We start from the raw sequence: 72,089 nt of genomic DNA on the forward strand, positions 1-72,089 counted from the left end.
TCTATGAGTTGCTGAGTGTTAATGGCAAGTAGATTTCTGTATGTCTGATAGGTAAAGGATAGTAAAGGAGAGAAGGTTGTGGTCAGAGAGCGGGAGAGGAGAATTAATAAAGTCAGAAACTGAGCAGAGACGGAAGAAGATGAGGTCAAGCGAATGTCCGTCTTCATGTGTAGGAGAATTAGTGATTTGTGACAGACCTAGGGAAGAGGTTAAAGAAAGAAACTGGGAGGCAGATAGGGAGATTGGGTTATCAATGAAGATGTTGAAGTCACCTGTGATGAGCGTGGGTGTTTCAGAGGATAGAAATTGTGGAAGCCAGGCAGCAAAATGATCCAGGAAATGGCGGGGTGAGCCTTGGGGCGGTAGACAACTTCCACTCTGAGGGAAAAAGGGTGAAAGAATCTGAGGGTATGGACTTCAAAGGAGGGAAATGTGAGTGAGGGGACAGGGGGAATGACCTGGAAAGTGCAGCGTGGGGAAAGTATACCTACTCCTCCACCCTGCCTGTTCCCAGGTCTGGGGCATTAGAGAAGTGGAGACCACCATAAGATAGGGCAGGAGGAGAAGCAGTGTCAGACAGGTGTAGCCATGTTTCTGTAAGAGCCAGGAGGTTGAGAGAGTTAGAAAGGAAAAAGTCATGAATAAATGTGAGTTTGTAGCCCACGGACCGAGAATTCCAGACCGCACAGTTAAAAGAGACAGGAGAAGACATACAAGAAATGTTGAGGAGATTTGCAGGGTTTCTATGTGTGGCAGGTAAGTGGTTGAGCTTGACAAAAGAAAAGGGAGGACCAGGGTTGGGAGAGATGTCCCCTGCAGTTAGTAGCAGGAGAATGGAAAGAGACAGCAGATGGTTCCATGATTTAAGAGAGTGACCTTTGTGTTGAGCAGTGGTATGAGATGGGTTAAGGTGATACAGCAAAGTGAATAGTGCATGGGAACTGTACATGGGCGAGGGAAGGAGAGAGGGATTAATGTGGACAGAATTTACTAAAGGGCGAAATGGATGGTAGTCTTGTAAACCAACAACAGCTACAATGATAAGTGAGGCAGCAAGCACGTTGCGATGGTTTGGTCATAGGAAACAGAGGAAAATTATAAAAGTATTAATTAGAATTTATGTAAGTGTAATGACGGGGTAGGGAGACAGACAGGTGAGCCCTAATCTACCCGCCACTCAGTCCCTGCCTACTTGCACGACCCGTCCTAGGCGACGGCGTACAACTGGGCGACGGTCCCTACACTCAATATGTGCATGACAGACAAACAGACAAGGGTACACAGAAGCTAAGGGAAATGGGGCAGTTGCCCACGGCAACACCGTGAGCAACAAGAGTAGTGAACGAGCCGAGTCAAACCAGGAGTGTACGAGGTACCAAACGCAGAGCAGGAGCGTAGTCAGTAAAGCCAGGGTCAATATGAAGCAGAGGTCAATAGTAATAGCTGGAACAGCAGAGCCAGGAAACAAGAGAGAATCACAGGCAAAGACAAGAAGCAAATTAAGGTGTAAATAGACCGAGGGCGGGAGCTAGAACCGTCTGGCCAGGCTGTGATAGGTTCTCCCACTCCTCAGCCTACCAGCCTGAGTGGTAGCAGATCGAGTCACTCTATCAGACGGCCCTATATACCGGGGAGCACATTTTTTGGACGGAACTTTAAGGCGCAAATTTTTTGAAGACAGCCACACCAGATCCCCGACCACAAACAAGGGGTTAGCATAACGTCTTCTATCTGCCCGAGTCTTTTGTATGCTCTGGGACGCCTCTAGGATCTTCTGAACCTGGGCCCAGACTGTGCACAGTTCCCGATGAACGACATCTACCTCGGGATTGTTGGAACCACCAGGTAAAAAGGAGGAGAACCGTTGATTAAACAAAAAATTACAGAAAAGGGGGGAGACCCCTGATGCGTTACTGACCCGGTTATTAAGGGAAAATTCGGCGAGGGGAATGAAGGAAGCCCAATCATATTGACAGTCAGAGATAAAACACCTTACATATAGTTCTAGAGACTGATTAGTCCTCTCAGTTTGGCCATTAGTTTCAGGATGGAAGGCCGAGGAGAAGGACAAATCAATCTCCAACTTTTTACAGAAAGCTCTCCAAAACAATGAAACAAATTGTACCCCTCTGTCAGAAACAATATTGACAGGAACCCCATGTAGACGCAGGATGTGTTTGACAAACAAGGTAGCTAACGTCTTGGCATTGGGTAGTTTCTTGAGGGGCACAAAGTGGCACAGCTTACTGAAGCGGTCTACTACAACCCACACCACCGACTTGCCTTGAGATGGAGGCAGATCGGTGATAAAATCCATGGAGATATGGGTCCAAGGTCTCTGGGGAATGGGCAAAGAACATAGTAAGCCCACTGGTCGGGACCTGGGAGTCTTGGACCTAGCACAAATATCACAAGCGGCGACGTAGGCCTTAACGTCTTTAGGCAACCCAGGCCACCCATAGTTTCTAGCAATGAGGTGCTTGGTACCCAGGATGCCTGGATGGCCAGATAGTACAGAGTCATGATTTTCCCTGAGTACCCTTAGCCGGAATTGCAGGGGAACAAACAGCTTGTTCTCAGGAAGGTTCCCGGGAACTGAACCTTGATCAGCCGCAATTTCGGAGACTAAGCCAGAATCAACAGTGGATATTATTATACCTGGGGGAAAAACACAAGCAGGATCTTCCTCCGAAGGAGGGCTGTCCATGAAGCTACGCGACAGTGCATCAGCCTTAATATTTTTAGACCCAGCCCAATAGGTGACCACAAAGTTGAATCTAGTAAAAAACAACGCCCATCGAGCTTGTCTCGGGTTTAGCCTCTGGGCAGATTCTAGGAAAACCAGATTCTTGTGCTCGGTAAGGACCATTACCTGGTGCCTAGCCCCCTCCAAGAAGTGGCGCCACTCTTTAAATGCCCATTTAATGGCTAAGAGTTTGCGGTTGCCCATGTCATAGTTACTCTCAGTGGGCGAGAACTTCCTGGAGAAGTAGGCACAGGGACGGAGATGGGTGAGGGACCTGGTACCCTGGGACAAGACAGCACCCCCTCCCTCCTCGGAGGCGTCAACCTCCACGATGAATGGCTCCATTTGGTTATGCTGAATCAGCACTGGGGCAGAGATAAAGCACTTCTTAAGGATCTCAAAAGCCTGGACCGCCTCCGGAGGCCAGTGGAGGAGATCAGCACCTTTCCAAGAAAGATCCGTAAGAGGCTTAGCGATGACCGAGAAGTTAGCAATAAATCTCCTGTAATAATTAGCAAACCCCAGGAAGCACTGTAACACCTTCAGGGAGGCAGGTTGGACCCATTCAGCCACAGCCTGAACCTTGGCAGGGTCCATGTGGAATTCATGAGGAGTGAGGATTTGACCCAAAAATGGTTCTCCTGCACCCCAAACATACATTTTTCGGATTTAGCAAAGAGTTTGTTTTCCCGAAGGGCCTGGAGCACCTTCCTGACATGCTCAATGTGGGAGGGCCAGTCCTTGGAAAACACAAGTATGTCATCAAGGTACACTACAAGAAATACGCCCAGGTAGTCTCTTAAAATCTCATTTATGAAATTCTGGAAGACCGCGGGAGCATTACACAACCCAAAGGGCATGACGAGGTATTCGAAAAGACATTCGGGTGTGTTAAACGCAGTCTTCCACTCATCCCCTTCTCTGACTCGGATAAGGTTATAAGCCCCCCGAAGATCAAACTTAGAGAACCATTGGGCCCCCTGAACCTGATTGAAGAGATCAGGAATCAAAGGAAGGGGATACTGGTTCCTTACAGTGACCTTTTTCAAGTTTCGGTAATCGATGCACGGCCTAAGACCACCATCCTTCTTCCCTACGTAGAAGAAGCCAGTACCTACCGGAGAAGTAGAGGGGCGAATGTAACCCTTGGCCAGGCTTTCCTGGATATATTCTCTCATGGCGTCACGTTCAGGACAAGAGAGATTAAATATCCTACCCTAAGGGAGCTTAGCTCCTGGTACCTAATCGATTGCACAATTGTATTCTCTATGAGGAGGTAACACTTCGGAGGCCTTTTTAGAAAAAACATCAGCGAAGTCCTGAATAAACTCAGGTAGAGTGTTCACCTCCTCAGGGAGAGAAATAAAATTAACAGAAAAACAGGACGTCATGAATTCATTACCCCATTCAGTAAGATCCCCAGTATTCCAGTTAAACGTGGGATTATGCATCTGCAACCAGGGAAGGCCTAAAACCAAATAGGACGATAATCCCTGCATCACCAGTACAGAGCAATGCTCCAAATGAATGGAGCCAACAATGAGTTCAAAAAGAGGGGTATGCTGCGTAAGATAACCATTAGCAAGCGGAGTGGAGTCGATACCCACTACCGGAACAGGTTTAGGCAAATCAATCAATGGCAAAGCTAGAGACATAGCAAATTCCACAAACATAATATTAGCAGAAGACCCTGAATCCACGAAGGCACTGCCGGTGGCAGATCTACCCTCAAAAGAGACCTGAAAGGGAAGCAAGATCTTATTAGGTTTCATATTAACGGGAAATACCTGTGCGCCCAAGCGACCTCCCCGATGGTCACTTAAGGCGCGGAAGTTTTCCGGCTGCATATTCTTACGCCTAGGACAGTTGTTCACTTGATGCTTGTCATCCCCACAGTAGAAGCAGAGACCATTCTTCCTGCGGAACTCTCTACGTTGTTGGGGAGACACGGAGGCCCCGAGTTGCATTGGTTCATCCGAGTTTTCCGTGGAAGAACGAAGCAACGGAACCTCGGGAGCCATAATGGGGGAGCCAGAGGAGAAGGCACAAAAACGTTCAAGTCGTCGTTCCCTGAGACGTCGGTCAAGACGTACCGCTAAAGCCATAACCTGATCTAGAGAGTCAGAAGAGGGATAGCTGACTAATAAGTCTTTCAGGGCGCTCGACAGACCCAATCTAAACTGGCACCTCAAGGCAGGGTCATTCCAGCGAGAAGCTACACACCACTTCCTAAAGTCAGAACAGTACTCCTCAACGGGTCTCTTACCCTGACGTAAGGTCACCAGCTGACTCTTGGCAAAGGCAGTCTTGTCAGTCTCGTCATAGATGAGCCCGAGAGCAGAAAAAAAAGGTCAACAGAGAAAAGTTCAGGGGCGTGAGGAGCCAAGGAGAAGGCCCATTCTTGGGGGCCATCCTGGAGCCGGGAGACAATTATACCCACTTGCTGGCTCTCAGAACCTGAGGAGTGGGGCCTTAGACGGAAATAGAGCCTACAACTACAAGAGGTGAGGTGGAGGGCACTACCTGGTTAGCATCACGCTGGTCGCACCTCTGAGCCAGGGCTTGGACCTGTAGGGAGAGACCCTGCATTTGCTGAGCCAGGGTCTCAAGGGGGTCCATAGTTGTGTAGGGACTAGAGTAGAAAAGGTATATGGGCCTGTGATTATGTAATGACGGGGTAGGGAGACAGACAGGTGAGCCCTAATCTACCCACCACTCAGTCCCTGCCTACTTGCACGACCAGTCCTAGGCGACGGCGTACAACTGGGCGACTGTCCCTACGCTCAATATGTGCATGACAGACAAACAGACAAGGGTACACAGAAGCTAAGGGAAATGGGGCAGTTGCCCATGGCAACACCGTGAGCAAAAAGAGTAGTGAACGAGTCGAGTCAAACCAGGAGTGTACGAGGTCAATCTAATAGCTGGAACAGCAGAGCCAGGAAACAAGAGAGAATCACAGGCAAAGACAAGAAGCAAATGAAGGTGTAAATAGACCGAGGGCGGGAGCTAGAATCGTCTGGCCACGCTGTGATAGGTTCTCCCACTCCTCAGCCTACCAGCCTGAGTGGTAGCAGATCGAGTCACTCTATCAGACCTAGGAGCAGATGCAGACTGATTAACCACGGGCGTCACCACAGAAGCTGTGTCTGGCAGATCCTTTACAGTAAGTTTGTTTGTTTAGTCCACACAGCTTACCTGACATTTACCCTGTCCAACTGCCATGTATAACTGCCCGGACACTTTGCCAATATGACACTTAGACAGAGATGACTTCTGCATGAGTGCCACCCCTGCACGAGTCCTGCACTCTTTACCCCATAATGACAAAGTGAAAACAGAATTTTAGGTGTTTTGAAAAGCTGAAATTTTGCATGGACATAAGTATTCAAACCCTTTGCTAAGACACTTGTAATTTAGCTCTGAGGTTCTCCCATTTCTCTAGGTCATCTTTGAAATGTTTCTACACCTTGATTGGAGTCCACATGTGGTAAATTCATTTGATTGGACATAATTTGGAAAGACACACCCCTGTCTATATAAGGTCTCACAGCTGACAATGCATATCAGAGCAAAAACCAAGCCATGAGGAGGAAAGAACTGCCAGTAGAGCTCAAAGACAGGATTGTATAGAGGCACAGATCTGGAGAAGGGTACAAAAAAATGTCTGCTGCACTGAAGGTTCCCAAGAGCACGGTGACCTCCATAACTCTGAAATGGGAGAAGTTTGGAACACCCAGGAATCTTCCTAAAGCTGGCTGCCCCACCAAACAAAGTAATCGGGGAAGAAGGGCCTTGGCAAAGAGGTGACCAAGAACACAATGGTCACTCTGGCTCAGAAGATCCTGTGTGCAGATGGGAGAAATTCCCAGTCGGTCAACCATCACTGCAGCACACCACCAATCTGGGCTTTATAGCAGAGTGGCCAGAAAGAAGCCTCTCCTCAGTAAAAGACACATTTAAGCCGTCTAGTTTGCAAAAAAAGCACCTAAAGGACTCTCAGACTGTGAGAGACAAGATTCTGTGGTCTAATGAAACCAAGATTGAACTTTTTGGCCTCAATTCTAAGCCTCATGTCTGGAGGAAACAAGGCACTGCTCATCACCTGCCCAATACCATCCCTACAGTGAAGCATGGCGGTGACAGCATCATGCTGTGGGGGTGTTTTTCAGCGGCTGGGACAGGGAGACTGGTCGGGGTTGAGGGAAAGACACAGAGAGTACAGAGATATTCTTAATGAAAACCTGATCCAAAGTGCTCTGGACATAAGACTAGGTCGAAGGTTCACCTTCCAACATGACAATGACCCTAAGCATACATTCAAGACAACACAGGAGTGGCTTTGGAACAACTATGTGAATGCCCTTGAGTGGCAAAGCCAGAGCCATGAATTGAACCCAATCGAACATCTCTGGAGAACTGATAATGGCTGTCTATCGACAGTTCACATCGAACCTGACAAAGCTTGAAAGGATTTGCAGAGAAGAATGGCAGAAAATCCTCAAATCCAGGTGTTGAAACCCTGTGGCATCATACACAAGAAGACTTGGGGCTGGTATCACTGCCAAAGGTGCTTCAACTAAGTACTAAGTAAAGGGTCTGAATACTTATGTCAATGCAATATTTGAGTTTTTCATTTTCAATATATTAGCAAAGTTTACTAACATTCTGTTTTCACTTTGTCTTTGTGGGGTATTGAGCGCAGAATGATGGGGAAAAACGTGATTTTTTTTATTTTAACACAAGGCCTCAACATAACAAAATGTGAAAAAATGTAAAGGGTCTGAAGACTTTCCGAATGCATTGAATGTTGATGTCACTTTGACATTGCTAATGCTGTATGGGAGTTGAAGAGCTTAAGAGCAGTTGAATGCAGTCTTAAAAAACCTCAGAGGGTCATACACGACTTAACTTTTGATTCAAATTAAATTTCTTTGGACTGAATTGAAACTGATGGCCCGTTTGATACAATAGGACCCAAAACAAAATTTGGGAAATTCGCTCATTTCTAGTGCTGATATCTGGGGAGAAAACAAGAATATCATCTAAATAAACAACACAACTGTAAAGGAGATCTTGGTAAATGTCATTAACAAATTCTTGGAATTGCTGTAGCATTACTGAGACCAAAAGGCATGACCAAATACTCAAAGTGTCCATTTCTAGAATTAAATGTAGTTTTCCACTCATCCCCTTCACGGACTAAAATTAAATTGTATGCGTCACGTAAATCCAGCTTGGTTAAATTCTTCGCTCCTATCAGTCAGGTCAACAAACTCTGAAATTAATGGCAGAGGATATTTGCTCTATATCGTGATCCTATTGAGCCCTCAATAGTCTATGCAGGGCTGGAAAGTACAGTCTTTTTTCTTACGATAGAAGAAACCAGCTCCAGCAGGTGACGATTATTTGTGAATAAACCCCCTCTCCGGGTTTTCTTTGCTGTAAAGCGACAAAGTTTCAGTCTCAGGAATGGACAATGGATATAGCCTACACCAAGTAGGAGTGCAATTGGGTATGAATTCAAATGCGCAATTGAAAGGTCTGTGAGGGGGAAGAATCTCCACTTGGCATTTATCAGAAAAACTGAACAAATACACTGGCACAGTCTCTCCCCTTTAAAGATTCATTCCAGCTCCTGGATTCTCTCCAGGTTTTCTTTCCTCAATCCTAAATTGAGTTGAGAAGAACAATTCCATACCCTTAATGTCGAATTAATTATTTTTAAATACCTTGTAATTACTGAGCCTAGGAGGAAAGAATTAAACCTTCTTGTCCAGTTTCAGGGTGAAAGCAGACAAAAGAGGCATCTAAAAGCTCTGTCGCTAGGTGGTTAAAGAGTGCTATCTGTGAATGGGACTTAACCCTTTTCCTGCCAAGCACATATCTCATATGTCCTGGCAGGAATGCACTTCAGTAGACAGTATCTGATACTGCTATTAATGGTTGTAACTCAGGCTGTATCCTCCTGTCCTGTTACATGAACTTTTGAATTAAAAACTGAAAATGTCATAAACCCGCTACGGTTTCCTCTTGAGTCTATCTCATGAAAAAAAATGGAAGACCCAGATAACACAATTTATGAAGTAGATAGGAAGTTATATATATATATATATATATATATATATATATATATATATAATTTTTTTTTTATGGCTGATCAAGTGCGTGGGTAGGGGGTATGGATATTTTTTATATACTCTGTTTTCATGTATTTTTGCATATTGTATAAACATTTCTTTTTATTTGTTTCGATAAAATGAAAAAAACAAAACAAAAAACAACAACTTGTTATAGATATTTCAAACAGTCTTATGTACTTGAAAATATTGTACATAAGACCGTTGTGCATGTATAACATATGAATGTTATGCATGTTACACAATTACCAACATATCCTCAAACTGCTTTGATATATGTGTGTTTATGTATATATATATATATATATATATATATATATATATATACACACACTGTCGTTCAAAAGTTTAGGGTCACTTAGAAATTTCCCTATTTTTGAATGAAAAGCACAGTTTTTTTCAATGAAGATAACATTAAATTAATCAGAAATACACTCTATACATTGTTAATGTGCTAAATGACTATTCTAGCTGCAAACGTCTGGTTTTTAATTCAATATCTACATAGGTGTATAGAGACCCATTTCCAGCAAATATCACTCCAGTGTTCTAATGGTACATTGTGTTTGCTAACTGTGTTAGAAGGCTAATGGATGATTAGAAAACACTTGAAAACCCTTGTACAATTATGTTAGCACCGCTGTAAACAGTTTTGCTGTTTAAAGGAGCTATAAAACTGACCTTCCTTTGAGCTAGTTGAGAATCTGGAGCATTACCTTTGTGGGTTCGATTAAACTCTCAAAATGGCTAGAAAAAGAGAGCTTTCATGTGAAACTCGACAGTCTATTCTTGTTCTTAGAAATGAAGGCTATTCCATGCGAGAAATTGCCAAGAAACTGAAGATTTCCTACAACGGTGTGTACTACTCCCTTCAGAGGATAGCACACACAGGCTCTAACCAGAGTAGAAAGAGAAGTGGGAGGCCCCGCTGCACAACTGAGCAACAAGACAAGTACATTAGAGTCTCTAGTTTGAGAAATAGACGCCTCACAGGTCCTCAACTGGCAGCTTCATTAAATAGTACCCGCAAAACGCCAGTGTCAACGTCTACAGTGAAGAGGCGACTCCGGGATGCTGGCCTTCAGGGCAGTGGCAAAGAAAAAGCCATATATGGGCAAAAGCACACAGACATTGGACAGAGGAAGATTGGAAAAAAGTGTTATGGACAGACGAATCGAAGTTTGAGGTGTTTGGATCACACAGAAGAACATTTGTGAGATGCAGAACAACTGAAAAGATGCTGGAAGAGTGCCTGACGCCATCTGTCAAGCATGATGGAGGGAATGTGATGGTCTGGGGTTGCTTTGGTGCTGGTAAAGTGGGAGATTTGTAAAAGGTAAAAGGGATTTTGAATAAGGAAGGCTATCACTCCATTTTGCAACGCCATGCCATACCCTGTGGACAGCGCTTGATTGGAGCCAATTTCATCCTACAACAGGACAATGACCCAAAGCACACATCCAAATTATGCAAGAACTATTTAGGGAAGAAGCAGGCAGCTGGTATTCTATCTGTAATGGAGTGGCCAGCGCAGTCACCAGATCTCAACCCCATAGAGCTGTTGTGGGAGCAGCTTGACCGTATGGTACGCAAGAAGTGCCCATCAAGCCAATCCAACTTGTGGGAGGGGCTTCTGGAAGCATGGGGTGAAATTTCTCCCGATTACCTCAGCAAATTAACAGCTAGAATGCCAAAGGTCTGCAATGCTGTAATTGCTGCAAATGGAGCATTCTTTGACGAAAGCAAAGTTTGAAGGAGAAAATTATTATTTAAAATAAAAATCATTATTTCTAACCTTGTCAATGTCTTGACTATATTTTCTAGTCATTTTGCAACTCATTTGATAAATATAAGTGTGAGTTTTCATGGAAAACACTAACTTGTCTCGGTGACCCCAAACTTTTGAACGGTAGTATATATATATATATATATATATATATGTATATATATATATATATATATATATATATATATATACATATACACACAGACACGCACACACACACACACACACATACACATACACACACACGTCCGTTTCAAGGCTTAATTATGACACGTTATCACACCTTCTATTCATAAGACCCAGTATGCATAGAGTCAACTTTGTTGTACTGCATTGCCATATGTGCTGTTTTTTTGCCATCATAATAGTAATAAAATTATAAGAGTAAAAAAACTATATTCACTCCACGACCCGGACGTTTACCATCCATACCAAGGTGTTAAATAAGTCACAGCAAGCACTTGCACCACACTTAAACAATAAAGTTTGTACATTTTACACTGTCCCTATCCTGTCTATACCCGATTATTAGTGTGAAATGGACTGACTGCTTCTTTAGCGATACCGGTTAAACACTACAGTCATAGAGATAATGATTATCACTAGAGAACTCAGAGGAACTGTGTGTTCTGATACCTTTCTAATATAGCCAGCATTAAGTTATCCAGTCATTTTTGCTACAGTATCTCTTCTGTGGGATCAGACCATACTGGCTCCCCACAAATGCACCAGTGACTCCTAGCCGTCCATGACGCTGACACAGCTTCAATGCTCTCGTACTTCCTTAGCTCTTTTTTGGCAGGTACTAACCACTGCATACCAAGAACACCCCACAGGACCTGCAGTTTTGGAGATGCTATGACCCAGTTGTCTAGCCATCACAATTTGGAACGTCAAAGTCGCTCAGATTCTTATGCTTGTCCATTTTTTCTGCTTCTAACATATTAACTGTAGGAACTGCCTGTTCACTTGCTGCCTAATATATTCCACCTCTTTACAGATGCCATTGTAACAAGATAATCAATGTTATTTACTTCACTTGTCAGTGGATTTAATGCAATGACTGTTCGGTGTATGTGATATAATTGCGGGAAATTAATTTAGTATGTTTTAATGGTAACATTTATGTGTAACACACCAGAATGTAGAACCTGAAAACCTTTTTAAAGCAGAAAGTAGAAACAGACAGGTTTGGGATCTCATATTTTCATCCTGAATTAGGGCAATGACGGTACAAGTATAGCTTCCTAGTAGGGGGTTCTGACGCTATACTTGCATTTGCCTATATCTTTGTTGGGACTTCCACTGAATTCAAAGCTCAGCCAGACCACTGTCCAACAGGCTTTATGCTGGCCACCGGAAATTAAAGCGGAATAAAAGCCCTTGACGGCCCAGATGAAAGAACTGGATGACATAATGTCTTCCACTGCATAAAAAAAATAGACACAGCTGAGCTCACTCATTTGGATGGTATAAAACAGCATTTAACCCCTTTGTAGCAATTACTTTCTCTGTTAAGTTAGTCTATGAAGAAGAAAGCTATCGGATGTTAGTTGCTTTAAGGCTTGTTTTCCGGTTACATTTCACTTTTTATCTATGCAAACAACACACAGTTGTGTTTTTTGCATAGCAGATGGCTAATTTTGCATATTGTTACATTTTTACACATCTAGTACATGTTAATAAAAGATGATTCCACAACACCTTATATGATATATCAAACGAACTTAGAAAAAAATGTAAAACAGTAAACATTGTAACACTTAATAGGTGTGCTTCCACATGTAATTTAATGAAACTGCTGACATTCCCTTTTATACATCTATTACCCAAATCAGGAATGATTCGAAGCTCCTGCAGAAAAACGAATTCCTGCAGCTGCTCTCCAGCACAATAAAAGCTCTGTTTACTGTGTCTGTACCCTTTAAATGAAGAGAGCAGAGGGGTTGTTGGCCATCACTACAGTCACTATTTTCTCTTCATACAGAATATTCAGGGACCATGTACAGCACCTGTTTTCTGTGATAGTGCTGGGATAGCAGCCACAAGAAATTTGAATTTCTGTAGTTGCTTCTGTAGAGAGTGTTTGAGTAAGAAAAGTATTAGGTGTATCACCTTTTTTAAGGCGTTTCCACAATGGACTTCAATCTAATCACATAAAATTAGGTGACTTACTAATATAGTGTTTATAACTGTTGTTCGCTGATTCCCCGTCTGACAACACAGTCACATGTACTCAAAAGTTCAGTCGTTTTTTCCACTTTGATGACACGCCGACACATGCCCAAGACCATGACCAAGATCACTCTCCTCTTCCCTGGTGTCGGCGTGTGATCAAAGCATGTGACCGCAAGGGGGCTGGCAGTTAAACGATGCAGAAGAAATAAGCCAGCCCCCTTCTTCCACAGTGCTGTCTTGGTGTCTACACTACCAGCGCATGCACATTGTAACAGCAGAGATGAAGGAGCTGAGGGGAAAGAAGGGGATGACGGGACTTGTAGTATTCAGGCTGCTGAAACTGCAAGTTCCGCCTATTATCCGAAAGTTTGTGAACGGCAATAGAATTGCACCGGAGTGCGGTGAGTAACGAGAAAATATGTTTTTGTGAAAGCAGATTGCATTTAGCAATAAGGGTAATTAAACATACTTGTGTGTTGTTTTTTTTTATGGTCCCCAGATAACCCCTTTAATGGTATATCCACTTGATATGAATGAAATTTTGATTAGTGGCGGTCCAACTGCTGGAAAACCACTTATCACAAAAGCAGGGAAATATGAAAACAGGTTGTAAATGATCTGCCAGGCACTACGTCTGTGGATACTCCCAGGATTAATCAGTCGACACCTGAGGCCAGACCTCTTAGACTGACACCGGCTCCCACCAATCAGGGTGGCAGGCTCAGGAGTGGGAGAGCCTATCGCGGCCTGGTCAGTCGGAGTTAGCTCCGCCCCCTGTCCATTGATACCTGCCGTTTTCTCTTCCTCATTGCTTGTTATTCTTCTTGGATTCCTGGCCCCACTGCTGCCTTGCTCCAGCCTGCTTCTGCCGTGCTTCTGCCTTGCTTCAGTTCCCGCTTATCCTGCTTCGCTCTGCCCCTGGCTTGCTTCCTGCTCCATGCTCTGCGTTGGTATACTTCACTACATCCTGATCCTGACTGGTTCGTTCACCCCTCCGTTTCCTCACGGTGTTCCGTGGGCTACTGCCCCTTCCCTTGCTTGTCCCCTGTTGGTATCCCTTTGCACTTAGTCAGCGTAGGGACCGCCGCCAAGTTGTACCCCGTCGCCTAGGGCGGGTCGTTGCAAGTAGGCAGGGACAGGGCGGTGGGTAGATTAGGGCTCACTTGTACCCTTCACCTCCTTCCTGCCATAACATAATAACAAGCCCATACCTAGTCTACCATTTCTCCTACGCTGACGCTATCATGGACCCCCTTGAGACCCTGACCCAGCAGATGCAGGGCCTCTCCCTACAGGTCCAGGCCCTGGCTCAGAGGGTCAACCAGTCTGACGCTGCCATAGTGGTACCCCTCACCTCACCTCTAGAACCCGATCTCAAGTTACCTGACCGGTTCTCAGGGGACCATAAGACTTTTCTCTCCTTCCGGGAGAGTTGCAGACTTTACTTCCGTATAAAACCTCACTCCTCAGGTTCCGAGAACCAGTGGGTGGGTATCATTATATCCCGACTCCAGGATGGGCCCCAAGAGTGGGCCTTCTCCTTGGCTCATGACGCCCCTGAACTTTCCTCCGTCGATCGTTTTTTCTCTGCCCGCGGACTCATTTACGACGAGACTGACAGGACTGCCTTAGCCGAGAGTCAGCTGGTGACCTTACGTCAGGGTAGGAGACCTGTTGAGGAATACTGTTCTGATTTTAGAAAGTGGTGCGTAGCTTCTCGGTGGAACGACCCGGCCCTAAGGTGCCAGTTTAGGTTAGGATTATATGACGCCCTGAAGGATCTGCTTGTTAGCTACCCCTCTTCTGACTCCCTAGACCAGGTTATGGCCCTAGCAGTACGACTTGACCGACGTCTCAGGGAACGTCAGCTTGAACGTTTCAATGTTTTCCCCTCTGACTTCCCTGCGATTCCCCCCGAGGTCCCGTCTCCTCGCGCTTCCACGGAAGACTCGGAGGTACCTATGCAACTCGGGGCCTCCATGTCCCCTCGACAACGTAGAGAGTTCCGCAGGAAGAATGGTCTCTGTTTCTATTGTGGGGGTGACAAGCATCTACTGAACACCTGTCCCAGGCGCAAGAATAAGCAGCCGGAAAACTTCCGCGCCTAAGTGATCATCGGGGAGGTCACTTGGGCGCACAGGTATTTCCCGTTAATATGAAACGCAATAAAATTTTGCTTCCCTTTCAGGTCTCGTTTGCTGGCCGGTCTGCCACTGGCAGTGCCTTTGTGGATTCTGGCTCATCTGCTAATATCATGTCTGTGGAATTTGCTATGTCTCTAAAAATGCCTTTTATTGATTTGCCTTATCCTGTCCCGGTAGTGGGTATCGACTCCACTCCTCTTGCTAATGGTTATTTTACTCAGCATACTCCTGTTTTTGAACTCCTTGTTGGCTCCATGCATTTGGAGCAGTGCTCTGTACTGGTGATGCAGGGATTATCGTCCGATCTGGTATTAGGTCTTCCCTGGTTGCAGCTGCATAATCCCACGTTTGATTGGAATACTGGGGATCTCACCAAATGGGGTAATGAATGCTTGACGTCATGTCTTTAGGTTAACTCTATTTCTCCCCGTGAGGAGGTAAACACGCTACCTGAGTTTGTTCAGGACTTCGCTGATGTGTTTTCTAAGGAGGCCTCCGAGGTGTTGCCCCCTCATAGAGATTACGATTGCGCCATCGATTTGGTACCTGGTGCTAAGCTTCCTAAGGGTAGGATATTTAATCTTTCATGTCCTGAACGTGAAGCTATGAGGGAGTATATCCAAGAATGCCTGGCCAAGGGTTTCATTCGCCCCTCGACTTCTCCTGTAGGTGCTGGCTTCTTCTTCGTGGGGAAGAAGGATGGTGGTCTTAGGCCGTGCATTGACTATCGGAACTTGAATAAGGTCACAGTAAGGAACCAGTATCCCCTTCCTTTGATTCCTGATCTTTTTAATCAGGTTCAGGGGGCCCAATGGTTCTCTAAGTTCGATCTACGGGGGGCATATAACCTTATCCGCATCAAAGAGGGGGATGAGTGGAAGACTGCGTTCAACACGCCCGAAGGTCATTTCGAATACCTGGTCATGCCCTTTGGGTTGTGTAATGCCCCTGCCGTCTTCCAGAATTTTATTAATGAAATTCTGAGAGATTACCTGTGGGTTTTTCTGGTAGTGTACCTTGACGACATACTGGTGTTTTCCAAGGACTGGTCCTCCCACATTGAGCATGTCAGGAAGGTGCTCCAGGTCCTTCGGGAAAACAAACTGTTTGCCAAAACCGAAAAATGTGTGTTTGGGGTACAGGAGATACAATTTTTGGGTCAAATCCTCACTCCTCATGAATTCCGCATGGACCCTGCCAAGGTTCAGGCTGTGGCGGAATGGGTCCAACCTGCCTCCCTGAAGGCGCTACAGTGTTTTTTGGAGTTCGCTAACTATTACAGGAGATTTATTGCCAACTTCTCGGTCGTCGCTAAGCCTCTTACGGACCTCACTCGCAAGGGTGCTGATGTCCTCCACTGGCCTCCTGAGGCCGTCCAGGCTTTTGAGACCCTCAAGAAGTGCTTTATCTCGGCCCCCGTGCTGGTTCAGCCCAACCAAAGGGAGCCATTTATTGTGGAGGTTGACGCGTCCGAGGCTGGAGTGGGGGCCGTCTTGTCCCAGGGTACCAGCTCCCTCACCCATCTCCGCCCCTGTGCTTACTTCTCTAGGAAGTTTTCGCCCACGGAGAGTAACTATGATATTGGCAACCGCGAACTTTTAGCCATTAAATGGGCTTTTGAAGAGTGGCGTCACTTCCTGGAGGGGGCCAGACACCAGGTAACGGTCCTTACTGACCACAAGAATCTGGCTTTCCTAGAATCTGCCCGGAGGCTTAATCCTAGACAAGCTCGATGGGCGCTATTCTTTACCAGATTTAACTTCTTGGTTACCTATAGGGCTGGGTCCAAAAATATTAAGGCTGATGCACTGTCACGTAGTTTCATGGCTAATCCTCCTTCTGAGAAGGATCCTGCTTGTATTTTACCCCCTGGTATAATCGTTTCTGCCACTGATTCTGATTTAGCCTCTGACATTGCGGCTGATCAAGGTTCAGCTCCCGGGAACCTCCTTGGGGACAAGCTGTTTGTCCCCCTGCAATACTGGCTAAGTGTACTCAGGGAAAACCATGACTCCGCACTATCTGGTCATCCTGGCATCTTGGGTACCAAACACCTCATTACCAGAAACTATTGGTGGCCTGGGTTGCCTAAAGACGTTAGGGCTTACGTCGCCGCTTGTGAGGTTTGTGCTAGGTCCAAGACCCCTAGGTCCCGACCTGCGGGCTTACTACGTTCTTTGCCCATTCCCCAGAGACCTTGGACCCATATCTCCATGGATTTTATCACCGATTTGCCTCCATCTCAGGGCAAGTCGGTGGTGTGGGTGGTAGTAGACCGCTTCAGCAAGATGTGCCACTTTGTGCCCCTTAAGAAACTACCTAACGCCAAGACGTTAGCTTCTTTGTTTGTTAAACACATTTTGCGTCTCCATGGGGCCCCAGTCAATATCGTTTCTGACAGAGGGGTACAATTTGTTTCCTTATTTTGGAGAGCTTTTTGTAAAAAGTTGGAGATTGATCTTTCCTTCTCCTCCGCCTTCCATCCCGAAACTAATGGCCAAACGGAAAGGACTAATCAATCCCTGGAACAATATTTAAGGTGTTTCATCTCTGACTGTCAATTTGATTGGGTCTCATTCCTTCCCCTCGCAGAATTTTCCCTGAATAACCGGGTCAGTAACTTGTCAGGGGTCTCCCCGTTTTTCTGTAATTTCGGGTTTAATCCAAGGTTCTCCTCCGTTTCTCCTGGTTGTTCCAATAATCCCGAGGTAGAGGACGTTCATCGGGAACTGTGGACAGTCTGGGCGCAGGTTCAGAAGAACCTAGAGGCGTCCCAGAGCGTACAAAAGATTCAGGCTGATAGAAGACGTTCTGCTAACCCCCAGTTTGTCGTTGGGGATCTGGTGTGGTTGTCGTCTAGGAACTTGCGCCTTAAGGTCCCGTCCAGGAAGTTTGCTCCCCGATTTATTGGGCCTTATAAGGTCATTGAAGTCCTCAACCCTGTATCCTTCCGTCTGGAGCTGCCCCCATCCTTTCGCATACACGACGTCTTTCATGCCTCCCTCCTTAAACGCTGCTCCCCGTCCTGGTCCCCCTCGAGGAAACCTCCTGTTCCCGTTCTCACCCCTGAGGGGGTGGAATTCGAGGTGGCCAAGATTGTGGACAGTAGGATGACCCAGGGCTCCCTCCAGTACCTGGTCCATTGGAGAGGATACGGGCCGGAGGAGAGGACTTGGGTACCTGCTCGAGATGTTCACGCTGGGGTATTGGTCAGGAGGTTCCACCTTCTCTTCCCCACTAAACCGGGTCCTCTTAGTAAGGGTCCGGTGGCCCCTCATAAAAGGGGGAGTACTGTAAAGGATCTGCCAGGCACTACGTCTGTGGATACTCCCAGGATTAATCAGTCGACACCTGAGGCCAGACCTCTTAGACTGACACCGGCTCCCACCAATCAGGGTGGCAGGCTCAGGAGTGGGAGAGCCTATCGCGGCCTGGTCAGTCGGAGTTAGCTCCGCCCCCTGTCCATTTATACCTGCCGTTTTCTCTTCCTCATTGCTTGTTATTCTTCTTGGATTCCTGGCCCCACTGCTGCCTTGCTCCAGCCTGCTTCTGCCGTGCTTCTGCCTTGCTTCAGTTCCCGCTTATCCTGCTTCGCTCTGCCCCTGGCTTGCTTCCTGCTCTGTGCTCTGCGTTGGTATACTCCACTACATCCTGATCCTGACTGGCTCGTTCACCCCTCCGTTTCCTCACGGTGTTCCGTGGGCTACTGCCCCTTCCCTTGCTTGTCCCCTGTTGGTATCCCTTTGCACTTAGTCAGCGTAGGGACCGCCGCCAAGTTGTACCCCGTCGCCTAGGGCGGGTCATGGCAAGTAGGCAGGGACAGGGCGGTGGGTAGATTAGGGCTCACTTGTTCCCTTCACCTCCTTCCTGCCATAACACAGGTATTCTCAGGATCTGGATATGCTATAAAAGTCTGATTATTTGGGCCTAACCCCTAGCATCCCCCAATCAGACTTTTTTCACCATATGCAGTGGATATCGAAAAAAAGTAATTTGCGGGAAAACCAAAAAGCATTTTATATTTTTGTATTTATTATAGATGAAGAGCTAACCGATTATGCACAAATCGAATTCGGTCCGAATTTTTCCAAAATTTTAGAATCTGCTGAAATCCCAGAATTTTGAGGTCCGCGGAGCACAGCTTAGAGAAAAAAAAGAGGGGAGAAGAGATAGAAAAAAAATACAATACTCACAACCGCCCCTGGTCTGTAGCAACGTGTCTCTGATGGACTCCTGAAATGACATTGTTTAGTTCCATGTGACCGCTGTAGCGGTCACATGGGACAAAATTACGTAATCTCAGGAGGCCAGCAGGTGAGATGACGTCGTTTGGTCCCATGTGACCGCTGCAGTACTCACATGGTACAAAATAACGTCATCTCAGGAGGACAGCAGGCATGCGTAGCTGCGGAAGACAAGGGGAGCAAAGATTACTAACATTCTGTTTTAACTTTGTCATTATGGGGTATTGAGTGCAGAATGATGGGGAAAAACTTGAATCTTTGTTTATTCTAGCACAATACCTCAACATAACAAAATGGGAAAAAATATAAAGGGTCTGAAGACTTTCCGAATGCATTGTATTTAGGATTATGATGCTTTTGTAACAGATTTAGAGTACCCTTAATGTGTCAGCATCTAGGAAGCCCCCTGATTTTCACAAGGTACTTCTCAAATAATGTATGGGAAATTGCAATAGGGATTGTACCGAGAGTAGCCCATACTTCCTTTTTTCCGGCCAACGATTGGGCGAACGAGCACTCGTGTAAACAGGGAAGCGATCAGCTGGTAAACAAGCAAACACTCGAATGTTGGCCGTTCAGATCTTTTAGACAACCCAAAAAATGGTTGCTTGTCGGCAGCACATCTCCCCATGTAAACATTGGGTGTGTGCCGATAAGATGCAAATGTGGGATGACGAACGATCATATTAACCCCCGCAGCCATTTTTCAGATTTTCATTTTAGTTTTTTCCTCCCTACCTTCCAAAAGCCATACATTTTTTATTTTTCCATCGATAAAGTCCTATGAGGGCTTGATTTTTGCGGGACGAGTTGTAGTTTTTCGTGGCACCACTTATTGTGCCATATAATGTACTAGGAAATGGGGAAAAATTATTTGTGGGGTAGAAAATGAAAAAAACTGTGATTCCTCCATTGTTTTTTGCGCTTCGTTTTTACGTAATTCACTGTGCAATTAAAACAACATGTTAACTTTATTCTGTGGGTCAATATCATTACAGCGATACCAAATATATATAGTTTTTTCTATATTTTAATACTTTTACAAGTAAAATTCCGAGAGCCATACCTTTTTTATTTTTCTGTCGATTAAGTGGCATGAGGGCTTATTTTTTTGTGGGATAAGCTGTAGTTTGTATGATACCATTTTGGGGTACATGCGACGTTTTGATCACTTTTTATTTAATTTTGTGTGGGAGATGAGGTGTCCAAAAAATAGAGATTCTGGCGTTTACAATTTAGTTTTTTTACGGCGTGCGGGTTAAATAATGATTTATTGTAATAATTCAGACTTTTACGGATGCGGCGATACCAATTATGTTTATTTTTTTTTTATTTTACTATGCTCTAGGGGGAAAATGGGAAAAGGGTTTTTTTTTTTACTTTTAATAATTATTTTTTCTTTTTTACATAAAAAAACCCTTTATTTTACACATTTTTACTTTTTTTATTAGTCCCCCTAGGGGACTTCAACCAGCAATCGTTAGATCGCTTGCACTATATACTGCAATACTAATGTATTGCAGTATATCGTGATTCTGACAGGCTTCTACTAAGCCCTGCCGGAGGCAGCGCTTAATAGGAGCACAAAGATAGTGGACCTGGGGGCCTTCATTAGGCCCCCAGGCAGCCATAGCAACCATCACTACCCCGCTATGAGCTGTTAGAGGGGGTCGCCCCCTCTTTCTAACGATTGCGGTTCCTATTGACCACGGCATTTATTGAGTTAAACGAGCGGGAACGCGCTCGAGCATGATCCCGCTCGTTACTCTGAAGTGTCGGCTGTAACATACAGCGAACACCGGCATCGTATGGAGCGGGTTCACTCCGTGAGCCCGTTTCATACTTCCCATACCCGACTTTGGCGTATGGATACGTCAAATAGCGGGAAGGGGTCAATGATCACGTTTATATCCGGGGTGGGGAACGCCGCTCCCGCCGTGAGTCCGCCCTACTCACTCACATTTAGGAGCGGGAAAAGGGAGGACGGAGCCAAGCATGGCAACGGCAACAACGGTCTGAGTGAGGTTGGTGAGTGCCGGCCCAAGTATGGATCAGACCGGTCACCTGACCTGAGTCAGTGACTTGAGGTCAGGTGACTGGATTGTGAGGGCACAGGAGTGGACCAGTCCAGTCACCTGAACTAAGTCAGTGACATGAGGTCAGGTGACTGGACTGGTCCACTCCTGTCACAGCACGCCCCGACCTCACTCTGACTGTCTCGGCCGCCGTGTCATTCCCTCCTTGTCTCTGTCCACCCTTCTCACTCACATTTAGGAGCAGGAGAAGGGCGGACGGGGTCAAGTATGGCGGTGGCGGTGGAGTGAGGGCGGTGCATGCCGGCCCAAGGGTGGACCCGTCCGGTCACCTGACCTGAGTCAGTGACTTGAGGTCAAGTGGCCGGACTGGTTCACCCCCGAGCCGGCGCAGTCCAGTCACCTGACCCAACGTCAGTGATGTGAGGTCAGGTGACTGGACTGGTCCACCCCTGTCACAGCATGCCCCGACCTCACTCTGACCACCATGACATTCCTTCCATGGCTCTGTCCGCGCCCTACTTACTCGAAGTGAGATCAGATAACTTAAAGGGGCTTTTTTCATCAAGGACATTTATGATATATCCACAGGATATGTCATAAATGTCCGATAGATGCGGGTCCCACATCTATCCCTAGAACGGGGCCCCTAAACACCGTTCTACCTCTTTGCGTTGTGGCTGAAGTTTGTGATTTCCGACCATGAAGAAGAAAACAGCATAACTTGCTGAGCTACAGTGTTTCTGTAAGTCCCATAGAACTGAATAGTAGTTATGGAAACAGCGTAACTTGCATGCTACGCTGCTTCCGTAACTGCCATTCATTACTATGGGAATTATGGAATCAGCGCAGCTCAGTGAGCTACGCTGTTTTCTACTTCATGGTTGGAAATCAGCTGGAACACAGAGAGGTAGAACGGAGTTCAGGGGGCCCCGTTCTAGAGATAGGTGTGGGTCCCAGAGGTGGAACCCGCATCTATCTGACATTTATGACCTATTCTGTGGATAGGTCATAAATATCCCTGGTGGGAAAACCCCTTTAAGTAAGTGAGAACAACTTGCTGCTGCAAGCAGTGGCGTAACTACCGCTATAGCAGCCGTAGCGGCTGCTACGGGGCCCCAAGCAAGGGCCCCCCCTCCCATGGCTGGAGGCTCCGCTAGCAGCTGCTATGGCTGCTACAGCGTGACACCACTGAAGGGGTTGTTCCTACAAAAGACATGCATCCCCTATCCACAGGATAGGGGATACATGTGTGATCGCTGGGACGCCCAGCGATAAGGAGAACGGGGGACCGAAAGTCCCCCGAAAGTTCTCCATGACAAACCTCGGACTTCCGGGGTCTGTCTGCAGCTTCATAGAAATGACTTGCGCACTGTTCACGCTTGTGCGCATGCGTGACCAGCGCTCCTTTCATTTTTATTGAACTGGCAGACGCCGGAAGTCATGGAGAACTTCGGGGGACTTTCGGTCCCCCGTTCTCCTTATCGCTGGGCGTCCCAGCGATCACACATGTATCCCCTATCCTGTGGATAGGGGATGCATGTCTTTTGTAGGAACAACCCCTTCAGTGGTGTCACGCTGTAGCAGCCATAGCAGCTGCTAGCGGAGCCTCCAGCCAGCCAGCGGAGCTGCCAGCGATCACACATGTAGGGGGGACTCTGTATGGCGTTATCTACAGGGGGGCTCTGTATGGCGTTATCTACAGGGGGGACTCTGTATGGCGTTATCTACAGGGGGGGGTCTGTATGGTGTTATATACAGGGGGTGTCTGTATGGCGTTATCTACAGGGGGGCTGTATGGCGTTATCTACAGGGGGGATTTGGGGCTGTAAGACGTTATCTACAGGGGGGCTGTAAGGCGTTATCTACAAGGGGCTGTGTATGGCGCTATCTACAGGGGGCTGTGTATGGTGCTATCTACAACGTGTTCCAAATTATTATGCACATTGGATTTAAGAGTCATAAACATTTAATTATTAGTTTTTCAAATTAAACTCATGGATGGTATTGTGGCTTAGGGCTCTTTGGATCATTGTAATCAATCTCAGACACCTGTGATAATTAGTTTTCCAGGTGTGCCCAAACAAAGGAAAACTACTTAAGAAGGACGTTCCACATTATTAAGCAGGCCACGGGTTTCAAGCAATATGGGAAAGAAAAAGGATCTCCCTGCTGCCGAAAAGCGTGAAATAGTGCAATACCTTGGACAAGGTATGAAAACATTGGATATTTCAAGAAAACGTAAGCGTGATCATCGTACTGTGAAAAGATTTGTGGCTGATTCAGAGCACAGACGGGTTAGTTCAGATAAAGGCATAATGAGGAAGGTTTCTGCCAGACAAATTAATAGGATTAGGAGAGCAGCTGCTAAAATGCCATTGCAAAGCGGCAAACAGGTATTTGAAGCCGCTGGTGCCTCTGGAGACCCGCAAACCTCAAGGTGTAGGATCCTCCAGAGGTTTGCAAGTAGCTATTATTCGGCCACCCCTAAACAATGCTCACAAGCAGAAACGGTTGCAGTGGGCTCAGAAATACATGAAGACAAATTTTCAAACCGTGTTGTTTACTGATGAGTGCCGTGCAACCCTGGATGGTCCAGTGGATGGTTGGTGAATGGCCACCATGTCCCAACAAGGCTGCGACATCAGCAAGGAGGTGGCAGAGTCATGTTTTGGGCTGGAATCATGGGGAGAGAGCTGGTAGGCCCCTTTAGGGTCCCTGAAGGTGTGAAAATGACCTCTGCAAAGTATGTAGGGTTTATGACTGACCACTTTCTTCCGTGGTACAAAAAGTACCGTGCCTTCCGTAGCAAAATTATCTTCATGCATGACAATGCACCATCTCATGCTGCAAGGAATACCTCTGTGTCATTGGCTGCTATGGACATAAAAGGAGAGGAACTCATGGTGTGGCCCCCATGTACACCTGACCTCAACCCTATTGAGAACCTTTGGAGCATCCTCAAGCAAAATATCTATGAGGGTGGGAGGCAGTTCACATCAAAACAGAAGCTCTGTGAGGCTATTCTGACATCCTGCAAAGATATTCAAGCAGAAACTGTCCAAATACTCACAAATTCAATGGATGCAAGAATTGTAAAGATGATATCAAAGAAGGGGGTCCTATGTTAACATGTAACTTGGCCTGTTAAGTTTTTTTTGATTGAAAGAGCTTTTGATTTCTGTAATTATGACCTCCTGATGCTGCAAATTCAACAAATTACCATTTAAGTTCTCTTTACAACCTTTAAAATGTTTTGATCTCTGTTGTGCATAATATTTTGAAACAGTGAATTTTGAGTTTTTTACTTCTAAAAAAAAATCTGTTATCATTAGGAGATTTGTTCAATAAAATTTGCATTATACTCCAACGGTTTATGGCTTGAAGATTATACTGACTGTCATTTGCATCGACTATTTTGGAAAATCAGCGAAAAATATCATTTGCATAATAATTTGGAACGTGGTGTATAGCCCTCTCTCACTCTCCCCAGACAGTGATCCAGGGTGATGGAGAGAGAAGACTAATTGTTACAGAGCTGTACAGTATATATATATATCTCCTCAGGGACTTTCGCAGTGAGGGAGATCCTGGCCGCCAAGAAAGTGGGAGGAAGGACGTTTTATTTGGTGGATTGGAGGGGATTTGGTCCAGTGGAGAACATCGATGCCCCTGTCCTCGTAAAGAGATTTCTCTCCCGCTCTGGCCCCCAAGAAAACGGGGCGTAAGAGGGGGGATACTGTAACGTCCATGGCTGCGGAACGTTGTTCAGACTTACCATTTGACGGCTCCGGCCATGGACGTCTGTGGCATCTCCCTCCAGGGAGACGCCGGCACTCACTTCCGGGTTCTGTGACTGGCTCCCGCAGGCCTTAAAGGGTCAGTACACGTCCAGCTGTCTATCATCAGTATTAGTCCAGAATGCTGCTGGACTATAAAAAGGGCTCTGCCCACTTGTTCCTTGCCTGAGCATTTTTGTATACCTAAAGTTTGTCTTGCAAATGGTTTCCCAGTGTTACCCATTCCTGCTGCCTGTACCCTGTAGCCCGTGCTTTCGTATCTACAGTGAGATTCAAGTCATGTCTTCCGCTACATCTACCGTGCCATCTACAGTGAGAGTCAAGTCGTGTCTTCCGCTGCATCTACTATGCCATCTACAGTGAAAGTCAAGTTGTGTCTCCGCTACTGGCTACATTGCCTCAAGTGCCCGTTCTGGACTATAGACATTGGTTTGTACCTAGTTGGCCAGCTGATATCCCGCTATTCGGTACCGCCTAGTGGGACCACACCCCGCACAGTGACAGTACGCTCAGGCTATGGACCCCGGTTGTCAATTCAAGGGCAAGTCATCCTCCAAAGCCATGCAGGCAGACCTGCAGGGTCTGTGAGCACGACAGGATCAACTCCTTGTGGCAGTAGACTCCATGGCACAGCAGCTAGGGGCGCTAGCTACTTGCTTCACTGCTCCTATTCAAGCTCCTCCGATCTACCCTCCTGCTACACCTCCTGGCAGCTCCGGTTCGGATCCTCGTTTCTCACTGCCATTGCCACCTCGGTTCCATGGAGACGCAAGTTCGTGCAGGGGGTTTCTGAACCAATGTCATATCCACTTCACTCTGCACGCCCGAGCATTTCCTTCGGACGGAGCCAGGATCGCCTTCATTTTATCTCTACTTGCTGGCAAGGCCCTGGCGTGAGCGAAGCAATCTGGGAACGACAGGGACCCGAGACTTCCAGGGGTTCGTGCGGTTGTTCCGTACCATATTCGAGGAGCCTGGACGAGTCTCGTTAGCAGCAACTGCTATCTTTAACCTTCGCCAGGAGGACGCCTCCGTGGGTGAATACAACATCCAGTTCCGGACCCTGGCAGGAGGATTGTCCTGGAACAATGAGGCCTTGGTAGCATCCTTCTGGCAGGGCCTATCGCCCGAGATCAAGGACGAACTTGCTGCTCAAGAGCCACCAGCTGCCTTGGACGACCTTTTTCTTCTTTCTACTCGAGTGGACATAAGTTTAAATATAAAAACTCGGCAGCTTAGGTCACAAGTTAGGTGCCATTGGCAAGTGTCTGAGCACCTCTAATATACAGTGGAGGAAATAAGTATTTGATCCCTTGCTGATTTTGTAAGTTTGCCCACTGTCAAAGACATGAACAGTCTAGAATTTTTAGGCTAGGTTAATTTTACCAGTGAGAGATAGATTATATAAAAAAAATAAAAAAATATAACATTGTCAAAATTATATATATTTATTTGCATTGTGCACAGAGAAATAAGTATTTGATCCCTTTGGCAAACAAGACTTAATACTTGGTGGCAAAACCCTTGTTGGCACGCACAGCAGTCAGACATTTTTAGTAGTTGATGATGAGGTTTGTACACATGTTAGATGGAATTTTGGCCCACTCCTCTTTGCAGATCATCTGTAAATCATTAAGATTTCAAGGCTGTCGCTTGGCAACTCGGATCTTCAGCTCCCTCCATAAGTTTTCGATGGGATTAAGGTCTGGAGACTAGCTAGGCCACTCCATGACCTTAATGTGCTTCTTTTTGAGCCACTCCTTTGTTGCCTTGGCTGTATGTTTCGGGTAATTGTCGTGCTGGAAGACCCAGCCACAAGCCATTTTTAATGTCCTGGTGGAGGGAAGGAGGTTGTCACTCAGGATTTGACAGTACATGGCTCCATCCATTCTCCCATTGATGCGGTGAAGTAGTCCTGTGCCCTTAGCAGAGAAACACCCCCAAAGCATAATGTTTCCACCTCCATGCTTGACAGTGGGTACGGTGTTCTTTGGGTCATAGGCAGCATTTCTCTTCCTCCAAAAACGGCGAGTTGAGTTAATGCCAAAGAGCTCAATTTTAGTCTCATCTGACCACAGCACCTTCTCCCAATCACTCTCAGAATCATCCAGATGTTAATTTGCAAACTTCAGACGGGCCTGTACATGTGCATTCTTGAGCAGGGGGACCTTGCGGGCACTGCAGGATTTTAATCCATTACGGCGTAATGTGTTACCAATGGTTTTCTTGGTGACTGTGGTCCCAGCTGCCTTGAGATCATTAACAAGTTCCCCCCGTGTAGTTTTCGGCTGAGCTCTCACCTTCCTCAGGATCAAGGATACCCCACAAGGTGAGATTTTGCATGGAGCCCCAGATCGATGTCGATTGACAGTCATTTTGTATGTCTTCCATTTTCTTACTATTGCACCAACAGTTGTCTCCTTCTCACCCAGCGTCTTACTTATGGTTTTGTAGCCCATTCCAGCCTTGTGCAGGTCTATGATCTTGTCCCTGACATCCTTAGAAAGCTCTTTGGTCTTGCCCATGTTGTAGAGGTTAGAGTCAGACAGTAATTGAGTCTGTGGACAGGAGTCTTTTATACAGGTGACCTTGTAAGACAGCTGTCTTTAATGCAGGCACCAAGTTGATTTGTAGCGTGTAACTGGTCTGGAGGAGGCTGAACTCTTAATGGTTGGTAGGGGATCAAATACTTATTTCTCTGTGCACAATGCAAATAAATATATATAATTTTGACAATGTGATTTTCTTTTTTTTTTTTTATATAATCTATCTCTCACTGGTAAAATTAACCTAGCCTAAAAATTCTAGACTGTTCATGACTTTGACAGTGGGCAAACTTACAAAATCAGCAAGGGATCAAATACTTATTTCCTCCACTGTATAGTTATATCATAGCAAGCTTCGTTGCATCATAGAAAACGTAGAGAAAAAGAAGCCATTACGCCACAAATGATTGGGATATAATTACAAATTTTATTAGGACATACAACATAAAATAACATGTATATAAAATTCAAAGGGATCTAAAAAGAAACAGTGTGGTTGCTTCAAATTAATGATGGTAGCGCTACCATATCAGGCTGCAGTGTGGGGCCATCTCAACATCCATCTCTATGGGTAAGCCTGCTGTAACATTCACCGTGTGTAAACAGACTTTTTCTGTCTTGTATATGCTTTGGATACTTGACTCTTTTTTGGCTGTGTTTGCCTGACTCTGACCCTTCTCCCTTAATCTATTTTTCATTATGGCTTAATTGGTTATGCAACCCTTTGATTTTGGGCACCTAGGAGCATACGGTTATAATATTAACCTTCTGTCTCCCTCAAAACCTGTGTTTCCACAAATAGGTTGCATATACGCACATACCATATGACTTAGACACGTGACTGTTGGTCTTTGTGAGGCTCACACAACTGCCAAAGAATTCTTTGTGCAGGACACTCTGGACTTAATTAATTTGAAGCAACCACACTGTTTCTTTTTAGATCCCTTTGAATTTTATATACATGTTATTTTATGTTGTATGTCCTAATAAAATTTGTAATTATATCTCAATCATTTGTGGCGTAATGGCTTCTTTTTCTCTAAGTCCTCGAGTGGACATAATGCTCAGAAAGAGATCTCAAGAGGTTCGACAGGAGAGACGGCTTCCTAGACTGGCGCCCAACTTTCAGCAACCCCTCTTGCCTTCGTCTTCTGCTCTGCCCGAGGTTCTGATGCAGGTGGATCGGCTTAAACTGCCCGTTCAATAGAAACAGCGCAGGCACACCTCTGGACTCTGTTTCTATTGCGGCCTCGATGGCCATGTCGTGCGTCTGTGTCCTCAGTAGCCAAAAAAGCCCAACGCCTAGGATTGGTTGGAGAGACAACCCTGGGCAATACTGCATTTAATAGAGAACTCTCCTCCAAACTGTTCATTCCTGTGACCATCGTCACTGGCGAGAGGTCCCATCCGGTCTCTGCCTACCTGGACTCTGGCTCTGCAGTCAATTTCATCTGCCAAGACCTTGTGGATCTTCTTCAGTTGCCTACTGTTCTCCTGGAAAGGCCGTTGATCGTTGCCTCTGTAGATGGACTGCCTTTGCCTGACCCAGTTTTGTCTGTGAGTAAGCCGTTAAGACTCCAAGTGGGAGCCCTTCACTCTGAGCTCATCTCCCTGTTTGCTCTTCCCAAGGCCGTCAACCCCATGCTGCTGGGTTTGCCTTGGCTCCGTCTACAGTCCTGGATTGGAACTCTGGAGAGGTTCTCCAGTGGGGTCCCAAGTGTCTCGACCGCTGTCTGGTGCATGTCCATCCGCCTCAGTTTCCTCCGCATCAGTCACTGGCAGGGTTTCCACCTTGTTATTCTCTGTTCTCGGATGTCTTCAACAAAGGAAGCAGAGACATTGCCACCACATCGAACGTATGATTGCCCTATCGACTTGGTTCCTGATTCGTCCCCTCTTCATAGTAGAGTATACCCTCTCTCCTTGCCTGAGACCCAGTCTATGTCAGCCTACATTAAGGAGAATCTGGAGAGGGGCTTCATACGTAAATCCTCATCTCCAGCCGGAGCCGGGTTTTTCTTTGTTAAGAAGAAAGATGGATCCCTCTGACCCTGCATTGACTACCGAGGCCTCAACCAGATCACGGTCAAGAACAGGTACCCATTGCCTTTGATTTCAGAACTGTTTGATCGCATACGGGGAGCAAATCATTTTTCTAAGCTAGACCTGCAGGGGGCTTACAATCTAATCTCGATTCGTCAGGGTTACGAGTGGAAGACTGCATTTAATACTCGTGATGGACACTACGAATATCTGATAGACAAAATAGACGAGGAGACAGCACTTCCAACATGTCAGCTTTTTAATCACCCGTGCGACGTTTCAGTCCAACAGGACCTTTCTCAAGCGTGCTGTCCCCTCGTCTATTTTGTCTATCTGATATCGGGGACAGCGGATCCGATCCTATTGAGGCGTGCACCCACTTGTGGTCCAGTGCTGTGGTAATTTTCTGCTTTGGATACTACGAATATCTGGTCATGCCCTTCGGCCTGTGTAACGCCCCAGCGGTGTTTCAAGAATTTGTCAATGACATTTTTCCTGATCTTCCCTATGTCTGTGTTGTGGTGTATCTCGATGACATTTTTATTTTTTCCCCAGATCTTGTGACTCATCAGGGTCATGTCCGCCAGGCATTGCTTCCATTAAGGGAGAATCATCTTTATGCCAAGCTGGAGAAGTGCGTGTTCGAAAAGAAGTCTCTACCCTTCCTGGGCTACATCATCTCCGATCAGGGCCTCAAGATGGACCCTGAGAAGGTAAAGGCGGTTCTGGAATGGCCACGCCGTTCTGGGATTCGCCAACTTCTCTTCATTGACAGCTCCTATCTCCACCCTCACTAAAAAGGGTATGAATGACAAGGTGTGAACTCCAGAAGCAGAAGTCGCATTTAAAACCTTAAAAAAGGCCTTCACGTCAGCCTCTATTCCTCATCACCCTGAGGTACCCCTACAGTTTTCATTAGAGGTGGACGCTTCCTCTGTTGGTGCCGGTGCACTTTTGTTCCAGAGAAGTTCGAAAGGCAAGACTGTGGTATGTGGCTACTACTCCAAGCTGTTTTCTCTCGCAGAGCGCAACTACTCGATTGGGGATCGGGAGTAAATGACCATCAAGCTGGCCCTGCAGGAGTGGAGAAACCTACTGGAGGGTGCAGCTCATCCTATACTGGTCTTCACGGACCACAAGAACCTGACCTATCTACAGACGGCTCAACGGCTGAATCCTCGTCAAGCCTGGTGGTCGTGGTTCTTTGATCAGTTCCGGTTCGAACTCCACTACCGACAAGAATGTGAGGGCCGATGCCGTGTCTAGGACACTGTGGAATCACAACAGAATATTATTGATCCTTCCTGCATCTTCTCTGTTAACCCTCTGCAAGTTAGAGACATTCCTCCGGGAAGGACTTTTCTACGTCTGGCAGACAGAGGAAGAATCCTTTGCTGGGTCACAGTTCCAAGCTGGCAGGTCACGCGGGTGCCCGTAAGACGCGAGACCTAATTGCCCGTCAGTTCTGGTGGCCCACGCTGCCCAAAGACGTCATGGACTTTGTCTCCTCCTGCACGGCAAACAAAGTTGTCGGGTTCTGTGGCTGGTTCCCGCAGGGTGTGTGCACGGCCTTAAAGGGCCAGTACGCGTCCAGCTGTCTATCATCAGTATTAGCCCAGAATGCTGCTGGACTATGAAAAGGGCTCTGCCCACTTGTTTCTTGCCTGAGCGTTTTTGTATACCTAAAGTTTGTCTTGCAAATGGTCTCCCAGTTCCCAGTGTTACCCACTCCTGCTGCCTGTACCCTGTATCCCGTGCTTTCGTATCTACAGTCAGAGTCAAGTCGTGTCTCCCGCTGCATCTACTGTGCCATCTACAGTGAGAGTCAAGTCGTGTCTTCCGCTGCATCTACTGTGCCATCTACAGTGAAAGTCAAGTTGTGTCTCCGCTACTGGCTACATTGCCTCAGGTACACGTTCTGGACTATAGACATTATTTTGTACCTATTTTGCCAGCTGCTATCCCGCTATGCGGTACGGCTAAGTGGGTCCACACTTCACTTCCTTTTAACAATTGATCGGGGTCTCAGTGATTGGACCCCCACCAATCAAAACTTCTGACATGTCACTGAGACATGTCAGAAGTTTGTCGAACATTTAGTTGCCCTTTAACTTTTAAGATAGCACTAGAGCTCAAAATCAATATTCAATCCTGCAGGAACCATGGTATTCAATTGATATATCCACAGTCCCTCCCTCTTATTGAGTTTGTTAATAATATCTTCCCCTCGCCTGTGAATTTCATACCCCTAGGATTTATTCCATGTGCTTTCAAAAAAATGTGCAGAAAAACTATGGTTTAGTATGCCTTTTCTTATATTGTGGCAATGCTCCAGGTCGCACGGACAGGTGATCAAGTAGATCACATTCTGTGTTTTGCATTTGATGTATTCTTTGATTTTATTCTCTTTTGTATCACAGGTAAGGCCCCATGCACACAACCGTATTTTTCCCTCCCATAAATACTGGCGTAAATACGGGTCCTTTGTCACGTTTTTAACCAATATTTAACACGTATTTACGGTCCCGTGCCCGTAAATACGGGTCCGTTGTCATCCGTATTCCACCCGTATTTGAGGACCCCGTAAAAAAAGGACGCCATTTTCTCTGCATCTCTTTATTCAAAAATGTAAATCCCCTGACGTCGCCTAGCAATTCTCCCGTAATTACGGGTGCACACACGTAGCCACCCGTAATTACGGGAGCCCCATAGACTTCTATGGGCCTGCCCATGACGTAATTCCAGCCTGAAATAGGACATGTTCTACATTTTTCATCGGCCTGGGTACCTTCCCGTATGCAAACGGGAAGGTACCCGTGGCCAAAAGATATCCTTTAAATTTGGTGACCTAAGGGAAAACGTTTTTGGTCTTTCTGGTAACATTCTCCCTATATCTGGGTCATTATGTACTATATCCGTTTTTTTTCAAGAATTCTCTTTTTGGAAAGTGATCCTTTAGAATATTGAGTGATAAATAATGGATTTACTTTAGTCTTAGCACTACTTGTTGTTTTAAGTTGTATAGCTTTATTTTCTAATTCTAAAAATGCTCTTTCTACTATATTCTCCGTATAGTTCCATTCCAGAAACCTATCTCTTATTACTTATGACTGTGCTATAGTCTGCTCGCTGGGAAACATTGGACTTTATCCACTGCAATTGGGTGCTCCACTGAATACAGATTGTTGCAAGCCATATGTCAGTACATTATACTATCAGATAAGCATTGTTTATTTGAAAAGTTAGTGTCCATTAAGGGCGGATTCACACAGCCGTGTTCGGTCCGTGATATTATCTATTATCTATAATGCTTGGAGTCCCTGCCTCTCTGCAAAATACTGTCCCGTACTGTATTCATGTTTTCAGCTCAGGACAATATTACTACGGGGACACAGGGACTCCCAGCATCATAGATAACTATGATGCTAGGACTCCGGCTCCCTGAACTGTGGTCGGTCCGGGAAATACGGCTGACATACGGTCCCTATATGCACGGACTGAACACGGCTGTGTGAATCTGGCCTTAAACTCTAATTTCATAAGCCAGTCTTAAATAGAAGAGCATAGGAGTAAAATGCGCCAAATTTATTAAGAGGTGCATCTTTGGCTGTCAGACAGAGATTGAAATCTATGCCTGCTATCGCCAGGCATAGATTTTCGCTATAATTGACGACAATTTCTGGCACTCCATCGGTACACCAGCGACATCCAGATGATTCAGGTATGTCCGTCCAGGTTTCTATATATAAGATAGATGCTTATGCAGACGGCCTTTTGTTTTTTATAACTAATCCAGCCATCTTTCTTCCTAGCTGGGTGCATGAGTTTCAGTTATACTCTCAACGTTCTAATTTTAAAATTAATCTTACTAAATTGGAGGCAATGGATGTTACTCTTGCCCCTGAATTGGTCTCTTGCACAGTCCTTTCATTTTCGGTGGACCTCTGTCTCTTTATAAAATCTTGGTGTTAATATTCCCCCATACCCAATTGACCTTTACCATGCAAATTTTCCCCCGCTTATGCATGCCATACGCGAGGACTGTGCGTGGTGGACTAAGGGGACCTTTAGTTGGATGGGCCATTGTACCATATTTAAAATTAATATCTTGCATAGTCTTTTATATCTTTTTCAGGCCTTGCCAATTAGAGTGCCCGCTCCCTTCTTCAAAGCCATTGCTTCCATCCAGATGCTATTTATTTGGGCTGGCAAGGCCATGAGAATAAGGCAGACACTGTTGTGTTGACAAAAAATAGGGGGGTTCTTGCCCTACCATGCCTTAAAACATATAACTTTGCACACCTTGGGTTCAGATTGAACAGAGCTTCATACGAGTTTCACTGGCGGTGTGCCCATGGCTGTAGCCACCACACTTGTCCTCTGTATTCGTTCTCACCCAACTATATGCTTTACATGGCAATGCTGCTCTAATCCTCGGGTGCGATCTCATCTCCTTCCATGCAATACTGCCCAGTATGCTATCTTGAGTATCCCTCGCTTCCCTCCAGGTGTGTATGATCCAGCTTTCCGTTCTTGGGTGGCTAATGGTAAGTTTTGTGTGACCCATCTGCAAAAGGATAACCAATGGCCTTTTATAGACTTTCTGATAAGTGTGTGTTGGAAACTACTCCTCTAGACCTATGGAGATCCATGCAATTGCAACATTTTATCTTGTCTCTTTCACCAGGATCAAACTTTGAGTCGTTGTGCCAGGGATGGGTCTGACTAGGCACACATTGTCTACAGTGTATGATTTACTCTAGAATCCTCCAGGGCAACTGCCACCGCCATTTTTGGTGCAGTGGGAAGCAGATCTGGGCATCTCCCTTAACTCAGAGCAGAGATAGAGGATTTATGTGTCAGAGTAAAAATTCTCAATTAGACCCCATGCACACGACCCTGCCCGTAATCACGGACAGCCACCCACATTTGCAGGCCATGCTCCGATATAAAGTATGGGAGCATGGTCCATAAAAAACAAAACATAGGACATGTCCTATCTTTTGCGGAGCCTTTCTACGGAAAATATACGGGAAGGTGTCCGTAGGTCATAGAAATTAATGGGTCCATAATTACGGACAAAATCTACTGATGTGTGCATGGTGCCTTAGTCCACGCTTCCAGGAAGTTACATACAAAATGGATTGAGGTAATGGATTGGCCAGCCCAATCTCCTGACCTCAATCCCATAGAGAACTTGTGGGGTGACATAAAAAATGCGGTTTATGAGGCAAAACCCAAAAATGCAGAAGAACTGTTGAATGTAGTCCAATCTTCATTGACTGGAATACCTGTTCGGAGGTGCCAGAAGTTGGTTGACTCCATGCAACACAAATGTCAAGCAGTTCTCAGAAACAATGGTTATGCCACTAAATATTAGTTTAGTAAAGGGAAATGTGAAACATTTTTTCAGTTTATCCATTACATTTTTTAGTTTTTAAAGAAAAATGCTGGCATTGCTATTTTTTTTTAACAGCCTAATATTCCTTTTTCTTTACTTTTTGCAAAGGATTAAGGCCAGATTCACACAAGCGTGTTCGGTCCGTGATATACGGACCGTATGTCGGCAGTATTTTCCGGACCGAACACACTTCAGGGAGCCGGGCTCCTAACGTCATAATTCTCTATGACACTAGGAGACGGCACCCTGAAGTGTGTTCGGTCCGGGAAATACTGCTGACATACTGTCCGTATATCACGGACCGAACACGCTAGTGTGAATCCGGCCTAACACAAACTAGATACATTTTGTTATTGTTTTGGAATTGAAGGTGTAGAATTTCCAGTGCATTTGCATTTAGGCAAATAAAAATTATTATAATGATTTTGCGCCTTCTTTGCTTTTTTAAACTCACTGTTATTTTTTGTAACAGTATGTCACCAAGGAAGAAGGTTGTACTATTATTTAATTTCATCATGTTGTAGTGTATGTGCAACTGTCATACACTAGTACTCAGGGACTGAATCTTAAAAAGGGATTTTCTACAGTAGACTTTTTTAGTATATGCCTCTTATTGGTAAAAAAGTGGTTACTGCATTTATGTAGATAAAAAGAAACACCACACTTGGGGTATGGTCCCACGTAGTGGCATCCGCATTCAGCTGGAACCCAGCTCACTTGCGCTAGCCAATAGCCACAATATTTTGCCGGCTATGTGGGCGTGGTTTTGGCCATATGCAGATGCCGCTAAATGGGACTGTACCCGGAGTGTGCCGTTTTTGTGTTATCTCCATACATGCGGTGACACCCTGAATGTATAACACAAGTTATTAGTAACAAAATATTTGTTTGAAGATGTGCCCTTTTCATATGTATGACAGTCATGATTCAGTCGTATGACAAAACTAATACCATAGTTTAATATGGCAACAGTTATGTGGAATCATTTGGTGGCATCAGTTGTGATGCCAGACGTCTCCCTCTCCCGGACAGAAAAATGTTGCATGTAGCCCTTTTCTGTCCAGCTACGGATGCTGGACCGCTGTATGACTTTGTCATCAGTTGTGTCCTGCTCAGGAATATAACAGCTGACTGGGCATAACTGATTTATGTGAACCCAGTCCTACTAAGATGGAAATATTCAATTATGTGTGAGTATACTGTATTCATTGTGCTATTTTTAAATTATAATACAACAATAATGCTGGAATCATACATGCAGTTTTCGTGGCAGTGTTTGATGCAGTTTTTTGAGCCAAAAGGCTGTGAAGATAAAAGAGAGGAGATGTATCAGTCTTTCCTTTCTACTTTTCCTTCTTTTTGGATCCACTCCAGGCTTTGGCACAACACACTGCCACAAAAACTGTCATGAAAAATGCATGTGTGATTTCAGCCTAAAAGATTGAAGAAATTATAATGCAAATAGGCAACATAAAAAAAATAGCACAAGGTAAATTGTTTGAGAAGGATTGATATCCTTCAGCCAAATCAGTGTTTCTGCTGCACAATTGTTTTGCATTTTATCCCTAAGAGGATCATTCGTTTGTTTCCATAGGAACCTTACACTGGCTTCAACTATTTCAGCACAGTCACGTTAAGTTATACACTGGTACAGGACGTGGCAAACACTGCCATCTAGCGAATACTAGAACATTAGTATTCCAAAGATAGTATTCTGCAGTGCTGTACTCATACTGTAATCACTCATAATAGCGATTGCGGCAAGGACGGCAGCAGAGTGTCTTCTGAGCGCTGCCCGCAATTCAAGGAGCGTGCACACATTGATTTAATGAGCCTGGACCACAAATGTGGCCCGTAATAAGACATGTCCTATCTCTTTGCGGTCCAGGCTCCTGGCCAGTGCACAGACCACGGTCGTGTGCATGGGCCCATAGCAATTAATGGGTTCGCAATTCACCCGCAGATTTTCAGCTGAATTTCGGACGCAAAAACACATTAGTGTGCATGAGGCCTTACTATTTTGTGTTTACAGCATCTATGCATTCCTATGCGTCTCCATGGTAACAGACTACAAATAAAACCTGTTTGGTAAAACCTGTGACATGTCAAAGAGACATGAATAAAATTTTCAGCAGTTCTGGTACCTGGGACCACAGAGATCTCTATGTTCTTTGTGAACTAATAGATGAAGTGTTAAAGTGCTCATAAAGGCACTTTGTCTGATCCATTCTAGTAACTGGTCTGGCTCCACCATTCAGCTCAGGGTGGAATGCCCCATTCTGTCAAATGCATGTAGGGAAGGGAGCAAGACCAGTTGACAAGGTGGATATTTTAGGTACCAGGTATTTTCAGACTTGTATTTAACTATCTACTAGTCCTTCTCAATGAATTAGAATATCATCAAAAAGTTAATTTATTTAGGTAATTCAATTCAAAAAGTGAAACTCATATATTATATAGATTTATTACACACAGAGTGATCTATTTCCAGCATTTTTTTCTTTTAATGTTGATGAGTATAGCTAACAGTTAATGAAAACCCAAAATTTAGTGTCTCAGAAAATTAGAATATTATATAAGCCCAATTTCAAAAATGATTTTTAATACCGAAATGTTGGTCTACTGAAAAGTATGTACAGTATATGCAGTCAATACTTGGTCGGTCTCCTTTTGCATGAATTACTGCATCAATGCAGCGTGGCATGGAGGCGATCAGCATGTGGCACTGCTGAGGTGTTATCAATCTGGCGTGGCATGGAGGCGATCAGCCTGTGGCACTGCTGAGGTGTTATGGAAGACAAGGTTGCTTTGATAGCGGCCCACAGCTCGTCTGCATTGTTGGGTCTGGTGTCTCTCATCTTCCTCTTGACAATACCCCATAGATTTTTTATTGGGGTTTAGGTCAGGCGAGTTTGCTGGCCAATCAAGCACAGTGATACTGTGGTTATTAAAACAGGTATTGGTACTTTTGACAGTGTGGGCAGGTGCCAAGTCCTGCTGGAAAATGAAATCATCATCTCCATAAAGCTTGTAAGCAGAGGGAAGCATGAAGTGCTCTAACATTTCCTGGTACACGGCTGCGTTGACTCTGGACTTGGTATAACACAGTGGACCAACACCAGCAGATGACATGGCTCCCCAAACCATAACTGACTGGGGAAACTTCACACTGGACCGCAAGCAACTTGGATTGACGCCTCTCCACTCTTCCTCCAGACTCTGGGACCTTGATTTCCATATAAAATGAAAAACATACTTTCATCTGAAAACAGGACTTTGGACTACTGAACAAAAGTGTTGGTCCACTGTGTTATATCAAGTCCAGAGACAACGCATCCGTCTACCAGGAAATTTTAGAGGACTTCACGATCCATCAATCAGCTGATCAGCGAGAGTGCCAGGAGTCGGACCCCCTCTGATCTGATATTGATAACCTATCCTGAAGATAGGCCATCAATAAATGATGTTCGAACAACCCATTTAAGCCCTTCCCATTTAAGCCCTTTCACTTTCGTTTTTCCTCCCGACCTTCCAAAAACCATAACCATAACTATTTTTCCATCAATATTGCCGTACAAGGGCTTGTTTTTTGCAGGTCGAGTTGTAGATTTTCACTGCACCATTTGTTGTACCATATAATGTAGTGAGACTGGAAAAAAATATTTATGGGGTGGAATAGGAAAAAAACAGTGATTCCTCAATCTTTTGGGAAGTTTTGTTTTTACGGTGTTCACCGTGCGGTAAAATGAGCATGTTAACTTTATTCTGCGGGTCAATACGATTATGGTGATACCAAATTTATATTGTTTTTTTTTTAAGTTTTACTACTTTTACAAGGAAAAAACTGATTGTTAAAAATAAAGTTTGAGTTTTGTCATCATATTCTGACAGCCATAATATACTTTTCCGTCGATTGAGCGGTATGAGAGTTTATTTTTTGCACGGCGAGCTGTAGTTTCTATAGGTACCATTCTGGAGTACAAGAGACTTTTTGATCACTTTTTATGGGAGATGAAGTGACCAAATATAGCGATTCTGGCGGTTTCATTTTTACAGCGTTCACCATGCAGACTAAATAATTATATATTGTAATAGTTCAGACTTTTACGGACGCGTCAATATCAATTATATGAATACATTTTTTTTACTTTGTGCTTGAGGGAAAATAAGAAAAGTTTTTTTTTTTAACTTTTAATTATTATTTTTTTTATTTAAAGGGAACCTGTCACCAGCATTTCACATATTGAGCTTTACTTATCCCTCACTGGCTGCTGCTATCAAAAGTTCATTGCCGTTATCCCCTCTCCTAAACTCCTCCTCCGACTGTAAATAACGGTCGGCAAACATTTTGCGCCTTTTATCGTAATAATCCGGTGTCCCTTTGTGCGCACACACCAGAAGATGACATCAGTGCATAAGCGTGGGATTTTGTGTGCTGGGGGAAGGCGAGGAGCTGTCAATCAAAAGTAAGGAGGCGGGAAAAACTTGGAAAGACTTGAGGAATGAAGATTTGACTCTTTTCAAATGAAGATCTGACTCTTTTATGCTCATTTGCATACAGTGTGGGAACACTAAAAAACTGAATACTAAAGCTACAGAGCCGACTAAGAAGACAATTATAGGTTATATAGAAATGATTTTTCACCCACTACCACCTGGTATTCCTGGTTTAATAGGTGAAATGCTGATGACAGGTTCCCTTTAAAACAACTTTATTTTACTGATTTTTACTTGTCCCCCTAGAGGACATGAAACAGCGATCACTACGCTGTTTCCGTAACTCCCGACAATAAAGTCAGGAAGTGGCTAGGAAGCAGCGAGAGAAGAAGAAGCTAGTACGGAGTTTAGGGGGCCCTGTTTTAGGTGCGGGTGCCAGAGGTGGGACCCACATCTATCTGACATTTATGACATATCCTGTGGATATGTCATAAATGTTCCTGGTGGAAAAAAATAACTTTTTTTGTGGAAAAACACCCAATTTTGTTGAAAGTTTGGAAAAACTTGCCTTTTTGAAAATTTTATTTTCTCTGCCTGTAATACATAATCATAACAAAATAAAATAGTAACTAAGAGTAGAACTCTAACGTTAATCTGTTTTCCCTTAGTCCTAACAGCAGCACAATAATGGGGTATCTCTACTCCTGTGAACTAGTAGGACAGATGGAATTTTGAATTTAATAAAACTAATCAACTAGAGTCTCCTCCCTACATAAGGACGTCTAGCCCCTCCTACCATGTGTTTATTATAAAGTAGTAGGCTTAATTAGGACGGGAAGCTTGTGCTGCTGCTAGGACTAAGGGAAAACAGACTAACGTTAGAAATCTACTCTTCCCTTACGTCCTGCAGCAACTCAATAATGGGGAAATAGCAAGAAGCAACCCCATAGGGAGGGCCCTCGTGACTGGTGGAACTCAAGATTGACCGCTCAAGAGCTATCTCTTCAGAGAACCAAAATTCAGCCCATATTGGTTGATACATTTTAAGTACGAGCTCCAAGCCGCACAGTAAATTTGATCCAGCGGGATCAGACTTTATTCAGCCCAAGAGCTGTCCACTGCTGTAGTAGAGTAGTTTTAGACTAAATGAGGTGAATCAGAGATCTAACACTATAAGCCAGACTACTGGCCTCTACACTTCATCTACCCAGGGTAGGTTTAGTGGATTTAAAGTCTTTGTTTCTTTACGGAAACAAATTCTCAACCTTCCTAATCTCTTACTCCAGCCAACTAGATCTCAAAACAACAGCAGAGATCTAGGAATAGAGATTATGTTCCTCATGAGAGGAAGACACATGCCAGAACACTGGAAGGGAGCTGACCTGATTTCAGGTTACAAATGAGGAACTTTGGAGTGGAGTTTGGTAGTAGCTTCAGCAAGACCCTGTCCTGGAGGAATTTGATGTATGGATCCACTGATGACAAGGCTTGAAGTTCCCCTGTTCTGACAGATTGTATGGTTAGGGATGGACACCCCTCAAGTGCAAACCGTGCCGATGCACAGGAGCCCAGTATAATATAATTGAAGGACCGAAACCATTCTCACAGTTACTAGTGCACCATTGGAATGAAACAACCTAGTGTGCCATGGTAAACCATTTGATAGTATGAGGTCCCACACACCCCACCCACTACACGGGGCTCTCCACCACCTTTGTACGCCCTTGATTATGACCAGAAGGAAATAACCTCTTAGGATAGGTAATTATGTGGGACCTCTTCCAGAGGTTCAGAGGTAGTTGGTCATAAACTTCTTAGGACTAATGCAAAGTCTCCTTTTGCAATAGGTCTGAGGATAACAGGTCTCATTTAGCAGACCGTTCCAGGAACCTTTTCACTAAGGGCTCTTGTGACAAGGATCTTACATAAAATGCGGCCTGGATTAAATTTTGGACCTTCCAGATCGATAGACTCAGTCCTTTATCGAATCCTTCCAGGTGGAAGTGTAGGATGTGGTTAAGCCGTGGGTTGCAACTATCCACTTCTTAGATGGAATATAAAGCTGAAACAATCAATTCGCCACTTGTGTAAGTCTTCTTGGTACTTCCAGACCTGGACTGTGGGCAGGTCTTCATGCATTGATTGGGGAGCCCTTTAGCTTCTAAAGGGGCTGGTCAAACTTTAGGCTGTCAGGTTGAATGTCTTCCGGTCCTATCAAAGTTGAGTGCCCTGAGACACCAAGTTCTGCACTGGGAGAAGTCTCCAGTAACACCCTCGACTCATCTGAATGAGGTGGGAATACCATGACCTCTGAGGCCAGAACGGTATGGTAGCATTTACCGTGGCCTGGTCTTGCCTGATTTCCATCAATACCCTGGGTATCAAGGAAACCGGAGGGAAATCGTAGGCCAGCCTGAACCTCCTAGGGATGGACAGGGCATCCACTTCCAAGGGATTGTCACCCTGACAAAAAGAAAGAATGTTTCCACCTTGGCACTGAACCTGTTGGCCATGAGATCGATCTCTGGCACTTCCCACATCCTGGTGATCTGCTTGAAGATCTCTAGATTTAGAGACATTGCTCCCGGACTGTTAGCCTTTGACTCAGTCGGAGCCTTGCATATATACAGCAGAGGATATGTAGATTAAACTCTGTCCATATCAAGATCTTTCCCACCTTCCTGAGAAGGAGTTCTGATTGGGTACCACCCTGGCTCTTTGAGTTCCTTTAGGAGCAAGGACCTAGAGCTCTAGAGGGGACTCGTTGAGGCCCAGTCTGTCTACGACAGACCCAAAGAACTGCCTCTGCAGCTGCTAACATGAACATAAGCCCCTCCGCTGCCAATATTCTTTCCTGCCGAGCAGGCGGAAGGGAAAATATCTCCTGGGAATTTATGACAAAGTCTAAGAACCTCCTTGTTCTTGCTGGACCAATGTCTGACTTTCCCAATTTATTAACCAACAGCGTTGGAATTACTGGACATTAGTTTGAAGGTGGAGCATCAAATGAATCGTCCAGGTATGGAACCACAGGTATTTCTACAGGCAGCTATTTCGGTCATCACCTTAGAAAAGGTGTGAGGAACTGAAGAGATCCTGAAGAAAACAGCTGTGAATTGCAGGGAGCTTTTCACCCCTCCTCATATCTACACAGCTGTACCTTGTCATTTTTTCTGCCTCTCAGAAAATCCCTATATGAAGGCTTGCATCCTTCAAGACTAGGGAGGCCATGAATCCCATTTCCATGGATGTAATTGTCACCTATTTGACTTTTCTTCTTACTGAAAAATAGGAGGTTGAAACCTTTCATTCTAGGAATTGTAGAAAAGAGACATCCAGGATGACCTGATGTAAAGGAGCAGTACGGGAAATGGTTCCAGTAGAAATGTATTAATTAGTCGGACTGCCTGATCTTCAACCGTAGGAAGGGTTACACCTTACCAGCTTCAGAAGAGAGTTGGAGGCGCCCCCCCTACAGGAAGGGATCCGGTGTCAGAGTTTAGTACTTCTGGTGTCAGAAGTGGAATCAGAATCACCGCCTCCAGGGGGAAATGTGACTTAACGCAGAGCCCTAGACTGATCGGTCATCCTGATTGACTTTGTTAAGGTCTATGGAGCCTCTTAATTCCCTTCTAGGGAACCTTGGTCTGCCTCGGTAATGACTTCTGTGATGTCAGAGGAACTTTCACGTTGAACTACCTGAACTGACTGCGGTAATGATTCTTCCTTCTTCTTAGAGAAGCTCTCTAAGCCTTTAGTCAGCCCGGACCCTAAGAGTCTATTGACTCATACTTTAACTCACAGATGCTGTACTTGGAAACATTAACTGCGACTCAAAGTTTAAACTAGAGAGTGTCTGCCAGTGGTGGATTGGGCCATAGTCCTGTCTGACAACCTTACCTGTTGGGATAGCATCACCCAGGTAGTCAGGGGTCAAGTTGATGATATCATCACATGTAACTCTGGCATTTATATCACCTTGGATCTGTTAGAATCCATTTTTGGTGAGAACCGGGGGATTTCCAGAAGTCAATGGAACTAGGCACGGATTCCCAGTCAGCTCTCCCACGCTGGTACTTGTGATGATTCAAACGGAACAACTTTTGCGATCTGACAAAAGCAGCCACCTACAGCCTAGCCCGCCATATTTAGCTTAGTTGTAAGATAGGTCTTTTTTACTTTATTAAAAATAAAGTCTTTGCCTGTCAGGAAATGCTGGGAGTGATAGTTCCACAACAGCTGGAGTGCAACAGGTTGAGGTGCACTTCTGCGGTCCGTAATGAATTGCGCTATTGGCCTTGCTCAACAGAGTAGGCCCTTTAGGCGCACACTTGAGATTTGACCTCACTCAGCAGGTACAATAGCCTGGACGGTTTTGGCGATAGCCATATAATCTTGGAGGAGGACCTCACTACTTAACCCCATCCCGCCGCAGCCCTTTTTCAGATTTTCATTTTTGTTTTTTCCTCCCCACCTTCCAAAAGCCATAACTTTTTTATTTTTCCGTCTATATACTCCTATGAGGGCTTGATTTTTTGGGGACGAGTTGTAGTTTGTTGTAGCACCATTTATTGCCATATAAAGCACTAGGAAACGGGAAAAAAATTATTTGTGGGGTAGAAAATGAAAATAAACAGTGATTCCTCCGTTGTTTTTTTGTACGTAGTTTTTACGGAATTCACTATGCAATTAAAACAACATGTTAACTTTATTCTGTGGGTGAATACGATTACGGCGATACCAAATATATATAGTTTTTTCTATATTTTACTACTTTTACAAGTAATAACCTAAGTGTAAAAAATAACATTTATTTTGTGTCGCCAAATTCCGAGAGCCATAACTTTTTTTATTTTTCCGTAGATTGGTATGAGGGCTTATTGTTTGCGGGATAAGCTGTAGTTGTAATGATACCATTTTGGTGTACATGCGACGTTTTTATCACTTTTTATTTCATTTTTTGTGGGAGATGAGGAGACCAAAAAATAGGGATTATGGCGTTTACAATTATTTTTTTTTACGGAGTTCACAATGCGTGTTAAATAATGATATATTTTAATAGTTCAGACTTTTACGGGCACGGCAATACCAATTATGTTTATTTATTTATTTTTTTACTATGCTCTAGGGGGAAAATGGGAAGAGGTTCTTTTTTTAAAAAACAACAACTTTATTTTACTCATTTTTACTTTTTTTTATTAGTCCCCCTAGGGGACTTCAACCAGCGATCGTTAGATCGCTTGCACGATATACTGCAATACATTATGTATTGCAGTATATCGTGATTCTGACAGCCTTCTATTAAGCCAGAGGCAGGGCTTAATAGGAGCACAAAGATTATTCATTAGGCCCCCAGGCAGCCATAGCAACCTTCATCCCCCCACAATTACGTTGGGGGGGCGCGATGAGCTGTTAGAGGGGGTCACCCCCTCTTTCTAACGATTTAAATGCTGCGGTCGATATTGACTGCGGCATTTAACAAGTTAAACTAGCGGGATCGCCCTCGAGCGCGATCCCGCTCTTTACTCTGAAGTGTTGGCTGTAACATACAGCTGACACCGGCATCGTATGGAGTGGGTTCACTCCATGAGCCCGTTCCATACTTCCCCAACCCGAGTTTGGCGCATGGATACGTCAAATGTCGGGAAGGGGTTAAAGAGGATCTGTCACCAGTTTATAACTGCCCTATCTCCTACCTATTATAATAGGCACTTTGATGTAGAGAAGTCCTGTTTTTTTTTTATTTTGAAAAACGTTTATTTTTGACAAAGTTCTGGAGATTTTAAGATTTATGCAAATTTGTTTTTGATGCCCAACTGGGCGGTTTTTTAAACTTTTGACTAAGTGGGCGTTGTAAAGAAAAGTGTATGATGCTGACCAACCACCTTCATACACTTCTCTTTATTCATGTCCAGCTGTACTCACAGCATAGTGAGATCTCGCGAGATCACGCTGTGCCGTCTCTGTGCCACTCCCACAGTAACTCCAACGGAGTGTCGGGAGAATGACCAGACATCGCCTCCAGCCAGTTAGTGATGTCTGGTCGTTATTCCGACACTCCGGTGAACCGATGGTTCACCAGCAAGGATGCAAGGGCAACAATCTTGGCACCTAAAAGTTGCTAGCTACAGGCAGGCGAAGATCACAGTCCCTGCAGCTACTGTGCTCTCAATTGGAGGTTGTTTTTCCTTTAACCCCTTCCCGCTCCTTGACGTACTATTACGTCATGGCAGCTGTATCGTTCGCGCTCCATGCCGTAATAGTACGTCTCGGGAGTAACGGCCGTTTCGGCCGTCCTCCCGACACATACAGGAGCTGTGACGCTGCTGTCTTGTTCAGCAGCTGTCACAGCTCCTACAGCGGGGACCGATCGCTGTGTCCCCGCTGATTAACCCCTTAAAAGCCGCGTTCTATAGAGATCGCGGCTTTTTAGGGGTTAAGCTGCCATCGCCGGCCTGCTACGCGATAGCGGCCGGCGATGGTGACTATGGCAACCGGACACCAAACAATGGCGTCCGGCTATGCCATAGACGGAAGCCTAGTGGGTCCTGACAACGTCAGGACCCACTATGCTTGCTGTCAGTGAGTAGCTGACAGTTCTAATACACTGCACTACGCATGTAGTGCAGTGTATTAGAATAGCGATCAGGGCCTCCTGCCCTCATGTCCCCTAGTGGGACAAAGTAATAAAGTAAAAAAAAAGTTAAAAAAAGATGTGTAAAAATAAGAAAATAAAAGTTTTAAAAGTAATAAAAGTAAAAGTCCCACTTTTTCCCTTATCAGGCCTTTATTATTAATAAAAATATATAAACAAACAAATAAACTATACATAATTGGTATCGCCGCGTCCGTAACGGCCTGAACTACAAAATTATTTTGTTATTTATCCCGCACGGTGAACGCCGTAAAAAAAAATATTAATAAACCGTACCACAATCACAATTGTTTGGTCACTTCACCTCCCAAAAAATGGAATAAAAAGAGATCAAAAAGTCGCATGTACCTAAAAATGGTACTGATGGAAAATACAGTTCGTTACGCAAAAAATAAGTCCTCGCACGGCTTTATTAATTGAAAAATAAAAACGTTATGGCTCTTAGAATAAGGCAACACAAAAAGTGAGTGATTGTTTACAAAACGTATTTTATTGTGCAAACGCCATAAGACATAAAAAAAAACTATAAACATCTGGTATCGCCGTGATCGTATCGCCCCGCAGAATAAAGTTAATATATCATTTATAGCGCACGGTGAACGCTGTAAAAAAAAAAGTATACAAAAACAATAGTAGAATTGCTGTTTATTAGTCACCACGCCACCTAAAAATGGAATAAAAACTGATCAAAAAGCCGCATGCACCCCATGAAAACTACAATGGATTCCTCAAGGGGTCTAGTTTCCAAATTGGGGTCACTTTTGGGGGGTTTCCAATGTTTTGGCACCACAAGACCTCTTCAAACCGGACATGGTGCCTAATAAAAAAGAGGGCTCAAAATCCGCTAGGTGCTCCTTTGCTTCGGAGGCCGGTGCTTCAGTCCATTACCGCCCGAGGGCCACATGTGGGATATTTCTCTAAACTGCAGAATCTGGGCAATAAGTATTGAGTTGCGTTTCTCTGATAAATCCTTTTGTGTTATAAAAAAAATGGTATAAAAAGAGTAAATTTCACCTCTACTTTGCTCTAAATTTCTGTGAAACACCTAAAGGGTTCATAAACTTTCTAAATGCTGTTGTGAATACTTTGAGGGGTCTAGTTTCTAAAATGGGGTGTTTGATAGGGGTTTCTAATATATGGGCCCCTCAAAGCAACTTCAGAAATGAACTGGAACCTAAAAAAATAAATAAATGAGGCAATACTTCGCTTCTTACATTATACTGATAATGAGCCGTGCCCACTCCGAGATGACCCCAGTTTTGACCGTTTGTATAAACGGAGACCCCTATTAGACCGTTCCAGTGCCCGGTTTTCCAAAGCATACACCCCCGAGAAGTGTTTTTCTATTGATGAGTCCCTGGTACATTTTAAAGGGAGGGTTCAATTCCGCCAGTACCTGCCAGGTAAGAGGGCAAGGTATGGCGTGAAGATGTATAAGCTGCGAGAGTGCATCAGGGTATACCTACAGGTTTAGGATATATGAAGGAAAGGCCACCCCCAAACCAGACTGCATCCTGGACTACAATAGGTACATGGGAGGGATGGACTTGTCAAATCAAGTCCTGAAGCCCTACAGCGCCATGCGGTGAGGTATAAGAAGCTGGCCGGGCACATCATACAGATGGCTTTGTACAATGCGTATGTGCTACGTCGATGTGCAGGCCAGAGGGGAACTTTCCTGGAATTTCAAGATCTAATCTTTAGGGACCAGGAAGGGGGGGCGCATCGTACCAGGGCAACACTTTCCAGGAGAAGGTCCCCAAACCGGTGGAAAGGGAAAGAGTCAAAAGATGTGCAGAGTCTGCTATAAGAGGGGGATAAGGAAGAACACAATATACCAATGTGACACGTGTCCCGAAAAACCAGGGCTCTGTATAAAAGATTGTTTTAAAATGTATCATACATCCCTTGATTTTCAATTTACCCTGATGCACTCCGCACAGCTTACCCCCCTCATCTTTCCCTTCTGAGCCCTGCCGTATGCCCAGGCAGCTGATAACAGCCACATGTAGGGTATTGTCGTACCCAGGAGAACCCACATTACAATTTAAGGGGTGTATATCTCCGGTGGCGCATGCTGGGCACACTATATTGGACACTGAAATGGCATATACATATATAAAATTGCAAATCTCACACTGCACCATCTGCTGCGCATTATCTTTTACACAGTACCTGTGGGGTCAAAATGCTCACTACACCTCTAGATGAATGTCTTAAGGGGTGTAGTTTTTAAAATGGGGTCACTTCTCGGGGGTTTCAACTGTACTGGTACCTCAGGGGCTTCTGCACACATGACTTAGCACCAGAAAAGCTCCAGTAGGCCAAATGGTGGTCCTTTCCTTCTGAGCCCTCCCATGGGCCCAAAGGGCAGTTTATCACCACAAATGGGGTATTGCCGCACTAAGGACAAATTGGGCAACAAAATGGGGTATGTTGTTCCTTGTGAAAATAAGAAATTTTGATCAAAAATGACATCTTATTGGAAAAAATATCATTTTTTTCATTTCACAGCCCAATTCAAATAGGTGCTGTGAAAAAACTGTGCGGTCAAAATGATAACAAAAACCATAAATGAATTCCTTGAGGGGTGTAGTTTCCAAAATGGGGTCACTTCTGGTGGGTTTCCATTGCTTTGATACCTCTGGGGCTCTGCAAATGCAACATGGCACCCGAAAACCAATCCAGCAAAATCTGGACTCCAACAAACACATAGCGCTCCTTTCCGTCTGAGCCCTCCCATGGGCCCAAACGGCAGTTTATCACCACAAATGGGGTATTGCCGCACTAAGGACAAATTGGGCAACAAAATGGGGTATGTTGTTCCCTGTGAAAATAAGAAATTTTGATCAAAAATGACATCTTATTGGAAAAAATATAATTTTTTTCATTTCACAGCCCAATTCAAATAGGTGCTGTGAAAAACCTGTGCGGTCAAAATGATAACAAAAACCATAAATGAATTCCTTGAGGGGTGTAGTTTCCAAAATGGGGTCACTTCTGGTGGGTTTCCATTGCTTTGATACCTCTGGGGCTCTGCAAATGCGACATGGCACCCGAAAACCAATCCAGCAAAATCTGGACTCCAACAAACACATAGCGCTCCTTTCCTTCTGAGCCCTCCCATGGGCCCAAACGGCAGTTTATCACCACAAATGGGGTATTGCCGCACTAAGGACAAATTGGGCAACAAAATGGGGTATGTTGTTCCCTGTGAAAATAAGAAAATTTGATCAAAAATGACATTTTATTGGAAAAAATATCATTTTTTTCATTTCACAGCCCAATTCAAATAGGTGCTGTGAAAAAACTGTGCGGTCAAAATGATAACAAAAACCATAAATGAATTCCTTGAGGGGTGTAATTTCCAAAATGGGGTCACTTCTGGTGGGTTTCCATTGTTTTGATACCTCAACACCTCTTCAAACCTGGCATGCTGCCTAAAATATATTCTAATAAAAAAGAGGCCTCAAAATGCACTAGGTGCTTCTTTGCTTCTAGGGCTTGTGTTTTAGTCCACGAGCGCAGTAGGGCCACATGTGGGACATTTCTAAAAACTGCAGAATCTGGACAATACATATTTAGTAGTGTTTCTCTGGTAAAACCTTCTCTGTTACTAAAAAAAAATTGAATAAAATTGAAATTCAGCAGAAAAAATGAAATTTGCAAATTTAATTTCCACTTTGCTTTAATTCCTGTGAAATGCCTGAAGGGTTAAAAAACTTTCTATATGCTGTTTTGAATACTTTGAGGGGTCTAGTTTTTAAAATGGGGTGTTTTATGGGGGTTTCTAACACATAGTCCCCTCAAATCCACTTCAGAACTGAACTGGCACCTTCAAAAAAAGGCTTTTGAAATTTTCTTAAGAATATGAGAAATTGCTGTTTATGTTCTAAGCCTTGTAACGTCCAAGAAAAATAAAAGAATGTTCAAAAAACGATGCCAATCAAAAGTAGACATATGGGAAATGTGAACTAGTAACTATTTTGGGTGGTATAACCGTCTGTTTTTCAAGCAGATGCATTTAAATTCTGAAAAATGCTATTTTTTGTAAATTTTCTCTAAATTTTGCAATTTTTCACAAATAAAGACTGAATATATCGACCAAATTTTACCACGAACATGAAGCCCAAAGTGTCACGAGAAAACAATCTCAGAATCGCTTGGATAGGTTTAAGCATTCCGACGTTATTACCACATAAAGTGAAATATGTCAGATTTGAAAAATGGGCTCTGAGCCTTAAGGCCCAAACTAGGCTGCGTCCTTAAGGGGTTAAAACCCCAGCTGGGGCTGCACACAGACTCTTGTTACACAACAGACATTCTCCAATATGTCTGAGTATATTGCTCCTTCGCTAGCAGGTAACTGTTTCTGCTGTAAATAGCATGCTGCAGCAGCAGTCTCCAGACTGAATAGGGTTAAAACACCCTTAGTACATCTCCCAGAAATGTCAGAAGTTCAGCATAACAATGAAGACAGAAACACAATGCAAACAAGCAGTGCAAACCCATCTTGACTCTAAGGGTATGTTCACACGAGGGCGTCCGTAACGGCTGAAATTACGGGGATGTTTCAGCCTGAAAACATCCCCGTAATTTCAGCCGTAACGGCATGTGCAGGCGCTTGAACGCCGCGTCCATTACGGACGTAATTGGCGCTGCTATTCATTGGAGTCAATGAATAACGGCTTCAATTACGGCCAAAGAAGTGACAGGTCACTTCTTTGACGCGGGCGTCTATTTACGTGCCGTCATTTGACAGCGGCGCGTAAATTACGCCTCGTGTGAACAGACAAACGTCTGCCCATTGCTTTCAATGGGCAGATGTTTGTCAGCGCTATTTTCGGCGCTATTTTCGGATGTAATTCGGGGCAAAAACGCCGTAATTAGTGCGTGTGAACATACCCTATGGCCTCATGCACACACCGTTGTCTTGGTGACGCGTCCCACTTTTGACATCCAGTCCGATCTCCCTGGATGACGCGGCAGTCCATGTGACTGCTGCAGCCTATGATTGGCCTGTGATTGGCTGCAGCGGTCACATGGGATGTAACGTCATCCCGGGAGGCTGGACTGGAGGAAGAAGCAGGTAAGTTAACTTTTAATACTATTAACTCCAGCGGTAGTCACTGTCCCGGGTGCTGAAAAAGAGTTACTGCCGATCAGTTAACTCTTTTAGCACCCTGGACAGTGACTATCCCCTGACGTCGCCTAGCAACGCTCCCGTAATTACGGGTGCACACACGTAGCCACCCGTAATTACGGGAGCCCCATAGACTTCTATGGGTTTGCCGTGCCGTTATTACGGCCTGAAATAGGACATGTTCCATATTTTTCAACGGCACGGGCACCATCCCTTTAGCATACGGGAAGGTACCCGTGGCCAATAGAAGTCTATGTGCCCGTAATTACGGGCCGTAATTACGGGCCATAATTACGGGCGTTTCTATGTTCGTGTGCATGAGGCCTAAGAGGGGCTGGATGTCCATAAGGGCTTATTCAGACGAACGTATAATACGTCCGTGCAACGCGCGTGATTTTCACGCGCCTCGCACGGACCTATGTAAGTCAATGGGGCCATTCAGACAGTCCGTGATTTTCAAGCAGCGTGTGTCCGCTGCGTAAGGGCTGATTCAGACGACCGTGGCGTTTTTGCGCACGCAAAACACGCAGCGTTTTGCCTGCGCAAAAGCCACTTACCTGCTCCATGAGGCAGTATCATATGATGCGCGGCTGTGTGGTTTTCGTGCAGCCGTCATCATTATGACACGCCATTTGGATGTTTGTAAACAGAAAAGCTCGTGGTGCTTTTCTGTTCACATTCATCCTTTTGACAGCTGTTGCGTGAAACAGGCAGTTTGCACTGAAGTGCTTCCGTGCGACCTGCGTGGTTTTCACGCACCCATTGACTTCAATGGGTGCGTGATGCGCGAAATACGGCGAGATATTGAACGTGTCGTGCTTTTTACGCAGCGGACAAACGCTGCGCAAAAAGCACGGACTGTCTGTACTGGCCCATAGACTTCTATTGGTCCATCCGTGCCGCGTGAAAACCACGCGGCCTGCACGGACGCAATTCACGGTCGTGTGAATCCGCCCTAAAACTCACGACATGTCATATATTTGTGCGTTTTTCGCGCATCACGCACCCATTGAAGTCAATGGGTGCGTGAAAATCACGCGCAGCACACGGAAGCACTTCTGTGTGACGCGCGTGATTCGCGCAACAGCAGTAAAAACTATGAATGAAAACAGAAAAGCACCACGTGGTTTTCTGTTTACAAACATACAAACAGAGTGTCATAATGATGCCGGCTGCGCGAAAATCACGCAGCCGCGCATCATACGCTGCTGACACACGGAGCTGTTATGTACCTTTTGCGCGCGCAAAACACTGCGTTTTTTTGCGCGCGCAAAACGCACACGCTCGTGTGCATCCAGCCTAAGTATGGAGGAAACTCTAGTTGATTAGTTGGATTAAATTAAAAATTCCATCTGTCCTACTAGTTCACAGGGGCAGAGGTACCCCATTATTGTGCTGCTGCAGGAAGTAAGGGAATTAACATTTCCAATATGTCTATTTTATGAGCGCTTTGAAGCAATCCTTTTTTGCCAGGTTTTTTGGGGAAGGTGTCGCACTGATAAATGGTGTCTTTTTTTTATACCCCTTTTGTAACACTCTTCAACTTGGCAGTTTTGGGAAGCTTTGCTGGAAAAGTGTTGCCCTGGTACAAAACATTATTGAAAACAAATTGCCAAAAAGGCAACAAAGACCCTATTTCCAAATTACTTGACCCCTTCCCCCAACTTGACATAACTGCACGTCGATGTGTGCAGTAAGTTCGCGCACCTTGACGTGCAGTTACGTCAGTGCCTTAACAGTTAATCGCCGCGCGGCGCTACACCGCAGCGGCGGTTAACTGTGCAGGGTGTCTGCCCTGCATTCCCCGTTGCCGATCAGCGGCCCATCACCACTGATTTTGGCAGTTAACCTTTTAATTGCGTCGTTCGATTGCGATCGCCACATTTAAGGTGTTTAGCGCAGATCGGCAGCCCCCACGTGAAATCACGGGGGCTGGCGATGGTACCCATGGCAACCGGACACCAGACAATGGCTTCCAGGCTGCCATGTACAGACGCCTATGAGGACCAGCCGGAGGCTGGTTGTCATAGGCTTCCTGTCAGTGTGACTGTCACGTCACAATGACAGTAAGGGTATGTTCACACGGCCTATTTACGGACGTAATTCGGGCGTTTTTGCCCCGAATTACGTCTGAAAATAGTGCCTCAATAGCGTTGACAAACATCTGCCCATTGAAAGCAATGGGCAGACGTTTGTCTGTTCACACGAGATGTAATTTACGCGCCGCTGTCAAAAGACGGCACGTAAATAGACGCCCGCGTCAAAGAAGTGACCTGTCACTTCTTTGGCAGTAATTGGAGCCGTTATTCATTGACTCCAATGAATAGCAGCGCCAATTACGCCCGTAATTGACGCGGCGTTCAAGCGCCTGGACATGCCATTATGGCTGAAATTATGGGGATGTTTTCAGGCTAAAACATCCCCGTAATTTCAGCCGTTACGGACGCCCTCGTGTGAACATACCCTTAGAATGCATTACACTACATAGGTAGTGTAATGTATTCCAGCAGCGATCAGAGCTGCAAGTCTAAGTGTCCCCTAGTGGGACAAGTAAAAAATAAAAAAAAAAGCATAAAAATGTTTTCAAAAAAAGTGTAAAAATAAAAGTTATAAGTGACATAAAAAAGAACTGCTTTTTTCCCTATAATAAGTCTTTTATTATAGGAAAAAAATGAACACGTAAAAAAAAAGTACACATATTTGGTATCACCCCTACTATAAAACTTTAATATTATTTTTCCCGCACGGTGAACACCGCAAATAAAATTAACGTAAAAACAATGCTAGAATCACTTTTTTTGGTCACCACCCCTCCCAAAATATACAATAAAAAGTGAGCAAAAAGTCGCATTTATGCCAAAATAGTACCAATACAAACTACAACCCGTCCCGCAAAAAACAAGCCCTTACACAGCTTTTTTGACTGAAAAATAAAAAAGTTATGGCTCTCAGAATATGGTGACACAAAAAGTTATTTTATTGCGCAAACACTGCAAAATGTAAAAAAAACCCTATATACATATGGTATCACCGAAATCGTATCGACCCGCAGAATAATATATAATGGTCATTTATAGCCCAGAGTGAACGCCGTAAAAAATAAATAAAAATCATTGTCAGAATTGATGGTTTTTGGTCACCTTGCTTGCCGAAAAATGGAATAAAAAGTGATCAAAAAAATCGTATGTACCCCAAAATGGTACCAATGAAAACTACAGATTATCCCGCAACAAATAAGCCGTCACACGGCTCCGGTGGTGAAAAAATAAAAAAAGTTCCAGCTCCCAGAATATGGCGATGCAAAATGTGCAGTGTTCCAAAAGCGGATAACATAGGGCGCCATTTATAAGTGCTACACTGGCCATATATCTGCAGATTACTATTTATTTACCCCATTATTATACCCTCTTATTATGCCCCTTATGTACTCCACACAGCCTACATATGCCCCTTCATTATAAACTGAAATAGCAGTAAAACGCCAGAGCTACTACCAAGCAAAATCTGCACTCCCTATAGCCAAATGCTGCTCCCTCCCTTCTGAGCCCTACAGCGTGCCCAAACAGCAGTTTACGTCCGCAGATATGGCATCGCCATACCCGGGAGGACCCGGTTAATATTTTATGAGGTATTTGTGGCACAAACTGGGCACAACATATATTGCACTAAAATTGCACATCAGTGGAAAATTTTAATTTTCACTCTGCACCATCCGCTGCGCATTAAACCCTTCGCGCACCATGAGTTAATAGCATGTCGTGGTGTGGGGGGGTAATATATGGAGCATCTCACGCGCTGAGCCTGTGCCATACGCTGCCGGTGTCAGCTGTGTATTACAGCTGATACCCGGGACTAACGGACAGAAACAGCGATTGCGCCTGTAAAAATCACAATATACTGCAATACATTAGTATTGCAGTGTATTCTACCAGTGAGCTAATGATTGCTGGTTCAAGTCTCCTATGGGGACTAATAAAATGTGTAAAAACAAAAGTAAATAGTTATTATTAGTGGAAAAAATGAAATAAATATTTAAAGTCCAAAAAGAAACCCTTTTCACATTTTGGGTATGTTCACACACATTATATACGGACGTAATTCGGGCGTTGTAGCCCCGAATTACGTTCGAAATAGCGGCTCAATAGCGTCGGCAAACATCTGCCCATTCATTAGAATGGGTCTTACGATGTTCTGTGCAGACGGTCTTTTTTTTTACTCCCCGCTGTCAAAAGGTGGGGCGTAAAAAAGACGCCCGCGTCAAAGAAGTGCCTGTCACTTCTTCAGACGTAAATGGAGCCATTTTCCATGGACTCCATGGAAAACCAGCTCCATTTAACGTCCGTAATGGACGCAGCAAAAAGCGCCTCAACATGCCATTACGGCTGAAATTACGGTGCTGTTTTCTCCTGAAAACAGCCTTGTAATTTCAGCCGTTACGGACGCTGCCGTGTGAACATACCCTTTTTCTCTAAAGTAATGTAAAAAAATAAAAAAAATACACAAAATTGGTATCGTTGCGTCCGTAAAAGTCCAAACGATTACAATATACCATTATTGAACTCGCATGGTGAACGCCGTGAAAAAGAAATAATTTTAAACTGCAAAATCGCTGTTTTTTGGTCACTTTACCGCTACCAAAAAAGTGCTCAAAAGTCGTATGTACCAAAAAATGGTACCAATAAAAACTACAGCTCTTACTGCAAAAAATAAGCCCTCACACGACTCTGACGGAAAAATAAAAAAGTTGTGGCTCTCGGAATTCGGGGAGGAAAAACGAAAAAGAAAAAGCAAAATATGGATCAGTTCAGAAAGGGTTAATTACTTTCTAATGAAAAAAACATTTATGACTACATGTGGGGTATTGCCGTACTCGGGAGAAATTGCTTTACAAATGTTGGGGTGCTTTTTCCTCCTTTATCCTTTGTCAAATTGAAAAAATGCACCTTTTTAGTGGAAATAATATTGACATTCTTTTTTACGGCCTAAGGGCTTATTCACACGAGCGTGTGCGTTTTGTGCACGCAAAAAACACTGCGTTTTGCGTGCGCAAAAGGCACTTAACAGCTCCGTGTGTCATGATCATATGGTGCGCAGCTGCGTGCTTTTCGCGCAGCCACCATCATTATGACACTATGTATGTTTGTAAACAGAAAAGCACGTGGTGCTTTTCTGTTTTCATTCATACTTTTCACTGCTGTTGCGCGAATCACGAGCGTCCCACGGAAGTGCTTCCGTGTGGTGCGCGTGATTTTCACGCACCCATTGACTTCAATGGGTGCGTGATGCGCGAAAAACGCAGAAATATAGGACATGTCGTGAGTTTTACGCAGTGGACTCACGCTGCGTAAAAATCACGGACTGTCTGCACGGGCCCATAGACTAACAGGTTCGTGCGAGGCGTGTGAAAATCACGCGCGTTGCACGGATGTATTTTACGTTCATCTGAATAAGCCCTAATTCTAATAAATTCTGCAAAAGTTGGGGTGCTTTTTCTCCTTTATTCCTTATAAAAATTAAAAATGTCTTCGTGTTTACAGAAAAAAAGTTGATTTTTACCTTTACAGACTAATTCCAATGAATTCAGCAAAACAACTGTGGGGTAAAAATGCTAACTTTACCCCTAGAAAAATTCCTTGAGGGGTGTAGTTTCCAAAATGGGGTCACTTTTGGGGAGTTTCCCCTTTTTCATCCCTCCAGTGCATTGCAAACATGACACGGCACTGAAAACTATTCCAGCAAAATCAGAAATCCAAAATCCAAATGGTGCTCCTTCTCTTCTGAGCCCTGATGTGGGTCCAAACAGCAGTTTATTACCACATATGGGGTATTGCTATAATCGGAAGAAATTGCTTTACATATGTTGGGGTGTTTTTTCTACTTTATTCCTTGTAAAAATTAAACATTTCTATGTTTTTTCACAAAAAAAGTAGATTTTTATCTTCACATACTAATTCAAATAAATTTAGCAAAAAAACTGTAAGTTCAAAATGCTAACTATACCCCTAGATAAATTCCTTGAGGGGTGTAGTTTCCAAAATGGGGTCACTTTTTGGGGGTCTTTACTGTTTTGGTACCACAAGACCTATTCAAACCTGACATGGTGCCTAAAATATATTCTAAAAAAGGAGGCCCCAAAATCCACTAGGTGCTCCTTGGCTTCTGAGGCCGGTGTTTCAGTCCATTATCACACTAGAGCCACATGTGGGATATTTCTAGAAACAAAAAATATTGAGTTGCATTTCTCGGGTAAAAAGTTCTGTGGTACAGAAAAAAATGTATTACAAATTAATTTTGGCAAAAAAAAATTTAATTTGTACATTTCACCTCTACTTTGCTTTAATTCCTGTGAAACGCCTAAAGGGTTAAAGGAACAGTGTCACCAAAATTTTTTTTTTTATATCTGTTTTATGTTAGGGTTTTATTAAAAACGTTTATATTTATTTGTGTGTTTGTGTGTTACTTTTTTCTATTTTTACACTTTTTCTTCCCTATGGGGGCTGCCATTTTTTTTTCCATTTCTGTATGTGTCGATTAACGACACATACAGACATGGAATACGGCAGCTCCAGTCCCATAGGGACTGCGAACGGGGCCCGTTCCATCCACTATGGTGAACGCCGTGTGTGTGGGAACGGCGCCATTTTCCTGTGGACCGGAAGTCGCGGCCGGACAGTAAGATTACTACTTCCGGTCGCGGCTTACGGACTTGTGCACATGGAGCAGCGGCAGCAGACGGAGCGGCGGCGACTGGAGCAGGTAAGTGATTTCTATGTATGTTCGTGTTTCAGTGTGTGTTTACTAGTGTATGTAAACCTTCTACACTGTGTGTTAGCTCAAAAAATGGCGACACACAGTGTAGGAGGTTAGACCGTTCAAACCCCTCGTTTCTCCCGGCACTAGCCAGGATAAAGGAGGGGGGGGATTCTGAGAGCTCACTAGAGCGAGGGATTTTTTCACAATTTTGCAGCATAAAGCAATGTGGTTGCTTTACCACATGCAATGCTGCAATTTTGGGAATTGCTCCATCTAGTGACCAGTGCTGGGAAATATTATAAATTGAATCCAATTTATAATATTTCCTGACTCGTGAAAAAAATAAAAAAAATTAGAACAATGTTTAATCATCTACACACTAATTGTTTAACTAAAAAAAACAAAACATGTTTTTCTGGCAACACATTCCCTTTAAAACACTTTCTGAATGCAGTTTTGAATACTTTGAGGGGTGCAGTTTTCAAAATGGGGTGAACTATGGGCACTTTCTAATATATAAGGCCCTCAAAGCCACTTCAGAACTGAACAGGTCCCTGAAAAAATAAGCTTTTGACATTTTCTTGAAAATATGAGAAATTGCTGCTAAAGTTCTAAGCCTTGTAATGTCCTAGAAAAATAAAAGAATGTTCAAAAACGATGCAAACATAAAGCAGACATATGGGAAATGTAAACCAGTAACTATTTTGTGTGGTATTACTATCTGTTTTACAAGTAGATACATTTAAATTTAGAAAAATATAAATTTTTGCTCATTTTCTCTAAATCTTGGTGTTTTTTACAAATAAATATTGAATTTATCGACCAAATTTTTTCCCTAACATAAAGTACAATATGTCACGAGAAAATATCAGAATCACTTGGATAGGTAAAAGCATTCCAGAGTTATTACCACATAAAGTGATACATGTTAGATTTGAAAAATCGGCTTCGTCCTGAAGGCCAAAACAGGCTCAGTCCTGAAGGGGTTAATGTCCAAATAATAAAACATAACTTTAATTTCTGACACTGCAGCCCATAACTGATTAAAATTGAATGAGTCCTTAGACTAGTAGATAAGTAGATAGATAGATGGATGGTTGGATGGATGGATGGATAGATGGATAGATAGATAGATAGATAGATAGATAGATAGATAGATAGATAGATAGATAGATAGATAGATAGATAGATAGATAGATAGATAGATAGATAGATAGATAGATAGATAGATAGATAGATAGATAGATAGATAGATACATAGATACATATATACATAGATAGATACATAGATGGATAGATAACATTGGTGATACCACACTCCATACTCAGTGCAAAGAAAAAAAGCTTCCAATTGCGGCTGAGGTGGCAAAAGGAATTAGTTATTTATACTAGGATTATCACATTAAGGGGTTTTCTGACACTAAAATAATGTTTTTTTTCTGCTATGTCTGTGGTAATAATACCATATACTGAATACACAAAAAAGGCAACCATACTTCTTGAATAGAAAAGCATACAAATATTTCTGCTATACTGTACATAAATAATGTCACCACATATTGGTATTATTTGTTCATACAGAATGGCAGCATCACTTATCTATATAAAGAATGGGAAAATTATTTATGTATGTACAATATGACAGATATATATTATGGCACCTATGCTTTTGTAGAGCATTACATTGTAAACAAAATAAAAATTTTGAAACAAATGTATATATATTCTCTTTTCTGTAGTTTATTTTTAAAGGAATATAATAAAACATACATTTTTATATTCTGTCTATAACAGAATGGGGCAGTACATTGGTTGAAAGATAGTGGAGTATAACAGGGGCCAGGGGACTCTTTGCCCAAGAGCCCACACAGACCTGGAGCTCATCCTTACTACTGTGCTCGGCGCACTCAAAAGCAGTGCAATGGCTGTAACACACAGCCGCAGCCCCACTCTAAAGGCGGAGATCAGAGAAACACTTTATATGTCACGATCAACGCAGATTGTGGCATACAAAGGCAGAGACTGAGGGGGACCCCCTTTGATTGCTGTGATGCAATTAGTGCTTATACCTTGTAAGGACAGACAGCACAGGGTCAATTGAAGGACCCCAGGACTGTCTGACATATTCCCTGTTGCTAGGTTGTGCCCTAACAACTGCCTGTGTACTATCAGTACACAGGCTAATGTACTGGCGTATGGATATATGCCAGTACGTTATAGTTATTATAGGCCATCAATTTAAAAATTCTGGATAAACCCTTTAAAAAATAAAAATCTATATAAAAAAATCCTCCTTTGGGTTTAAAAACAAAACAAAAAGCCCCACAGAAAATAACCTAAAAACAAACCAAAAAAAAACATAAAATTTTTGGGGAAAAATGAAACACACAAAGTCATTTTTTTTTACAGTAAAGGGAGTCTGTCACCAGAAATGTACCTATCAAACTAGTAACAGAGTAAGGCTGGGTTCACACGTGGCGGAATTTCACTTGAATTCCGCTGCGGACACTCCGCAGCGTTAATCCGCAGCGGAGCCGTTTCTCCATTGACTTCCACTTAAATTTAGAAGTGTTCGTTTAGACGATGCGTAAAATTCCGCTGCGGAGCATAGGTTGCGGAGCGGAATTTGGTGTCCGCAGCATGCTCTGTCTGTTGCGGAGCAGTGGCGGACTGGTTGCGGACTCATGGCGGAATTTCTCCATTGACTTCAATGGAGATTCTAAATTCCGCAATGAAGTCCGCAGCTGTCATGCACATGTTATGTGTGCTGCGGATGCGTCTTGCTTTTTTCTTCATTCTGGCTGGACCTATGTATTTCTAGGTCTACAGCCAGACTGAGGAAGTCAATGGGGCTCCCGGAATTACGGGAGCGTTGCTAGGAGACGTCAGTAAATAGTCACTGTCCAGGGTGCTGAAAGAGTTAAGCGATCGGCAGTAACTGTTTCTGCACCCTGGACAGTGACTACCGATCCCAATATACAGCAACCTGTAAAAAAATAGAAGTTCATACTTACCGAGAACTCCCTGCTTCTGTCTCCAGTCCGGCCTCCCAGGATGACGTTTCAGTCTAAGTGACGGCTGCAGCCAATCACAGGCTGCAGCGGTCACATGGACTGCCGCGTCATCCAGGGAGGTAGGGCTGGATGCCGAAAGAGGGACGCGTCACCAAGACAACGGCCGGTAAGTATGAAATTCATTTACTTTCACTAGGGAAAGTGCTGTCCCTTCTCTCTATCCTGCACTGATACAGAGAAGGGAAGCACTTTTCCCGCAGTCCGCAGCAGCTAATCCGCATCAATTTACTGCACATTTTGGGCAGATCCGCAGCCGTAATCCGCAACCCGGATTAGGTGCGGCATTGATGCGGACAGTTGCGGAGGAAATCCGCCACGTGGGAGCATGCCCTAACAGAGTAACATAGTATAGGCTCACCTGAATCTAACCTTTTTTTTTTTCCTTTTTCACATGGGTGGCTCCTTTGCAGAGAAATTCACTTTATTCAATATATCCAAATTAGATTTTTGGAGCAACGAAGGTTTTACCGTTGCTCCAAACCGCTCTGGCTTCTATCCCCAGTCCATCCCACCCTTCTTTGACTGACCGGGGATAGGCAATGTAGAAGCTGAGTTCACGCATGACCCCGTATTCTCCTGAACGCGTGCGCGCCTCTACTTCATAATGGGCGCATGCGGAGTACAGCCTTAATGTTTCACCAGTCTAATCAACTGTACTGCGCATACGCCAATTACGACAGACTACACCTGGAAGAGGGTATAGTCTGACGTAATTGGCGCTTGCGCAGTACAGCCGATTAGACCGGTGAAACGCCAATCATGAAGCTGTGGTGCGCGCGCGTTCAAGTGAATACGGGGTCAGGCGTGAACTCAGCTTTTAGAGTATGTGCACACGATAACGACAATTACGACTGAAATTACGGAGCTGTTTTCAGGAGAAAACAGCTCCTGCATTTCAAACGTAATTGCTCGTTTTGCGAGGCGTCAATTACGGCCGTAATTTGGAGCTGTTCTTCATTGAAGTCAATGAAAAACGGCTCAAATTACGTCCCAAGAAGTGTCCTGTACTTCTTTGACGACGCTGTTATTTTACGCGCCGTCTTTTGACAGCGACGCGTAAAATTACAGGTCGTCGGCACAGTACGTCGGCAAACCCATTGAAATTAATGGGCAGATGTTTGCTGACGTATTTGAGCCGTGTTTTCAGGCGTAATTCGAGCCGTAAAATGCCTCGTTTACGCCTAAAAATAGGTTGTGTGAACGCAGCCTTACACTGCCTGGACTCTGGCAATCATCATTCATAGAAAGAAGGGAGGGATGGATTGATAGGTACGTTTTTGGTGACAGACTCCCTTTAAATAAAACATCAGCACATCTTGTGAAATAAAGAAAGCTACTAATGTAAGAAGCCATGGACTTTCCTGATGACGAGTGACCTACACAAGTTTTGTTACTGTACATTGCTTTATTCACCTCGCATATGAAGAAATAAAACGGTAATAATGTGGTTGTTCTTCTTATTATATCATTATAATCCTTAATTACTATAATTAGAGAATGACCTCCTTTTGAGTAAACCCCGCTCTTCCTCCATTGTCGGGTTACCTCCACCCGCCCCTATATATTGGGCGGGAAACGCGCCGCCTACCTGACACTGCACAGCGGGGCTGACGAGGAGGCTCCATGAATAGAGTGGCGGTACAACATATAGACTGCGGCGGAGACCGCGTGCCTGGTATACTGCTGCGGCGTGTCACACTCACCGAGTGGGAGGAGAGGAACGGTAAGAGGCGTTGCAGAAGACCAGACTGCGGGGACAGCACAAACATGGCATCCACCGGTGCGAGGATGAGGAGAAGTGGCTCACTGGAGTTCCCGTTGTTGAGGTCCGTCTCATCACGCCATACAATGAGAAGTCTTCCAGGAGAGGTGCAGCGACAGGGTGTGTTTCCTTATACTCTGCACTGACTATACCTGAGCAGCCCCAGCCTTCTTATATATGTGTTCCCCAGTGTATTTACTCTGCAGGCAAATCGGTAAATGCAGAATCCTGTGGTGGCAGATAGGTATGAGATGTGCAGCCGAAAATCACCTGACACGCACCAAATGACTTCTCTCCAGCAAAGTGACTAAATTATTGTCCTTCCATTTACAGTCTCTCCTGCTCGAATTAACATCTAGGTGGAGAGAATCTCCTGCATGCTGGGTGGTACTGTTGCTGTGGCAATCGTATGACGCCCAGAGAGTATGGTCAGGGGTCCAATTAATTCTTGGTGGTACTGTACCAGTTCCAACTGTATGGCGCCCGGAGAGTATCATGTACGGGTCCAATTAGAATGGCACGATGCTCTGGGTGTCACGGTTGCCACAGCAACAATACCACGTTCAGGAGCGTCTCCGCACCCGATGTTACTTCGGGTGGGAGAGTATAATTGGAGGGACACTTTAAAAACGGACTGGTAGTCACCTTACTGCTACGGGCGCCATAGTAAGAGTATATTCCTTTATAACATTTATAAAGAAGTCAACACAATCCAACGTGGCACCAAGCCTAAGGGCCTGTTCAGATCAGTGTTGGCTTTCCGTTCCGGGGTTCCGTCTGAGGTTTCCGTCGGGTGAACCCCGCAACGGAAAGTGAAACTGAAACCACAGCTTCCTGTTCTGTCACCATTGATATCAATGGTGACGGAAACATTGCTAATGGTTTCCGTTCGTCACCATTCCGGCAGGTTTCCGGTTTTCCGACGGAATCAATAGCGCACCCGACGGAAACCTCCGACAGAACCCCGGAACGGAAAGCCAACGCTGATGTGAACAGGCCCTTACCCTCTTCAGGACAATGTTTCAGTTTTTGCGTCGCTGCATTCCCACAGCAATAACTTTTTTTCCCCCCATCGACGTAGATGTATAAGGCTTGTTCTTTGTGGGATAAGTTCTATTTTTCAATGGCACTCTTTGGGGTACCTATAACCTATTGATTAACTTTTATTAACTCTTTCTGTGGGCAATGAAAAAAACAGCAATTGTGTGATTGTTTTTTTTATTTAGGTATGGATAAATAACAATATTTATATATGCCAAATATTTATATATGTATTTATATAAATATATATATTGCACAATAAAAGCACATTTCATGGAAAAAATGTTTTTGTTTAGCTGCATTCCAAGAGGCAGAACTTTTTTTCTGTCAGCAGCTTGTCTCCTGGAAAACCAAAGGATCGGGCATGATGAAATCCAACATGCCAGATCCTTGTCTCCCTCCATATCTGCATTCAGGTAAAGTTCAGTTGCCCCCATATACAATAGATTGCCCACAGTAATGTATATCTAATGGCTATGGGCAGCTTTAGTTCCTTGTATATATGTGACAAATCACCGGGGGCCCTGTATGGGCTAGATCTGCTGGGTTTTAGCAGGCACTGGTAAGCTATGGAATGTAAGGATTCCAAAAACAGCAATGTATATATAAAAAGTTACAATGTCCTCCACTTATGGCAAATAAATAATAAAACAGTAAATATAAAATCTAAAAAATATACAAACATGTAGAAAATTAAACAAAAAAAACACCACTTCCAGCCCAAACTATAGAACAAGCTACGCCCTGGCAATCAAAAACTGTACATGTCACATGGCAAACTGACTGTGCCAGAAAGAAGAACCCATGGGCTTTATGCTACAAAACATTTAAAGGGGTTTTCCCAGAACCATAAATTATCACCTATCCACAGGATAGGTGATCAGTTTTGAAACGCTGGGCCCCCACTGATTGTGAGAATGGAAGTTTTAAACCCCTAGATCCTCACTGCACCCCCCAATGAGGAGGAGCTTGAATGGAACGGCGATTGAGCATGCACCGCCGCTCCATTTAATGGAATGATGGAAACAGCTGAGCGCTGTACTTGGCTGTTTACGTAATTCCCATAGACTAAGCATGGAGTGGCAGCGTTCATGATTGACCACTCCATTCAATGTCTTCCCTACTATGGTTGAGCAGTAAAGAGAAACATTGGGGTTTGGGACTCCCGTTCTCATGGAGGTTCCAGCAGTGAGGCCACCAGTAATCGGAAAATTATCACCTGTCCTGCAGACAGATGAGTGATTCTGGGAAAACCCCTTTAATGAGTATAAACAGGGGGGGGTGGCACACTTTTTTTGCTTTTATTTTATATATTCTATGTCTAATAAAAAAAGAATACAAAAATAGAGCCATATGTTAAACAAATTAGTATTCGACCCATTCAGGACCGAGCCTATTTTGGCCTTCAGGACCGAAGGTTTTTTACCCTTTCACCTATGACAGCACCCCTGGAGAGACATCCCATTCGCTGGACAGGAAGCCTGAGTATAGAAAAAAGGACACACCTCTCGACACACCCAGTCAGGTTTCATGTCCTCCGGATGGGATCGTCATGTTAGGGAAAAAGCACTTCTCTATCGGTTGCAGACCTCCTAGCAAGGTTCTTACCTTTTCTCCCTAGGGGTGCTCTGGAAGGTGTAAGTCTCCTCTGGAGGGAGCAATCTTAAGTCTGGGTTTGGTTACTCCCTCCTCTCCCGGTCCATCGCTTCCCTCCATGGAGGTGGTTTTAGGTCCCACGAGGTGAGACCTTCCTCTGGCGGGAGAGCGGTTCTTCCGGGGTCATACTCTATTCCCTAGGTGGGGCCCAGCGTTTGCTGTTTCCGGCGCACTCTGTGCAAAACTTCCGGTCACCGCGACGCGTCACTTCCGTCGGGGTGACGCGTCCTCTTCTCCAGGAAACGTTGGTTTTGGCGATCCCAATGGGAAGGAGGGGATCCAGGCGTCCGGAGCAGAGGATCTCCCCAGCCAATACAAGGCCTATTTAGGCCTGAACGATATGGAGCCTCAGTCTCCAGCATCTCCTTCAACAATGGAAATGCCAGGATGCCACAAGATCCTCCAATCCGATACTTGAGCAGAAGGCAGGACTATAGGGTAAGACAAAAAAAACCTCTTTCTTTGCTAATACTGTTCTCTTCTCTTGTACATATGTTTAGGCCAGGGAAGGTCCTAGAAAAAAACTGGATACAACCCGTAACAAGGAGGGCCAAGTTTGTAATACAAAACTAGCAGCCTCTTATAATAAAAGACTTTGCCAGAATTGTTTAGATAAGATCATCATGGAAGAATCCACAAGTCTGGCGTCAAGCATTAAAGAGATTGTGAGGGCAGAAGTTAGGAACTCCCTAAATTCCCTAAAGAAAAAGAAGGATCTTCCATCCACCTCTTCTAGTCGGGTAGATCTATCCGATTCCTCTGCTAAAGAGGATTTTCAGCTAGAAGAAGGAGAGCTGAGCTCTTCAGATAATTTCTCGGATGAGGGGTGGGGGATTTGTTAGCAGCAGAAGAGCAAAGGGTTAAACCAAATTAAATCTGAAGTTTTTTGCATGCCTTTCACAATGCAGTTAAAGTAACACGTCTACTGTTATATGGGTCGTTATTGTTCTGGTGATAAAATATACATGTTTTGTTTTTACCATTTTGCTAATGGAAACACTTTTTATGGAAAAAAAATAGTTTCATTGTTTTTTTTTTTATTAATGGGAACACTTTTTTTTTTTCACCTAATTTAGGTGACTTCACAATGCGATTATTTGATCACGTCTATAATGCGTTTGCATACCTAATATTTATAAACGTTATTGCCAGTATTGTTAGTAACAAACTTTTGTAATCTCTTAGGCCTCATGCACACGACCGTAGTGTTTTTTACGGATCCACAAAAAGAAGGGAGGCTACAAATTATGTCCCCAACATGTCCCAAAGCCTTAAAGGCCCATTTTCTTGGGGAATGCCCTGCCGTCACATAGCAACGCTTCCACAATTACGGACGCTATGGATGCACTTCTATGGGCGAGTCCATGCCGCAATTGCGGACAGGAATAGGACTTTCTATATTTTGTGGATCATTTTTATGGCCCAGGCACACATTTGGAAATATCCAGAAAGGTGTCTGTGGCCAATAGAAATTAATGGGTCCGCAGACTATCCATAATTATGGATCCATAATTACTAATAAAAACTACGGTCATGTGCATGGGGCCTTAGGCAGTTCGTTTAGCACTTTCAGGGTATCACTAGTAGCTGATAGGGATGTCACGATACCAAAATTTGGACTTCGCTACCGATACTTCGTGTAGTATTGCGATTTCGATACCAAAATGATACCTTGCCAGTACTAATTTAAAAAAAAAAAAAAAAAAGTTCTTACATTTTGTGATGTGAGGCGCGAGGTGTGATAAATTTTGAATGTGCCTCACATTAATAGTAATTAACCCCATCATGTTTCTCAGTCATAATGGGTTAATGTGTACGGTACATGATGGGGTTAATTACTGTTAACGTGGGGCACATGGAGGTTAAATTAATCACACCTCGTGCCTCACAATAAGGCCAGATTCACATGAGCGTGTTCAGTCCTGGATATACGGTCCGTATGTCAGCAGTATTTCCCAGACTGAGCACACGGCAGGGAGCTGGGCTCTTATCGCCATCGTTATCTATGACGCTAGGAGTCGCTGCCTCGCTGCTGGAAAACTGTCCCATACTGAAAACATGTTTTCAGTACGGGACAGTAGTTCCGCAGAGAGGCAGGAACTCCTAGCGTCATAGATAACGATGATGTTCGGTCCAGGAAATGCGGCCGACCTGCGGACCTTTATATCACGGATTGAACACGCTCGTGTGAATCTGGCCTAAGTGAAAGAAAGCAGTTTTTATTTTATTTTTTTTTACAGCGCACACATCATAAATGATGCAAAAAAATTGTTGTGCATGTTATTCCGGCCACGTCAAAATCAAATATGTGTATTTTATGTATTGAGACTTATTTTAATGTTTATTGTAAAAAAGGTGTATGTGTATTTTTTTTAAATTTAATATTACTTTATTTTTAAACTTTAATGTACTGGCATATATCTATATGCCAGTACATTAGCCTGTGTACTGATAGTACACAGGCAGTTGTTATGACATACCTAAGTATGCCCTAACAATAGGAAATATGGTAAGACAGCCCTGGGGTCCTTCAATGGACCCTGGGCTGTCTGCCCATATATGGTATGTTCCTGTGACGCGATCCAAGGGGCATCCCCCCTTCTCGCTTTCCTCTTGAATTTTGCAGTCAGCTTTGATCGCAGCATTCAGGAGAATAGCGGCGGAGATAAGAGGTTTCTCTGATCTCCGCCGTTATAGAGCGGGGCTGCAGCTGCGTAATACAGCCGTTGCCCCGCTCCTGACATTAAGTGCGTGCGCGGTCGGCATGAGGTGATGTGTCCGGCACTGCACTAATGAGCGGCGGCGCAGGCACTGAGGACAGAACATGGGGCTGTTTTGCAGTGCGCCCGCCATGTTCTGTCTTCATTGCCGGCAATCATTAGTGCAGCACCGGCCGCATCACATCATCCTGACGGCGCACACTTGTCAGGACTCAGGAGCGGGGCAATAACTCTATTACACAGCCGCAGCCCCACTCTCATACAGTCATGCGTTACTATACTTAGCTGTGCGGCGGCACAGCTAAGTATCGAAATACATGAAATAACGGTATAGAACCGTTTGGGGATGCACTGTATCGAAACCGTATCGAAGTTTTGATGCATCGTGCATCCCTAGTAGCTCATGCACACGTTACAGCTGTGTGCATAAATCCTATATGGAGTAACACAGTTCTTGCTACTTAGTAGTACGGAGCCTTAGGCACTCTGTGTGCCACCGTTTGGTATCTCTCTAGGGCACCATATTACAGGGATATTTTCCCTACAAGAACTCTAACTTTATAATATAGCTATAAATGATTAGTGAGGTTTTTTTTTACCCTGCAGGTAATCTTCAAGCTAATGATCATCGTGACCCGATGTCTTCAAAGCCTGATATGAATAAAAGTAAATTAAGAAAGGTACAGGAAATTTGTACATTTAACTTTTTTAGTGCTCGGATATGCTATTTTTCAGGACACAAGCTGGCCTTTGAGGGTAAAAGGTTGAACTTGATGAAAATATGTCTTTATTTAAATCTAATAACTCTTGTGTCTCAATCCGGTATATTCATAGAAGATTAGTTTGCATAGTGCTTTAAAAAAAACATTGCAAATATATATTTTTCCAATGGAGCATTTTTATTATATTAGCCAGAACGGAGAGCCATTGCAAAGAGGGCCTATGTGCAACCATGTATTAACTTTTTTAAGAAGGGGTTATTCTTATCTAAGGGCCTTTAACTATTTTTACTTACAGTAAGGCCTTATTCACACAAACGTATTATACGTCTGTGCTTACGGACCTATGTAAGTGAATGGGGCCGTTCAGACTGTCAGTGATTTTCACGCAGCGTATGTGCGCTGCGTAAAACTCACGACATGTCCTATACTTGGCCATGTTTCGCGCACCCCGCACCCACTGAAGTCAATGGGTGCGTGCAAATCTCGCACGGCACACGGAAGCACTTCCGGGTGCCGCGCGTGATTCGCGCAACAGTAGTAAAAAGAATGAATGAATGAAGATGCCGGCTGCGCGAAAATCACGCAGCCTCGCACCATATGCTGATGCCACACGGAACTTTTGCGCGTGCAAAACGCCGCATTTTTTGCGCGTGCAAAACGGACACGTCCGTGTGAATAAGGCCTAACATATGTGTTTTTGCTGGGCAGCTGAAAACTATACTGAAAAACATGAAGACAGTGCCAAATTGCGATGCTTGCGTTTTTTCAGTGCGGTTTTTGGCTGCATGTCAAAACCACCCAATAGTACTGTAATGGGAATAAAAAACATGCAATAAAACCTTTTTTTTAAAATAAAACATTTTTATTAATAATGCAATATTAAATAAAAGGTTAAAAACATATATCATACTTGTAAAGACCGGTACAATACTGTATCTATTATCTACTATCATGAACGGTAAATGCTATAAAAGAACAAATTAAAAAATGGCGAAATTGCTTTTTTTATGCTTTCCAACATTATAAAAAAAAAATATATAAATTGATTGCTACCTTATATGTACCCAAACATAATGGTTAAATAATGTAAGACCATACAAAAAAAAGGCCTTTACCCTTAACCCCTTGGAGACACATTAAATTTTGGTCTTGTGGATACAGCCCATTTTTCCAATCTGACGTGTGGTAAAAAGTTTGGAATGGTTTTACTTATCCAAGTGATTCTGATATTTTTTTTTCTTGTGACACATCGTACTTTATTTTAGTGGAAAAATTTGACCGATAAAATTTGTAAAAAAAACACAACATTTTGTGAGAATTTGGAAAAATTAGCATTTTTCTAAATTTAAATGTATATGATTGTAAGACAGACAGGTTATATCACACAGTATAGTAACTAGTTAGCATTTACCATATGTCTACTTTATGTTGCCATTGTTTTTTAAATGTCTTCATTTTTCTAGGACATTACAAGACTTATATTAGCAGCAATATCTCACATTTTCAAAAAGATTTCCAAATTGTTTTTTTTAAGGTACAGTGCAGCTTTGAAGTGGCTTTGAGGGGCCCCCTTAAATTGCTGAGCTAGGCTGTTTCCGTAAGTCCCATAGCACTAAATGCTAGTTATGGAAACAGTGTAGCTCGCATTCTACGCTGCTTCCATAACTGCCACTACTATGGAAGTTACGAAAACAGCGTATCTCAGCGAGCTACGCTGTTTCCGTAATTCATGGTCGGAAATCACACGCTTCAACCATAACACAGAGCAGTAGAACGGGGTTTAGGGGGCCCTGTTCTAGAGATAAGTGAGGGTCCCAGAGATGGGACCCGCATCTATCTGACATTTATGACATATCCTGTGGATTAGGGTTGTCACGAATCCAGAATTTGGACTTCGATACCGATACTTCGTGTAGTATTGCGATTCTCGATACCAAAACAATAAGAACAACAATCTGCCAACAATAAGAAAAAAACCCACAAAAATATAAAGACCTTGCTTTTTCTGAACATAACATTTTTAGTGGATTGAATCGGATAGGGGTTACATGTAATTGCTGGGTGTCGGCCTCTGGGACCCTCAGCAATGAGGAGAATAGAGACAAAGTCCCCCGAAGTGGTTCATTATAATGGGGCGTTTGTGAGCATGCTCGGCCAGTGCTCCATTCCTTTCTATGGGTCTTCCGGCACCGCTGTCTCCCGTCAATGGAGCTCTGGCTGAACATGTTCACAGATGCTCTATTCTCATGGAGCACTTCGGGGGACTTTCGGTCTCCGTTCTCCTCATCCCTGGGGGTCCCAGTGGCCGACAACCAGCAATCACACATCCCCTATCCTGTGGTAAGGGGATTAATAGTGCTGGGCGATTAATCATATAATTTCAATTAATTTGCCATTTCAAATTGGCACGATTCTGGATTTGCCCAGAATCGTGAAATCAGTACAGGCCCCGCCCCGCATAGCAAGAGAAAAAGAAAAGCTTTATTAACAAGCAGACACGCTCTGCACAGCGCATCTACTTTAATGAATGCCGACAATGAACAGGAGCAGGAGTGAGAAGGCTGGGGTTTGCGAACTCTGTAAGTTAGGCCTTATTCACACGAACGTGTGCGTTTTGCGCGCGAATGCTGCGTTTTTTGCGCGTTGCAGTTCCGTGTGTCATCAGTGTTTGTTGCGTGGCTGCGTGATTTTCACGCATATGCCATGCTTATGACACACGGTTTTGATGTTTAGAAAAAGAAATGAAGGTAGTGCTTTTATTTTTTTCCTTCATTTCTTTATCTACTGTTGCGCGAAGCACACGCGACACACGGAAGTGCTCCCGTGTGCCGTGCGCGATTTTCACACACCCATTGACTTCAATGGGTGCGTGATGCGCGAAAAACGGCCAAGTATACGTCATGTCGTGAGTTTTACGCAGCGGACATACGCTACGTGAAAATCACGGACTATCTGAATGACCCCATTCACTAACATAGGTCCGTGCGACGCACGTGATTTTCACGCGCGTCTCACGGAGGTAAAACACGTTCATGTGAATAAGGCCTAACTGTAAGGCCTCATTT

The sequence above is a fragment of the Rhinoderma darwinii genome, chromosome 3, assembly GCF_050947455.1.
Source record: "Rhinoderma darwinii isolate aRhiDar2 chromosome 3, aRhiDar2.hap1, whole genome shotgun sequence".
Classification (NCBI taxonomy): Eukaryota; Metazoa; Chordata; class Amphibia; order Anura; family Rhinodermatidae; genus Rhinoderma; species Rhinoderma darwinii.